Genomic DNA, 72,089 nt, shown 5'->3' on the forward strand with positions numbered 1-72,089 from the left:
CGGGGTCGCTAATTTAACGGTCAAAAGGCACTAGAGCTCGACTATTAATACCATGGGTAACTTCTCAATTTTCTCTGGTCAATTAAGTTGTTTAATCGCGAGAGCCAAGTATTTGATGTTCGAGGGCTGACTAGAGGCTATACCTAGAAGACCTTGTAGTTAAGCTACGATAAAAGGAATTTCTCATGAAATCATCGCCTGACTGATTACCTTTTCTTTGACCCCCCAAAGTCTTTTCACATTGATTCAATTTTGATGTGTGTGCTTATTTTGTATGCCTTGGGTTTTTTGCTTTTCAAGGAAAAGCGCCTACACTGGGAGCCTCTAGGGCTCTAGTACCATAGGCGATACATGTGAGTGAAGTACCAATTTTAAGCAGGGATTTCTCTTCCAGCTTAAAATTTTACATTGTGGCACTTTGATTTTTTGTTTGTTCATTTTCAGCATTTTAATTTTGTAACTTTGGGGGGTCATATAACACTGTTACCCTCCCCAGGCTCATCACATTAGTAAACTCACTTTATAATACTTAAGCTAAAGGTCAATAGGGTTAAGCCCACTAGAAAGCCCTAGTACATTTCACACAATGCTGCCTAAATCAGATTAAGAACCTAAGTAACCATTGCTTATTAGGAAGGCATTCCCCATGGTATTAAGAGAAGATTTCTAATACCTAGCTTGGTCAAACTAGCTTAGTCGGACTGCTTGATTTTTAAACCTAGACAAGTGATTATGACAAAACATTACATTGAATTAAATGTTTGCTACTAAGCAAATGCGCTGAATATTATGCTACCAATCACAATCAAAGCAGACAAACATGGATGCCAAAAGATAAGGGCAATGCTAATGGACATAAAACACCTGTTTGTGTTGATGGTCGCGCTTGATTTGAAGTGTGAACGAGAGAAAGGTTCCATGAAGGTTCAAATCCTATCAATAGCAACACGCTCCTGTACACACTAGGAAACAAAAGGAATACCTCCAGGAGGCACATTAGTGGGAAAAGGTACCAACACTTATTGAACACAACAAAAAACATAAGGAACCCTAACCTAATTATTTTCACTCCCCCTAAAGAGTCAAGGGAATAGGATATTGTAGAGGTTGGGGGGAAACCCTAAGGTTAAACCCCTATCCTCGTCGTCGAGATAAACAAAGTCATCATCCATGAGACCATATGTGCCATCCGTGTAGTCATGTAAATTTTCTCCTTCATCATAGGTGCCCATGTTTACTAAGAAGGTCACTAGACGCCTATAGTCATCTTGGTCAAAAGGGTAGGCTTGTGCAATGGGAGAAACGCTCTCGACTAAGTATGGATCAGACGTGGTCAAGAGACGTATCAGCCATTCTAACTCCTCAAAATTCCTCTCACATGCTAGCGTACCTATCAAATCCCATTCACATGCAAGCACTGGAAAGACCATGTGAAATATTTGTGAAAAGTAACGAGGGTACCTCTCACCCAAGGCAGGAGTGGATGACTCTAGCGTACTAGCCATATCTGTACACGCAAATAGATGATGGTTAGAGTGCAAATATTACAAGGGTCGTTTTCTTGTGCATAATTTGTTTTTATTATTTTGTGTTATGGCTCTTGCTCTTCTACTTTTTTATCTTGTTTTTGTGAGTATAAGGCTTTATATATACATTCCCTAAGATTGGAGATTGAGAGGTCAGGGAGGAAGGTTGAGAGGGAAGCAAGTGAATGACGGATGTCAGCAAACACTCCCCCCTTCCTTGGGTAGATCATAACTTTTGGAATGATGTCGTCACCTTTTGAAACCAATTGTTCCAAGTTGTTATGGGTAAAGGCTTTAACCAATAGTTTTCGATCACCCTATGTGTTTCATCTAGTTGCAAGGGTGGTAAGGTACTCTCCCATGATTTTATTTGCAACATTGTTGGAGGTGGTGAATCTACAACGGGAGGTGCAAACTCTTTCTTGCTTGTATGGATATGTACAATGGTAGGTGGAGGTTGTGTCGAAGCTTCTATTTCCGTATAGGAACTACATGAAGAGCAAGAAGCTTCATTTGCTTTTCCTGTTCCTGAGCTAGGTGGAACAAATCGTTCTTTCTTTGGTACCCAAACTAGCTATGGAGCAGGTGTGTCGCATTCCGTGATTTTTTCCTTTCCACGATTTTCAATTTGTTTTGGAGCCACAGGATTTGGTTTACATGGGTCAGGTGACACGTAAGAGTACAATTTACGTTTGGGCACCCAGATTTGATCATTCCCTTTATAGTATCCTTGGGCTTTTAATAGTCGTTTAGGAATCCAGCGCCACGTTTTCTTACATTTCTTGGAGCGAGTGGGACGTTTCTTATGAGGCTTCCATTTTTTAGCATCAGCCATGGTTACTAAAGAAGCTTTAGGGACCCACTTGTATGCTTCCTTTGTTATATTAGGATGGTTCTTGTGTCTCTCAAGCTTTCTTTCAACTACATCAGTTAAAGATCTAGAGAGTTGGGCTATGGGGATGTATGGTTCAACCTCCTGGACATGCAATGTCTTGGGTTTTATTTCCTTAGGCAATATCTCAGGGACTATGGCTTGAGTGGTAGGGATAAGAGTTGGTTTTTGCGTTGTGACACCCCCAGTCCCCCAATCAATAGTGCATTTGGTGGCTATCATCCACGTGCGTCCTAGGTTTATATTACCCTCCATAGTTCCAGTAGGCATGACCAAAAAGTCTTGAGCTACAATTCCATTGTCATAACTGACAGAATTGTGCCAGATTCCAAAAACCGTAGTTTTTTTCTTGTTGACACCCTTGACTTGGATAATACTCTCAGATAGAGGTGGCTTCCCTAACTGACACCACACCCCATAGGATAGCAGATTATATTTAGCACCCATGTCCAATAAGGCGTTATATAGCACTTTTCCATAGGCACTATTTAACTCAATAGGGTATCGTAGAGGTGTGTCAGAGTCCAACCAATCCTCTTCGATTTCCAAGTGGAATGCATTTGTGACTCCAAGGTTAGCCTCTCGTTTTTGTCTTATACGTTGGTGTTGCTCCTTAGCCTCAGCTTGAGCTTGTATCTTCTTTAACTCGGTTTGTGCTTTGGCGGCCTTCTTTTTATGAATGGCCCATAGTTCGGCCCGTAGTTCTTCTTGGATTAAAGGATCATAATATCTTTTATATTTACTCCCATTGAGGAATCCAATGGTTTCAACTCCATCAAGAGTTTCCACACGAAGGGTACCTTGTGGGGTAATTTCACATACTCTATATGGTCCTTTACCAGCATATTTCAACTTTTTCTTCTCTTTACGTACTCCATACATAAGGACTTTATCACCAACTTTGATGTCCTTGTCCTTCACATGGCGATCAAACCACTTCTTTCTCCTATCCTTTTCCACAAGAGCATTTTGCACAGCCAACTGTCTCTCTTAGTCTAGTTTTTCTAAGATATACAAACGCTCGGTTAAGGGGTTACCATTCCATCCTTCTTGCGAAGCTACACTAAGACTAGGAATGACAAACTCCCAAGGCATAACCACTTCTTGGCCGTATACCATTTTGAATGGCGTACAATTAATAGCCACTTTATAAGCAGTACGATAAGCCCATAGAGCAGATGTCAACTTCAAATCCCAATCAGTGCGATGAGCTTCTACCGTCTTGGTTAAAATAGAGATTAGAGTCTTGTTGGTGCTCTCGGCTTGTCCATTAGCTTGCGGGTAATAAGGTGTAGACTTATGGTGGGATATCATAAAGGTTGTGGTAAGCTCTCTTATTACCTCATTTATAAAATGGGTACCATTATCACTAACAATTTCAAAAGGGCAACCAAATCTTGTGATAATGTTCTAAAAAAGAAACTTAGCTGTTGTCCTCGCGTCAGCTTTTTGTGAAGCCTTAGCTTCAGCCCACTTTGTTACATAGTCCGTAGCAACTAGAATATATCGAGATTGAGTGTTGCGAGCTGCGGGACTAATTGGACCTACAAAGTCTAAGCCCCATTTTTCAAATGGTTGGGTTACTTTAATAGGATGTAAGGGCATTCTGTCTTTGCGTTGTGTGGTCTTGTAACGTTGGCACTCATCACACCCTTTTGTAAAAAGTGATGCATCCTTAAATAAAGTTGGCCACCAATAGCCTGATTGCAGCACCTTTTTAGCAGTCATGTCTCCTGAAAAATGTCCTCCTGCTATGCCCATATGTGCTTCTTGCAAGATATACAAATATTCATCCTCACGGGCACAACGCCTAAGAATATCGTCCTTGCCTAGTCTATACAGAGTTCCGGCAATCAAACAATAGGGTTCACATTCTTTTACTAGCCTTCGAGCGATATCCTTACGAAGTTCCTTGGGTGGAAAACCATTAACTAAAAAGTTAACAATGTTCTCACTCCATTCAGGCATAGTCTCAACTATGAATAGGGAAGTATCGGGTAATTCATCATCAACTCCTCTAGGGGCTTCACCATTGGGTATGCGAGACAAATGATCAGCCATGACGCGCCTTTTACCGGGTCTCACTACAATCGTGAAATCAAACTCCAGAAGAATTAACAACCATCGTGTGATTCTTCCTGTGGAGCATGGCTTGTTTACCAGATACAACAACGCTTGATGATCCACATAAAATACAAACTTGTTTGCCAAAAGGTAGTAGCGAAATTTCTTTACTACATAAACCATTGCTAAACCTTCTCGCTCTGTAGTGGTGTAGTTCCTTTCAGCATCGTTCAATTGACGGCTTGCAAAGCTAATGGGATAGTCCAATTTATGTTCTCCTGGTTGAGTGAGAACACACCCAATAGCAAAGTTTGATGCATCAATATGCACATGGAAAATGACATCCCAATTAGGTGTCCTTAAAATCGGAGCACTTGCTAGTGTTTTCTTCAATTGTTCATAGGCGTGGTCACACTCTTCAGTCCATTTAAATTCAATGAGAATCTTGTACAAAGGACGTGCTATCTCAGCGAAAAATAAAATAAACCGTCGATAATAACCCACATGTCCCATGAACCTTTGAACTCCCTTGTAATTGGTTGGTGGTGGTAACTCTAGAATCACTTTAATTTTTCTCTCATCGGTTGAGATACCATTCTTAGATACTATATGCCCTAAAATAACTCCATGCTTGACCCAAAATTGGCATTTGAACGGGTTCAATGAGATACGATATATCCTACACTTTTCAAACACCTTCCGCAAACATGATAGATGTTCTTTCCAAGAAGAGTAAACACAAAGGTCGTCTAAGAAAGCTTCACAAAACTCTCTCAAATATTCTTTAAAAGCAGTGTTTATTAATCGTTGGAATGTAGTAGGGGCATTTGTTAAGCCAAAAGCCATCACACGAAATGCAAACACTCCAAATTCTGTGATGAAGGCAGTTTTAGCTTGGTCCTCTAGCGCTATCGTGATTTAGTTGTAGCCTGAGTACCCATCTAGAAAGCTATAAGCTTCCTTGACTGCAACTCTTTTGAGTACATGTTCGGAATATGGTAGGGGGTAATGGTCTCTTCTAGTAGCTGCATTAACTTTTTTGAGGTCCACGCACACCCTGAGTTTCCCATTCTTTTTTGGCACGATAACTATTGGAGACACCCATTCAGAGTGTTCAATAGGATATATGAACCCACATTCGATAAGCTTTTCTAGTTCTTCTTGAATGATCTTTGCGTACTTAGGATTCATCGGGTAGGGTCTTTGTTGTACGGGCTTCGCAGTGCTAATCATAGGGATCGTATGTTGGACCACAGAAGGTGGAACACCTTTCATATCATGGTATGTCCAAGCGAATATGTCCTTGAATTCCTTGAGAAGCTCTTTGAGGACCGCCTCTTCCACTTCTGTGAGGTCTTGGGCAATAAAAATAGGTTTTGATTCTTCACCGGGGTCGGCTAATTCTATTTCTTTAACTATTTCTGGACCATCATAGATTCCATTATTCCCATCGATAGGTATTCTTTGGGCTTTTGTGTACACAACCTTTGCTTCCCTTGTGGTGTAAGATTTGAAATGTTCTGGTGCAGGATGCAAGTCTGTGGATTCTGGTTGTGCTTTGGTCTGTGCTTCTATTTCTACTTTCTTGTGTTGTCGAGCTAACTCTTGGTTTTGATGCCTCCTTGCAGTGCGGCTCAACTTTGGCTTGTCTATGATCTCTAATTGGGCTTGTCATGGGGTCATTGTCTACACCACATAACATTTTGGAGATATTCACCCCAATCGTCTACCAATTTTCGATGAGCATCACATGCTCCTATATAACTGAGCCATTTTGCTGAGGATCTCTTCTTTTTTATCCTAGCATGTACATTGGCTCGATATCGACGCCTCTTAAAGTTTTTCTTTTTCTTATCTGAGACCTGCTTTTGATTTGCATTTAGATCTGGCTCACTAAAGGAGTCCTCGTTGGTGTCCTCTTCACTCTCGGAGGAGCTATCATCGGTTGATGTGCTCGGTCCTTCCGAATGTTTTGACTCTGAACTTGCTCCACTCTCTAATTCATGAGATTCAGAATCCGTTTCACTCTGGGAGTCCATGTCTGAGTCGTGTTGGTCAAAGTCTTATATTGAGCTATCGGTGTCACTGTAAGATTGGTCTACAATTGCCTTGCCCTTAGAAGATGCATGTATGGCACTTATCATGTTCAGAGGTGCAATTTGTGGTACCTCTTCCCCCTCTGGTGTGACCCAAGTGGTTCCTCTATTTCCCCAGGTATCTATGGTTGCAGCTAGGTGTACCCAGTCTACATTGTCTGATTCCGTCATACCCGGTAACACATCCATGTAAGGAGAATCTTGGCCAATGTCTGTATCCTTCTTACAAGTGTAACAATATTGTAGTGGGGCCGAGTGAACTGTGGTGTCAGAGCGATGATCAATAATGGTTTTAATCCCTAAGGGGTGTACCTTACCAGTCACCAAATCCACTCTAAGGACAGAGTCTTGGAATTGCAAATAGACATGATTTTTAGACCAATCATGAACCATTTGTGCTTCCCTCATGAATGGTCGTCCTAAAATCATTTCATATGACATAAGGTGTTTAGAGAAATCCATTACAATGAACGTATGTCGTACCTTGTGTCCTAGAACTTTGATCTTAAGATCCTTGAGCATCCCCATAGGTTTGGCTATGGTACCATTTGCCATCTTTACCACAATGTTAGTAACATTGAGGCGGGGTTTTCCCATGGATTCCCAACAATCTTTTGTAACGATGCTAACTCCCGCACCACCATCAAGAATTCCCTTTATAGTTAATCCCTTGGTAGTGATGGGTAGGGTCGCATTAGACTCATCGCCTTCAAAATACTGCCCTAATTCGTTAATGGGTACCTCGATCACAGACTTGTGTCCATCTAAGTCAAATGATTGCACATGATTTTCCTCATCAATCATAATCGAGTCAGGCCTATTTGGTTGCGCAAACTGCGGTAATCCCGTTTGTAGCTCTCCATTAAGGAATGCTCGAAGTGCAAAGAATAACTCAGGATCTCCGTACAGCTTTGCTATGATCGTGGTTCGGACCTCAGAAGACATGAAGTCCACTAGTTTGGCAACATTCATTGGCATTTTGCAGGGTGTAGGTCCTTGACTAGGAACTGGTGAGGATGGAATCTCATATTCCTCAATGGGATCATGTATTCCTTTGTTAAACATCCTTTCCAACAAGAAACGTGTATGCTCACTTTCTGATGTCCCGTCCTCACTCCCTTCTTGGATGATACTAGATATGGCTAATGGTCTATGGTTCATGTGGGGTGGATGAACTTGCGTGGGAAACACTGTGTCATGAATTCTGACATGTATGGGTTCTGGTTCTAGTTTCCTTTGAGTCTCCTCCACTAAACCTCTTAGATGTTTCACCTGCTCAATCTCGTCTACTGGGTTTGGGTACGTCCCAATCTTCTTTTTACAATTCTTCCCTTTTTTCCCCTGCGGTTTATCTTGGGGGTCTTGGATTGGATTTGGAAACACTTGTGGTGTTTTCAAAGGCTCTTTATGGTTTTCTCTTATTCGGTTTTCATTTGGTTCCATGTTACGGTTTTCTTTGTCAGTCTTTCCCTTTGTGGTATTGGTTCTAGTCTCCATTGTCTCGATTGAATCTGAATCATCCTCGAGGTCATTCATATACACGGGGTCATCTCCTGTTCCTATGTTTGTTTTGGAACTTGGTTTTGAATTTCTCGTATTCTGCGACCTCTTCCTTCGTGTCTTCTTTTTCTTTGCTTGGATAACTGATGCGGTATCTCTCTCTTCGAGGATATGGCCCGGCCCTTGAAGCATGGACCGTGTAATCGCATAAGCGGGTGCGACGGGTGGTATTGGCAATGTCACACTAGCAATTTCGACCAAATTTAGGGGTGTGATTTTAGGCGCATTTGGGTTATAGGGGCATTGGGCAATCAAGTGATCTATGCCACAACGATTACATGTGAGTATTGGCATTGCAGACGTGCTCCCTTGATTCATTTGCATCTGTGCAGCATTCTTTTGCAGCCTAATAGGGCACTCCGCTGCCCGATGTGGTCCACCACACTCGTAGCATTGAAGAGGTGGCCTCCTAGCCTGGGTGTTGATATTTTGACCTCTGGATGCGAGAGCAGCAGCTTGATAAACCCGCTTGACTTGCCCCCAACAATCTTCCATGTAGTATATAGGACACTCTTCCAATATATCAAGTCCATAGGCAATACTAGTGTCTATTTCCTCCTCACAGCCATCTGCATAAGCATTAGATGGCTTGCAACCCACTTGGTTCATAGGGGCGACTCTTGGATGCGGGGGCTGTGGTCCTAGCATAGGAGGTGGTAGCGGTGTAGCTTGTACAACAATTGAGATCTAGGGACCATGTGTTGAGGTAGTTGCTCAACAGGTGGAGCAGGCATCAATACAGGAGCTCGAGGCGCATCCGTCCAGGCTACAGGTGGTCTATTTGCCATCATACGTTTGATCATTAAACAATCCTTAGCTTGGTGACCATACCTACCACATGCGTTGCAAGTTCCATTAAATTTTACTCTAAACGTAGGGCACTCACTACTGCTATGTGGACCTAAGCAAATGGAACACCATTGTTGCTCCCTTCTTGGATACATGTGACTATTTTGAGGGGGTCGATTATCCTTAAGAGACTCTTGGATTGCCTTGGTGAGGTCTGTCAAGAATGTCTCAAATACCTTTGGCTCATTGGCAATGGGCTTTGCAGTCATGGGTTCATACTCAATGGCTTGTGAGCTAGTGGATCTCGTGTCAGTAGACACCCTCATGCCTGCTATCATCAAGTTGTCCTCTAATTGGATTACATTGGTAGTGACATCTTCCCAGGTTGTGATACCTCTAATCACTAGTCCATTATAGATTCCTTCATTCCTCAACCCTCGAATGAATCGATCAAGCAGTTGGTTATTGTTGAAGCGCTCATTTACAGGGCAGCGAGAGTTTAAGTGCTTTAGATGACTAATGAAGTCCCTTACTGACTCTCCTTCCTTACGTTCGACCTTCTGTAGCTGAGATGCTACACCCCAAAGCACACCTTCTCGTATGTACTCCTTTAGAAACAACCTTCGAAGGGTAGGGTAGATTATTTTCTCGTCCACCCTTAGGGTTCTATACCAATCTCCAGCCTTCCCACTTAATGTCAAGCTTAAGGCATTGCACTTATGTAGTTCGTTGCGTTCCCCTAAGGAATCTCATACTTGTTCAAACACTTCAATGTTTTCTAGCATCTTCGTCCCCATTGAATTTTTGCGTGAGTTTGGCAATTTGTACTGCCTTACTTCTAGGCTCTCTATCAGATGCATGACGCATATTTTCCGTGATAGATCGACCTATGGTTTGAGCAAACGCTGCCAAGTCACCTATGTGAGGAGGCAGGGCCGGTGGAGGTACTCTTGGAATCATATGTGGGAGAGGGACGGGTACCGGTCTTGGCATATGTGTGGATGTTGCAGGATATGGAACATAACCGGGCATAGGTCGACTCGGATAAGGGCTAGGGAGCGGCACTCGAGGAGCATAAACAAGTGGTACAATTGGAGGTGTGGGGGCCATGTGTGCATAAGGGGCTAGAGGCACATACGGTCGAGGCCTCATATTAGGTACTACGACACTAGGTAGTGGCACTGCGCTAACCGTAGATGTCATCGATACATTCTCATTCAGGCCTATCCCTGGAGTGAGCACTGTGTTTTCCTTAATAGAGGATTGAGCCAAGTTAGGGAAGCTAAAGTTGTCGCTCGGAGGCTCAGATTGCATAGAGACCCCAGGTGAAATGACGTAAGATGGGTCCATGGGACTCATTAGAGGAGTCTCCATTTGTGATAGAGTAGGTTGTTGAGCCTTGCTCGTATCCAGAAATATCATGGGGCCAGTTGAGAGTATATTTACTCCTCGGTTTTGCCTTTCTGATTGAATAATGCCATGGATAACATTACAGATCATTTTCTGTTGATCTTCGATGCTCGTGGCACTAGAGGTGGATTGTACAATGTCTATCCATCCTACATGGTAGGCGTGGCGAGAGTGTAGATCCGTCAACACCTCAGTGTGGAGGTCGTATGTCCAATGATCATTAATGAAAAATCCTTCTAGAGTCGACGTGTTAACGGTTTCTTGTGAGGTAGAAGCAATGTTGCTCCCCGTGGTTTTACTTGTCACCAACGGTACTCTAGAGGGAACTTCTGAAGGAGGCAACTCAACAGGGCCTTCTTGGTAGGAAGTTGGCAAGATATCCACATGGACACTCTTTGGGGGTGTGGGTCCACGTGCGATGTGAAAGGAGAGTCCACTTCCCCACCCCCTTCGTGTGCTTCAGTTGCATCAGGTTCCGAGCGAGTAGCTCTACCTAATGTTTCCATGAAACGGCTAAACATACTAGTACTAGGCTGTGGAGCTTCGGGAGGTGCATGGCCTTCTCTCTCAGTGTTTTGGGTAGGGTATGCTTCCATGATTTCTGAGTCGGAGGAGGAATCACTAGCGGCTATTTTAGGGTCTTGGGTGGTGCTACCTTGTGTCCCCGCTGAGGGTCTAGAGCCTATCGTGGATGGGTAATGGGTGTCCGTATGAACAGAGGAACCCTCAATATGCTCGTGTTCTAGCACCCGCCCAGAGCGTAAGTGCATGTGCTTTTGATACCCTAAGGTGTCAAAAAGCTGCTCTAGGAGGCCTTGTGACTAGTTTTTTGCGTGTTTTTTGTTTGTTTTCTTGCTAGATTTTTTAGAGCGTGTCGTGGAATGGTCCGTGTGATAGCTCGAAACGAGCGTATCGCTAGGAGGGACGCGCTGTGCTTTACAGCCCACCGTTTGGTTCTATTTTGCTCCAGAAAAGCCCGAAACAGTCTTTTCCTAGCTGGGGAACTAGGCTCCAAATAGCAAGTCTAAGGGTGCAAGTGGGAAGAGAAGGGAGGAGAGTGGAGGACTTGCCCCACATGCTCTCATTCCCTCTTGAGGGGGTAGGGTATATATATAAGAGTGAGTCTAGTATATATCATAAGACTGAGGACTGTGGCCAAGGCCTGGGCCTGGGCTTGGGCAAATGATCCCAAACCCGATCAAAATTTTAGTGATCCCCCCAGTAACTCACGCTTAAATATTTTCGTTTTTTTTTAAATAAATTTATTATTATTATTATTATTATTATTTTGGATATTATTTGGTACGCGTTTTGGTGCGCGTTGACCTCACCTAACTATTTACTGTCTCACCTACCTACTGACCTGCTAATCATTGGTTCACCTAATTACTAACCTACTTAATTAACTAACTGTGCGCCTAACTGTGCACAAACCAGAAAACACAAAAAATGCAGAAAATTGAAACTTGACAGAACTGTGCAGTGCAAACCAGAAAATGCAGAAAACGCAGAAATGCAAGAACTGCTAACTGTGTAAGCTGAAATCTGAGCTTAATAGAACTAGCAAAACAGAGCTTAACAGAACACAGAAAACTTGAATGCAGTCAACAACATTGTGTCTTTCTCTATTGTTTTTGCATAACAACAATAATCAAACTTAAGCCGCGCCTTTTCTACATAAAAAATAGCTTCAATACAACTTACAGGTCGCCATTGGAGCTTCACGCGCAGCAGCTCCCCGGCAACGGCGCCAAAAAATGTCACGGCTAGGGACTTGCTACGCGCCGTGTGCGAGCCACAAAGGCTCCTAGCACACAGTCATACAACAGACAAGATCACAAGGAAGAATGGTGTGTCACTCACCTTCCTGCGTAGTTGCGAATGAAGGATTCCCGTGCCACGAAGAAGAGGGAGACGCCGCTACAACCGCCTCACCGCCGTCGTGCCGCCGCAACGCTCGATCACACACACACTCTCTCTCACACGTACACACACACACACACACAAGGAGATGGTGAAGGAGAAGGTGGAGATGGAGTAAGAGCGGCTTCTATTGCACAATGAGAGAATGAGTAAAAATTAGGTTTAGTGGCTTTTATATGAGCTCACCCCATTCACACTTGGGTGCCCATACTTAGCCAACTAACTCCTTGAATATTCCAGTTAGAGTGCGCATGTCATCGGCGATCACCCTTACCCTGTTCCTATTGGTCCGACAAGCCCGGTACCTGACTCTAAATAATACAACGTTTATAGATCATAGGGTGTCCGTGTGCTGTGAGGGTTAATAGTATGTATATGTAGTTATGCATACATGTGTATATGCATGTATATAGGCAGTAAGCAAGGAAGCATAGCACCCGATGGTTGAATGATTCTTCTTTGGGTATAGTCTCTTTTTTATCATGACATTGCGGTTTTTGGTCCAATTGTATATGGATTACTGCAATATACCTTTGGTTTTACCGCCATTGAGATTGTGATGATATCTAAAGTGGTTCCACTAGACTATTGGCACTACTAGCCCCTACTTAGGTCTAACAGTGTATGTGTATGCATGTAGATACATATCTATGTGAGTGAGTGTGTATGTATGTATGTGTATATATGATAGAACTTGTGTGTATACATCTAATATACCTCTCTTTATAGACTAGGTTTCCTTAAAGGTGGAAAAGTAGAGAGAGAGAGAGAGGGGTGCATGTATGTACTTATATCTATGCAAGTGTGTATGTGTGTATATACATATATGTAATCACTAATTATACTTGTATATACATATCTATGTGAGTGTGTGTATGTATGTACGTATATATATGTATGTGTATATATGATAGAGCTTGTGTGTATACATCTAATATACCTCTCTTTATAGACTACGTGTACGTTAAGGTGGAAAAGTAGAGAGAGAGAGAGAGAGAGAGAGAGAGAGAGAGAGAGAGAGAGAGAGAGAGAGAGAGAGAGAGAGAGGTGTAGAGAGACAGGATTGGGTGTAGGCATTTATAAGTAGATTAGGTATAGGGAGATTAAAAACTGGATAGGTACTAATAATTTCCAAAAAATCTCTTGTAGATGCCGGACAAGAGACCATATGGTGGGGAACAGCCATTGCATTCTTCCTTTTGGGTGGTTTATGTCCCATATGGGTGCCCATCAGGGTGTACAATGGACCCTAGTCTTGAGGTAGTATGCCCAATCATTAGAGAGAGAGAGGTGTAGAGAGAGAGGATTGGGTGTAGGCATTTATAAGTAGATTAGGTATAGGGAGATTGAAAACTGGATAGGTACTAATAATTTCCAAAAACTCTCTTGTAGATGTCCGACAAGAGACCATATGGTGGGGAACAGCCATTGCATTCTTCCTTTTGGTTGGTTTATGTCCCATATGGGTGCCCATCAGGGTGTACAATGGACCCCAGGCTTGAGGCAGTATGCCCAATCATTAGATTTAGGTTTATCTAAAGCTAGTTTTTTGCAAGCATGAGTATAGTTTTCTTTCCATTATTTGTAGGCATGTCTCTCTTATAGTTATCGTGTTGTGGTGCATCTACCTAGGTTCCTCCACCGATGGTAGATCCGGATTCACATGATCTTTATGTGAGGAGCACATGCGATCGATGTAGGAATTGTTTGGCCTCTACAGTCCACATAAGATACTAATGGCCTATGGTCTTTCATAGCAGACCACATCATGGGGAAGCCACAGAGGGATTCCATATGTCTAGAGCATCCCATTGATGGCACCTTTTTCTACCCTCCCTTCTTATTGATCCACTCCCTTCCATCGTAGGGACCCACACCATTCCATTTGACTCTTTCTTTGCTCAAGCCTCATCAACAGTCCACAGGTGGTCGTCGACGAGCGTCTTTTAGCAACACACAATGGCGTTCATCTCAGGGTAGGGAGTGCTGTGAGAGATGGAGCAGCGGGGCACTCCTATTGGGATGCTTTTTTTGGTGGTGGAGGGGGACAAACTCACTAATTTTGGAGGAGGACATTGAAGCACTCATCCCAAACACGCATGGATGCTACTACAAGGTCAAGTATGGTGGTGAGGTCAACTTTGGTACTCCACACATTAGAGCATTTTGGCACCATATGCAGATTCTTATACACTTGACATATGAGAATTGTTTCATAAAAATTCAAAGACCAAGTACCTGATCATGCACACTACATCAAGGAAGCATTGCATGCTCAATTTTAGAATGCCCCCAATGAGAATTTATTGACACATTGGTTGGAGGGGTATATCCAAAATACTTTTTAAAAAAAAGCAATCAAGTGTACATCGTGTAGTGGCCAGCCAAGTTGAAAATCAAGTGTACATTGTGTAGTGGCCAGTCAAGTTGCCAATCCAAATAGTAGCTATCATGGTGGCAATATGGAAGATGTAGAGTGGGAGTGGGCAATGCAAGAAAAGAGCGAGCAATCTGCAATAGGCTCATCCCATAGTCAACAACATGAAGCTCGTGCCAAGCAAACTCCCCAACACTATGGTTTGGGAGGCAAAGTGGCTTGGAAAGATAAATATGTAAATTATTTTTAATGTTTCAAGTTTGGATTAGAATGTATTTTAGCTTATGCAACTTTTATGGCTATTGTTAACTTAGGAGAATATCACTTTGAACGGTCCTACTAGAGAGATGATCAAGTAGCAAGAGAGACACAAAAAGTTCGATACTTGGTAATGGTTGCTAAAAAACGAGGGTTCTCCAAGAGGTCTTGCACTCATTTCTTGTTGGCAGATAGGTCCTCATAGGCCATTTTTTGTGCATCTTTGTGTCTAGCTCTATGATGTGTGCTCCTTGAGATCTTCATGGTCGTTATCTAAGATAGCTTCCTCCAATGAAAACATTTGTGTTTTTGCCAAGTCATTTCCTTCATGTCATCGGTTGAGGCTTTGGATTTCTTCAAGTGCTAATTGCAGTGCTACTACCTAGGCACCATCTTTTGCTTTTACCTCGACTAAGTCCCTCAAGGATTTCCTTGACCTCTCTATTATAGTCAAATTATAACACCAATAGTTCATTCACAACTCTTTCATCTTGTAACTGGTGCTTTACTTGCACAATCTGAAGGTGCCGCAGGAAGCGTGTGCTAGTGCAAGTGCGAGAGCAGAGAGAGAGAGAGAGACCTGCTTTGGGTGGAGCGCACAACAACGTTATACTGTTGCAGCTCCTTATTCTGTTGTATTAAAGAATAAGAGTATACATGGTTAAGTTAGTAGATGGGTTAGTAGTAAGTGGGATGTCTGGCCAGTTGGCTTGAATCCCAACAAACACCCACTTGAAGGCCAGCACAGTCCAAGTGACCTGGTATGTACAACCGTGAAGAAATCTAGTGGGTTCAACCTATACCCATCAACTCATTGCAATGTATAAACTGCTCCAAAGTTAAGCCTTTTGTCAAATCATCTGTTTCCTTGCCAATGCAAGAGAACTCTGACTATCACAATATATCACTGGAGTCTCATCAATGCCAAGATTTTTGACCGAGCGAGATAACCATACAGCCTCTTTACTTGCATCCCACAATGCAACGTACTCTGTGTCCGTAGTGGAAGATGACGTATTGTCGTCAACACAACCCGCATAGTCTGCATCCGCATAACCAACAATGGATGCATTGCTATTCCCGAAGCGTAAACACCTGCTTACCATACCTTTGAGGTACCTAAGAATGTACTTCACTACTTCCTAATGCTTGCTGCCAGGATTTGCCATATATCGGCTCACCACTCCCACTGCAAAAGCAATGTCTGGTCTTGTGGCCACCATAGCATACATGAGACTGCCCACTGCCGAAGAGTATGGTACCTTAGCCATTTTAGCTTGCTCAGCACCAAGAGTATCTTGCTTGTAGAATCTTCCTACTGGTGATATCTAGAGAAAAATGACCGCCACAGACGCCATCATGGCGACTTGAAATTACCTCTCTGATCTCACTGGAGGTTGGAACCGGCCTGAGAATCTGATCCTTGCCCTCACAATACAAGTGGTCGTTTACAAGGAGGTATCTGGTAGCCTTCCTTACCAACCACTATTTTTGGCCTTTGGTGTACCCTTCCAGACATTCTCCTGTATCTAGAAAGCTGACAATATCCGGCACAGCATCACTACCTTAAAAGAGGGGTAGCTTCAATTTGATTGCTCCTACGGGAACGTCTTGTATTCTTTCTTTGGTCGAGTATCTGCCTCCTGCTTTTTTGTTCTAGGGACATGAAATAGTTTCACTGCTTCAAATTTCCTTAGAAGATCCTTAACTTGGCGTAGTTGACCAAGTAAAACCTGATTCTTACAGACCCAAGTGCCATTTATGTACCTTATCAAAAGCAAAGCATCGCCAAACACATTTAGGCGTTGAATTCTTTGTGAAATACATTGTTCCAACCCAAGAATTAGGGCTGCATACTCTGCTTCATTGTTGGAGTGGGAGTGTAATAACTGCCCGATGGAGAATACTCTTTCTTGTTGCTCATTGAAAATGACTATGCCAGTTGCAGACTGATCCATTTTTCTCTTGTATGCTCCATCAAAGAAAAGAGAGTGAGCTCTTTCTAGCCTAGAACTCTCTACCATTGGTGTTTCTTCCTTTGCTTCCGTGTTGACCTTCAGCTTCTTCTCATAGTGGCGATGAGTGAGAATTCCTGCTAAACTAGCCCTGGTGGAGTTTTCTACTTGCATGGTGTAGTCAAACGCTTGTAATCTAATTAACCACTTAGAGATCCTATTAGATGAGACATCCATGTGTTGCATTACATATGGGAAAACCTCTTCCATTGTCAGGATTACAAAGGGTCTAGGAAGGAGATAGGAGCAGAACTTTGTGGTAGCAAACATTAGTGCAAGAACCATGTGTTCTACTTTGGTAAATCCCTTTTTTGACGAGGTCATGACACGACTAGAGAAGTAAATAGGACGCATAAAAGAAGTTTGGGGGTCCTTTTGCAGTAGCACGGCTCCGAGTGTATCACTTCCTACACTAGGGTTCAGATAAAATGGCTCGTCCCACTTAGGGGGTGAAATGGTGGGAAGCTTAGCTAGGATTTGCTTTACCTCGGTAAATTGCTGCTCATTTTCTTCACTCCATGAGAAGACATCCCTATGGGTGATTTGTTGTAGGGGAAGGACCACTTGAGATAGCAGGTGAATGAACCTGCATAAGTATCTTACCTTCTGAAGGAAAGAAACCAACTGCTTAGCGGTGGTGGGTGAAGACAAAGATACCTGGGCTTGAATCTTTCTAGGGTTAGCCTCAATCCCTTTTCCTGAAATTACATGGCCAAGGAGAGTGACTTTTCTTTCACCAATGTGACACTTATCCATGTTGATCTGGTCACCCAAGGTTTGCAGCCTGGTTAAGACATCATAGACTTTGCTTAAATGAAGGGCTCGTGAACTATAGATGCAAAAATCATCTATGAAAACCCGTATTGATGTTCCAAAGTAGGGTTGGAAAACAATTTCACCAATGTGACACTTATCCACATTGATCTGGTCACCCAAGGTTTGCAGCCTGATTAAGAAATCATAGACTTTGCTTAAATGAAGGGCTCATGAACTATAGATGCTAAAATCATCTATGAAAACCTGTATTGATGTTCCAAAGTAGGGTTGGAAAACAAAGGTCACATAGCGCTGAAATGTGGTCGGGGCATTAGTGAGTCCAAAAGGCATCACCCTGTAAGCAAAGCATCCCCAAGGTATGATGAAGGTTGTCTTCTTCTGATCTTCTTCCGCAATAATAATTTGGAAGTATCCTGAGTAGCCATCGCACACTGTGTATCGTTCGTGACCTACCACTTCATTGAGAATTTCATCTTGGAATGAGAGGGGAAAGTGATCCCTCTTTGTGGCTGCATTGAGAGGTTTATTGTCCACACAGACTCTCTACTTACCATTTTTTTTTGGTGTGACTACTACTAGGGAGACCCATTCTGAGTCTTCGACAGGGTAGATGAAACCTGCTTGTAGCAAACTTCTCACTTCCTTAAGTAGTGCCTCTTGCTAGATTACTCCAAGTCTTCTAAGCTTCTGCACTACGGGTTTACTACCTCCTTAAGTTTTATGTGGTGTTGCACTACTGTAATTCCTGTGATCTTATCATAGCCATCGATGAACAAAGTAGTGAAGTTACCTAGCATGGAGACGTATTCCTTCCTTTCTTCATCGATTAACTCATTTGAGAGCATTTTTAGTAACTTACCTGCATCCTCTAAGGACAACGTACCTAATGATTCCTCTTGGTTTGTCGGGGATGTTTCAAATTGTGTCAATCTTTCCGGGTCTTTAAGAATGACCCCCATCACTTCAATGCTACTGTCACTACCATCAGTGGTGATTGTCTCTTCTCCCGAGGTAGTCGAATAGTCACTTGTGGACTCATCTTCTGAAGCCTCCAAGATCATGTTGCGTTGTTTCCTAGTCCTCATGTCGTAGAATATGGACTTCCCTTTAGCGTCCTTCGTCTGAATCATTCCGGTGCTCCAGTCTTGTTTAGCTTCCATAGCCATAAGCCAAGGCCTCCCAAGAATGATGGGGTAGCCCTCCCCTTTGTGTGGTATGACAAAGATGTCTACCTCAACTTCTGTGTTGAATGCTTTTACTTTGACCGCATTTACAATGCCCACATATTTCACTCTTACATTATTTGCTATTTTGGCTCGGCAGGGTGCCGGCCTACTTACCTCTAGACCTAGAAGGTGCATCATCTTTTCACTCATGACGCATATTTGTGTGCCACCATCTATGTAGACGTTTGAGATTCATTGCTCCTTGATGTGAGCATCCATAGTTGGTAGGATGTCGTTGAGATCCCTTCCAGAGATAGCCCCAGCTATTATAGGTCTTGATTTCCTAGTACTCACCATTTTTGTCCATTGCCTCCTCATTCATGGTGCAAGGTGGAGTAATTGGGGCCAATTTATTTTCGGGCCCTGCATTAACACATCCTGAACTAATTCAAAGGGTTTTGCATACTCACCTAGTGAGAAGTCCATGATGTCTATCTTCCATCACGGTTTAGCTACTTGCTTCCTAGACTCGGGCTTCCCTTTCATTTTCTCTTCTCTTTGAGAGTCTTCCTTGTTCTTGGTGCGATTTACTACCATAGCGTCCACTTCTTCTACCTTCGCTTTCCCTTTGTGCTTCTCTCGAACTGATTCTTCTACCTTTGCCTTCCCTTTAGCCTCCAAGCTAATAACAGTCACCGCTTGGTACATAGCAGGTAGTGGGGGTAGTGGTGGAATGAGAGATTGTGGTGGTGGTTGCTGTTGTACAGGTGGTCGAAGGATCTGTACCAATGGGATCGGTCCTGGTTTCCTACGTGGTGGTGGTCTTGCTCTTGGCAGAGAGATTTGATTCTATCTCCCCCCTCTATTGAAATTCTGCCTCCTTGGATGTGAGCAGTAGTACATACCATGGTCATCTTCCCCGCAGTTGTAGGAGTGGTACTCTTGGTTCTGTCTTTGTTGTCCTCTCCCTTGTTTTGGATTCCTAACGGGTGCATGCTCTTACTGCACCGGATGCATGGATAAACTCTCTAGTTGGGTAGTGATGCAATTTAGTAGGTCTTGCTGCTCCTCTAATGCCTCTTGCGGTTGGGCTCTATGAATGGCTGTTGCAGTCACTGGGGTTGGTCGGGCCGAGCTTGTTTCCTCTGAATCCTTTACTCTTGCTTGCATGCACAGCTTCTTGTCTTTAAGGCGGGCTACTTCTACTACCAACTCATATGTTGCAGGAAACCTTCCCTTCACCTTCTCTCTAAGCGGCATCCACAGACGAGCAATGAAACGGTCCTTGTTTAGGAAACTAGGTGCTCCTTCGCCTTCCTCCAATGAGGAAACCTATCTCTCCCATAAGTCCACAAACTTGGACTCGTAGGTGGCATAATCTAGCAGATCTCCCTGCTTCAATTCCGTTAGTAGCTACCATAGCTTCTCCGAGGTTGTGCCTCCGCCAAACCTCTTTACAAAAGCAGCCTTTAACACATCCCATGCATTCTTGGTAGTCTCGGGCAATGAATTATACTAGGACTTGGCCTCTACTTTCATCAGTAGAGGAAAATTTGAAGCCATGAAGCGTCGTCATCTTTATTGGAGACGACACAAGCAATGTCTAAATCATCCAAAAAGTCGGTGGTGAGATCTTCTCCCTTCTTTCCACTAAACGTGGGGAAAGAAACACTTTCCATGGTAGTGACTTGGGAAATTACATTTTTATATATATATATATATATATTAATGACAGTAGCGGCTCATAGCGGCTTTTTACAAGGTTGGGTGGATAGATTAAAACAGGATAAAGATAGAAACATTAAAGGAATGATGGTAATCCAATATGGGGAGAATGATAGGGTTTGGGGAATTAAGGATTTCTTCTAGTACTGCCGCACCGATTATGTACACGATCTTCTGTTGGTAGAATATTTTCCTATCTACATAGATATTCACATACATATGCTGCACGAATCTGAACAAGAATGTTGTCGGTCTGTTTTCCATCATGCACAGAGGGTGGAGTACTTACTTATACAGGCTTACCGTTCTAGTGTTGATGAGTTTGCACATCCATAGGAGGTCATCGCCTTTCATGGGCTCTACCTTTCCTTCATCGCTCAGCATGTACGGGGTGATGGCGATGCGTCTAACCACTTCCAGCCTCTTGGCTAGTAGCAAATTGCAGATAATTTCCATAGTCGGCGTGCTGCATGAATTCCACTCCGTTCAGCTGCAACTCGTCTCCAGCCCACTGGGTTTCACCCGTGGTGGAGAGCTTCTTCAGGATAAGTTGTACAGGGAGAGGAGGAAGACCCTCTACCCGTTTTCCAAAACAACGAGAGTAGTAGCCGAACCACTCTTCCCTAGGAAATGGGAATCTTCTACCACTTCTCCTTAAGGATTGTCAAAGTGGATTGGTAGTACTTGCATGCATCGTGCGAATTAGTAGGCAACCTTCCGCCGCTTAGCTTCGGATGACCTCCTCTTTGGCAAGCTGGGTACAACCTAACTCTCTGAGCATGAAGCACTTGCTTGGCCAGATGCTTCTCCTTTTGGGGTCATGTGTTTTCGGACTGGCTTATCATTTCCATACCTTTTTCTCGAGCAACCCCTTTAGGCCATTTTGAAGTAAAGGTTATAACTTTGACTGCAGTTTCTTTAGGGAAGAGACGCCTCACCATTTTGTTTCCTCCTTTGAAGTGAATGACTTCTTCGCGATGAATGTCGATGTAGACGATTTCAGCCCCTTCGCTGCCTTCATTGTTGGCACTCATTGACAGTGTCTTTTGGTTGACAACAGTGATGGCACTTCATAAACCTCCCACTTGATGCTCTCAACTTGTGGTTAGAATGATCAACACGAGATGGAGGATTTACCTTTGAATACTGACGACATTGTAGCCTGGTAGTAATACTTCAATGAAGGCGGCTAGTGCTTCCTTAGTCTCCTCTTCTTCCATCCTCCAGTTAGAGAGTTCCTTCAGCCATTCGTCCATGATTGATGGCATGTGTCACTTTCAGCATTGTAAATTGAAGGTTTCTTAGAAGCCCTCCTCCGTGGGGGCACCAAATGACGCAAGCAAAGCGACGCCCAAATCCCGACTGCCTCTAAAACGCCGGGGGCCGATGGCACACCTCGAGGCTATTATGGTAAAGCGAACAGAGGGCACCACCTAGCTTTGAGCGGGTGGGACGCAGACCACGATGATATGAACACCGCGAAATTACACGGGGAGAGAGAGAGAGAGAGAGAGAGAGAGAGAGAGAGAGAGAGAGAGAGAGAGAGAGAGAGAGAGAGAGAGAGAGAGAGAGAGAGAGAGAGAGAGAGAGAGAGTGAAAAATGATGAAAACCCTAAAGTGTGTGAGGGAGAATTATTTCTACAGTATTTACAATGACCTTCCTTCCAGTGCGGTGGCACACCATGGCGATAGAGAGGTAGGGAGAAGAGATGGTGACACTACTTGGTGCATTCTCTAAAGCCAACTCGATGATGGTGAAACTTGCTACCAAGAACGTGTACGTATGTGTGCATCAACCATTGGAGGCGAGAGGTGGACGTGGCTCTCTTCACATAGTGCAATTCCCAAAGCAAACCATCACACGAGCCCCCTCCCCGTGATGCCCATAGTGTCAATTCTTCCCACTAAAACTCTACTAAGTGCTGACCTCTCATGAACTGCCTCCCCATGATAGTGACCTCTCAGTGCCCTTTTATAGGTGTTGGCTGCTTGGATTAGGGTAATGCAAGTTTGATTAGGGTAAGCTAATCGGAGAGACAAAGCATGGTGGTGGGCCAGATGTGGTTGACCCTTGCTTTGTCTTGGGATTTTTTTAAAATGAACACCTGTAGGTGGGCCTTTGTGACCATCACTAGAGAGAGGGAATTTACAAATTGGAAAATTTACAAGGCTTGGGTGAAAACTGAAGAAATGATGATGATAACCTACAAATTATTGAAAATGGTGTCGTGATTGCGTGATGCCGTTGAATGGTGTGTTGCCGGTGCGTCGGTGTAGCGTGTATGTCTCTTCGGGGTCGGTCGGGGCATGCCTTTGACGCATTTCTTCTTGTTGTTGTCGGCGGGGCATGATTCGGGCCGTCTTCTTTTTTGTCGATGTCGATGGCATAGAATTCACTCGATTTTTTTATATTTTATGTGTGTTGCATATATGCGTGTGTGCGTATGTATGAGTGAGTGCGTGAGTATGTATAAGTATGTGTGTGCGCAAGCGAGAGTGTGTGTGTGTGTGCCTACGTGGGAATGGGGGGTGTGTGTGTATTAATATATATATATATTTTATTTTTATTTTATTTTTTATTTTTTTCAGTGACGTTGTGGCGATGCAGAGGTGGGGGGGTGAAGATGGAGTGGGAGAGGGGGTGGGTGCGTTAGGGTGTGTGTGTGTTTGAGGACGGCACCGCACACGCCATGTATAGAGCGCGAGAGGGAGGGTGATGACGGGCTGCCTGCGGGCTGGTACAGAGCGCGAGCGGGAGGGAATGAGGGTGGGGAGAGAGAGGGGGGTCGAGAGGATAGGGGGTGGGTGGTGTGTGTATCCAAGGAGCCCGTGAGAGAGAGAATGAGGGGCTCGATAGCGGCCGGGAATTGGGGGGGAGGGGAAGATCGTAACAAAGAGAGAGATAGATTCCCCTAGCGGCGGTTTCCACCAAGGGAAGAAGAGGGAGAGAGAGGGGGTATGAGGTTGCGAGGGGGGGCGGAAAGGGAGGATAGAGAGAGAGAGGGAGAGAGAGAAGAGAGAGAGAGAGCTAGGTGAAGGGGGGGGGGGGGGGGGGGGGGTTGGTATAAGTCCGAAGGGAGTGTGGACAAGAGGGGGTGGGTGTCCGGCCCGCCGGGGCTGGAGTGTGGACAAGTAGAGAGAGAGAGAGGGAGAATATTCGGAAGAGACAGGGAGAGGATAATATTTGTGACGGCCTATTGGAGGTTGTGACAGAGGCACCAATGCACCTACCAGGCTGGGTGATGTAGCGGCAGAGTAGGAGAGAGAGAGAATATTGGCGGAGCCGGGTAGTAAGAGAGAGAGGGGTCGTCTTTTGGCGATAATGGAGGGGTGTGGCCAGACTGGTGGCACCCCACTAGTGGTTAACCTTGGGGGGGGGGGGGGGTATGGTGAATGGTAAGGGCTTCTTTTTTTTGTTTTTTTTTTCTTTTGGTAAAAAGCCTTCCCTTCCTTAGGGTGTGGTTCTCACTGTCACGGTTTCGAAAGCCGGCCATCAGTATCTCTAGCTCTGGGCATCTGGCAATGTATTGTTTCATTTGAGTTACACAATCCCTGATAGACTAACCTTGTTTTTGTTAAAAGTTGTAGATTTGAGCTACTGTATTGTGTTTGATCCCTGTTTTGGAACAAGCAGTTATAAATCCTTGAGCTAATTTGTTCAAGTCCATGATTGACCTTGGCGGAATGTTTTGGTAGCATGTCAATGCTTTTCCTTCTAATGTCATTCCAAACCCCTCGAATTGAGTATGGAGGTTGAATATACGTCACTTGCTCTTAGCATTTGCTTAAAGCTTTCTAAGTGCTGGTAGGGATCCCTTGATCCACTGTATTTTTTGACCCATTTTTGAAAATCAGCTGGTCTAACGCGTCTATTTGGTTCAACTCCCAGTCTCCTCATAGTTGGGGTCCTGTTTCGATTTCTTCAAACCAGTCTGTTGGAAACAGTGACTCATGTAGCCCTGGAGTGTCTTTAGTGTCACCCGGTTTTCTTTGTGATGATGTGGTTTCTGGTTTCTTAACATTACTCTCACAAGATCTCTCATGGTGTTCATCTCTTCGAATAGTTTCTGGTCCTTGGCCCAATATCCAATCCCTTATGGAATACCCTTGATATTTGGTTTGTTCCACCTCCTCAGGAGTCATCATAACAAAGTTTCTGTTATAACAATCCCTAAACATGTAGGTTGGTAGATCTGTTGATCCCTTATCCTTGATCTTGAAGATATAGATAATCTTCATGGGAGTTAGTTGTCCTGATGTGGCAGGCAAATTCCACAGAAGATCTTTTACATTTCTATGCTCCTAACAATAGACTCCGATCCTAGGATTATCCGTAGTAATCCATTTCAAAGGCTTCAAATCAACTTGATCGTATGCCTCAAATTCTAAAGTTGGTGATCCTTCTTCGGATGCGGTATCTGGAATTATGGTGTTTACTTCTAACCCCCATTTGTCTACCACGCCAGGGTTTTTGACTCGTAAATACTAAGTTCCGTTTCTATCCATGTACATTTTTCCTTTGTTTGTTTTCCCTAAACTCTTCTTCGAACTCAATACCATGGTCATCAATGCAAATAGCATACTCTTTGTCGTTAGGATCCAGGTAAACCTGAGATCCATGGCGATTAGTCTTATAAAATGAGAGTATATGCTTATAGCGCATTGTCGTTTCGATTTCTGAGTGAGTCAAATAGAAAGACATTAAGATGTTGAATCGAAAAAAGCGTCTGAGACTTCTTCAAGGATAGAGTGCAAGGAATTTCCTTGGTTCACACTTTCTTCGGTGGATACTCTATTGGAGGTTTCTCCAAATATGCCTTGATTTCCTAGTACACGACCAGATCTAAGGTTCATAAAGACTTGTGAATCCCTCGATAGAGTACTTACCGTCGGATTGACTTGTTGTCAATTTCTTACAAAACTTGACTTTATTGCAGCTTCTGTCAAGCTGCTGATTCCTTGGTTGCAACCTGATTCCTGTATCAAAATTGATCAAGTTAGCTATCCTTTCACAAGACTGTGTAATTTTTGCTAACTATTGTGATTGGTCTATGTGTATCACTTCAATTTGAGCTATGGAAGTCAGTAGTTGATATTTTCAGACTCGACCTTGGCAAAAGTCAAAGGATTAATCTGCAACCTGGAAACTGAGTGAACATGTAACAATTTGGTTCCGGTTGAACCAAAATTGCTCGGTGCCTTTGTATTATGCTCGTCTAACCCTGTACAAGTTCAAAAGTCAAAAATGATGGCTCGCTGTAGCAGTAGTAAATAATCACGATTATTTACTTTTGTCTCTTTTTTGCCCTTTTTGGCTTGGTTTACCAAGTATACAAGTTGCTAAGGTCCTTGGACAAGTTTCAACAAGTTTGGACAAAATCTGTTCATCAATTGTTTCGTGTCTGCAGACTTTGATTTCAAGAATCTGGCCTAATTCTCACTTTTATGATCCAAATTTCACCAAAATTGATTTGTGTGGTCTACTTGATATGCTTGACCTTGTGGTATGCTCAATTTGCAAGATTGTCAATTCTTAAAGCAGATGTAAATAATCGTGATTTATTTACTCTAGCTAATTTTTTACAAGTTTTTGTCCCAATCTTGACATAGATGTGTTAAGCACTTCAACTTAACTTCTCTAGTTAAGTTTCATCAAGTTTGGACAATTTTTGGTCAAATCATCATCAGTTTTGTGTCCGCAGACTGACTTTGCAAATTTGGTCACAATTTTCAATCCAATGATCCAAATCTAACTAAATTTGGTTGGTGGGCTTATCACAAAATGGTAAAACTAGTGGTATGCTAACTTGGTCAAAATATAAAAAATGGGGTAGATGTAAATAATCATGATTATTTACTTCTGGTAACTTTTTGCATCTTTATGGTCAAGTGAGCATATACACATTATCACATCAATATAAGCCTATGAATCAAGTTTCATTGAGTTTGAACAAAATTTTCCCCAATTTACACTCAAGTTCTTGAAAGTGAGTACAAACTTTAGTTTTTTGCCAGCTTGGTGATCCAAATCCAATGTGCCTTCACAAAAGTTGTTTGTACACATGCAATGAGTCACTGGTATTTACCTTGGTCAATTTTGAGATGAAAGTAAATAATTACGATTATTTACTTCGGGCTTAAAATGAATATCTTTTTGCACTGTTTTAATGGACAATATTTTCATGAGTTATTTTAAGCTTAGAAGTCAAGTCAAAGCTTAATTTGGCTTAAAATGTAAAGAAAACGTAAATAATCTGAGTTTTTGAAAACTCTTGAAATTTTGACCTCAACGTGTCCTTGAGCTTACCCACTGGTTCATACAACTTTTAAGCATTCTCTCCAGTCGGATTGAGTGATTTGGAGTCTTTTCGTGCTATTTTTAGCCGTAGACCTGAAATTCTGCAACTTCAAATAACAACTCACAATGATTCTTTCGGAGAGAGCAATGTTCTGAAATCCACCTTGGATCCTACTTGTTAAGTATGGAGCCTGATTTACCCTTCTAATTTTCTGTGGGAAAAGCGCACATTTGTAAGGCCCCCATTATGACGAGAAGCCATCGTGCGTAAAGAAAAATCACTCGCCGGAAACCAAAATCTTCACAGCGAAAAATTAGGGGCAACTTTAGGGGCCTCTTCCGCCCCCGAGACTTTTTTTTCCCTCGTTGGAATATTCCTTTTTGTCGGAATATTATGTCCGGACGACGGCCGGAAAGTGGTCGGAAAACAACCGGTCGGTTGGCCGGTGGCCAGTAGTCAATGGCGGACACACATGGGCGGATTGGAGGGTCCGATCTGGACTTATTCGCACAAGGGCGGCTACACATGGCTGCCTCTCATAAGAGAAGGCAACCCTTTTGGCCTATAAAAGGAGGCCATTTCTACACACATTTCAGAGTGTGAATTTGATGCAACAAGGTGAGTGTGAGGTGGTGAGAGTGAAGCAAGGCAGGAGCTCCATTAAGGGTATAATCCCTTTGTAAACTACTTCTTGTTTTGAAGTACTAAATCCATTGAGTGGCTGCTTTCCCGTGGACGTAGCCCACATTGGGTGAACCACGTATATCATGTGTACTCTCTCTCTCTCTCTACTCTATAATCTCTTGTGTGTGAAAACTATCTCTCTCCATTAAGTAATCTACTCAAATATCTAATTAGCTACGTCTTATTTCCTAACTCTACTTACCCTACTCCTAGGTTCTCATGCAATGGGGTTGTGGAAAGTGTCCACAAACACTTGTTTTCTTGTTTTTTTATGGTTTTCTGTGCATTGATCTTAAGACTTGTCTCGTCTATCAACTAGTCTCAAAATCCTAATCTAGTTCTACAATCCTACAATCCTAAAGGCACTTGGAAAGTACAACTTACCTGCAAGCTACCTCTACAGAGCAAAAGACGACAATCTTAGGCTATGTGGTTTCTAAAAGAAAGTTTTTACTCTAGGAGGTCCTAAAAAAAGTTAAAGGATAACTTCACAAGACGCTCGTTTTTTTCCCTAGTTTAGGTTTCTTCGTTCGTGGCAGCGGTGCCAAATGTGGGACAAGTTTCTAACCTCACTCCTATCTTATTGCACATTTGGTGAGAATCGCGATTAAATTGTCAATCCATGGGACGAGGCTGACTCAACTAGTGCATAGAGGCTACAAGAGGTTGTCAATCTCTCGGAAAACAACAAAACAACTCGCATCTAACTGAAGCTACACTCAAGTGGCTAAAATCACCAAAAGACAATCGCTCATCGACATACAAATCACATTCATTACAGCATCAAATGACATCCAAACGTAACGTAACTTCTAGGACATGTTTATAGGACCTAAGCACACATGCTTCTGGTTTCAAATCCCACTTTAGATAAAGTGAAAAAATCGTGATTATTAACAACAATGGATTTTTGACCCAATTGTTTTTGACCCAGAATGCATCTAACTGCTTAGCAATGATGCCCCAATACCCCACCTATGCTTAGTTTTTTATTTTAAAATGAAAATTCCTACTTATGCTGAAATTAGGCTGCGTGTCGGCGATGCCAGAAGCTACAAAATACCGTGAAGTGTTTATGTCAATGCGTAGAGCCCTTACCTGCGGTTGCAATGCAACAAATGCGACTACAATGTGAAAACCGGAGAGAAACTAAGAAGAATGAAAAGGAGAGAAGCAAGCATCGTTAGCTCACGCTGTGTATTTTATTATCCAAAACTTGAAATTAACTTACAAAAATTGGCTTTTATACTTTAACCAAGGTTTTTGGTGGTCAAAACTAATAACCTGGGAGCTCTAACTAAGGATGGGCAATGACAGGTTCTCACAATTTGAAAGCTGTAGCGCCGACTCATCTATTACAAAGTTTCTCCAAAAAATAAGAGTTACATTATTCTCGATTTATCAAAATAATAAGTGTTTTTACAATGAGAGCTCCAAAAGATGGTATGCGAGTTAGCTTGCTACTAACAGGCTCATAGATCTGCGTACTGACTCAACAAAATTAGGCTATTAGCTATGGGTAATAGCCATTGATGCAACAGTGGTAAGCTGAGATGATTGGGATAAAAAGGGGGGGCCGGGTGTGATGAGACCTTGTTGCATTTAATGCATGTTTTTTTGTGGGGATGCTAGCGTAATTGTGGTGTCACATTGATAATATAACACACACACACTATGGGACACCACTCGGCTTACAAAACCCACCTGGCCGAGATAGGGAACACACTGATGGAGTGAGAGGAGAGAGACTATCCATTTGCCCACTAAACACAGAGACACACACACACAAAAAAAAACTCATCTCAAAAGAGGAATATGTCTGATGTTTAGATACAATTGAGCTTGGGCCAACAACAATGGAGAAAATAGCTCACATAGTATGGACGAAATATGCCAAATGCAATCACACATTTAAAGAGAGGCTTCGCTATCACAGGAGAAACTTACACAACCAAAACAGAAAAAAAAAGTGAGGAATTTTGAAAAATGGACAATGTCATTGTGTCGAGAGAGGCCAAGAACCCCCATCTACAATATTAAAGCGTCCAAATTCGACGTTTTCATGATGACCTTTTTGCATAATTATCACAAGAAAACACCCACGTTGTGTCGGTACTTATCCGCGTGCAAGCATTGACCCCATTCGACCTCCTGACACCACTGGATGCCATCTGATGCACCTGCTTACCTCATGGCATCGATGGATAGCTTCCTCGAGAAGTTTTATGTGCTACCAACTACTCATTATTATAGAAAAAAGCACACTGGTACTGGTGATAATGAAAATCGATGTACTATATACACACTGTCCTACCTGTACACATGTGGGTCCCACGCAATCGCCTGGCTCTGGAAAATGGGCAATTTTTTATTCGATGCACCATGCATGTATATGTACATATGCGCAATCACTTCTTCCAAAAAACTCCTAATAGTGTATGTCTACAAGACCCTTTTAGGGACCAAAATTGAAATCTGAGCATACCAAGGTGTTAAGCACCACAAGACAAGCTCACATACCAAATTTTGTCAAAATCTGAGCACATAGACTTTATACGCGTATAATGTCTCATCCTTAGATCTGAAAGTCAAATTTCACTTTTGACCACATAGCAAGGTTGGAAATAATGTTTTAAGACTGTTTGCAGAATTTCATGTCATTCTAGGCCAAAAACCTTTATAAGTGTATGATGTCTCACATTCCAAATTTGGGTTGAATCATACATTTGAGTATACCCTAGTGTCCTAGAGCATAAAAGGAGTCCATAGCCTAAATTTCATTGCATTTGGACCAAGTTTTGAGGTTGAAAAGACCAAGAAAGAGTCTAGACAGATTGCACACAGAATTTGGCAATAACTTGCACAAAATTGGTTCAAATTAAGTTCAAAATGTAGTTGTGAGTTCCTTAAGTGGTGGACTACCTCTGGAGTAATATTCATCTCATTTGGAGCAAAAAGACATCATACCTGTATGATGTGTTTTTGATGATTTTGAACAAGTTTTTAAATTTTGACTATACATGGTGTATAGGCACACCATTCTAAGCATAATCTGAAAAAAAATCTTCAATCTGTGCAAAAAGACACCATACGTGTATCATGTGGTTTTGACCTTGCTGACTCCAAAATCTAAATTTGTGCAAACCTTAGTGCTCCCAGGGACCTTAGAAGCCAATAGCCAAAATTTCATGGAATTTGGAGCATATTTGGTCCAGTAAGTGCCAAAGGACATAAATTCTACCAGAGTGGCTTGAACTGATCATAACTTACACAAATTTGGTTCAAATTCGATTTTGAAAGTTGTTGAGAGTTGCCCAAGTGATAAAGATCTTGATCTGGACTAAAAGTCACTTGATTTGACCCTAGTAGACATCATACGCATATTATGTCTCTAGAACTAATTTGGAGGTTAAAACTCACACTAAGCTTCTAGAAGTGTTAAGCACTCTAAAGTAAGCCTTGTGACCAAGTTTCAGCTAATTTGCGTCACATTTGGTCAAGATACAAGCAAAAATCCTTGATCCGAAAACTATTTTCAATGTTGTTTCAAGTGGAGTTCACCAAAATTGCTCTAACTTTTGATAGATAACTCCAAACTAAGTCAAGTATAGACAAGAGAAAAGCTTGCGGGCAATAGGACACACCAAAATACAAACTAAATTTTAGAGATAAATTTTCCCAGGTTTTGGTTTTAGAGCTGAATTCTCCCAGGTTTCCTAAATCCAAGCTTTTAGGGTACCCAAAACTAGTTTCAAAGACCAGAAGAGTCACAAATTCTTGAATTCTGAGAGACCTGATCAAGGGAAAAAGTAAATAAGTTTCACTAAGCCAAGATGGGCTTGTTAAGGACTATCTTGAGAGTATTGAGTGAGGCTGACATTAAGAGAGCAAAGATCATCAGGATGGAAAGCCAATCTACCAATCCTTCTGTAGATATGACTAGAGGTATGACAAGCCAAGATAGAAGTACCAAAATTCCAATCTATCCACACTTTGACGCAAGCCTAGCTACATTGCCACTATGGTTGTACTGAGATGCAACCATAGAACATGACTTTTAGAGGTGGAATTACGGTCACAACTAGACCATATGTGCCACCATTACCCTCTATAACTTACTCCTATCCAAATCAGAGCAGAACCTTGCAAAGATAGGATACTGAGAGTGAGAGTGACACATCTTCTCAGAGGAGTGATTCACCAAGAACCCAACCCACAATAAAGCTAGAGGTATCTAGTGAGCAAATGAACCCTATAGAAGGATTAGCTCAAGGACTTGCTCATTTAGTCAAATCTAACCCCCAAGAACCTCTATGGTGTAGAATCAAATAGAAATGGACAAATCATATAATGGAAGGGTGTTACTATAACAAGAGATATGCACAACCCCAATAACACCCCGTTTACCAAGGTACACAATAGTCCAACCAGCAGAAAGGATATATAATATGGATGCAAGAACACTATCCGTTAGAGAAAATAGCATCTTGCTTACAATCATCCAAAAATACCAGAAGACCCGATATCAAAATACCCTTATAAGGAGATGATTCAAGTAAATGGCTATTGCACGGATTGTGCAAAAACACGTTTGATTCGTAATCGTTCACACCACCCATCCAGGAGAGGGATGGACACAAAGGAGGTCAAAGGGATTTCACAACTTCCAAGAAGCTCAAAAAATGATAACATTGTGCTTGTTCAGGCTATAACTAGAGCTTATACCCAAAAGATGTTGAAGAACCTGTAGTTGAAGAGAAAAAATCAGATGCACCTAGCAAAGAAACTCATAATAAAGGAAATTGCTGAAAAGCTAGGAAGGCTAAGATGAAAGCACGTAGGGAGCAAGAGAAGAATTCCCTAGTGGACAAGCTTACACAAGCAAAGGAGAAAATAACACCGCATGAAGAAAGGGTTGCACCTATGGTGGCACCAATAACTTCATCACCAGAAGAGCTGTCGAGTGAAAGTTAGCCTGAAAGTTATAGTTTTGGAGGATTGGTCTTGGTCAAAAAAGTCAATGAATTGTTAGATGCCATTGATATCAGGTTAGCCGCACTGCCCTCTAGCCCGACCTAAGAAACTAAAGTTGGCTCGACTTTCGGAGCCGAGGCCATGAGAATCAACCCCATTCAATGTGTTTTTTTATTATTTCTACCACCAACCTTCCCTCCCTTCCTTGTGTGCATGCAAGGCCGCCGCGCCTCCTTTTGTCACTACTCCCTCCCTCTCCTCCATTATCCCCTCTCTCCCCTCCATTATTGCCACCCCACTCCCACTCCCTCCCCCCTCAGCTACACTCTCTCTCTCTCTCTCTCTCTCTCTCATCTATTATTCACACACCCCTCACCACCCCTATATCTCTTGCCACTCTCTCTCCCCCTCTCTCGTCCTCTGTATAGGCAAACCTAAGAGGGTGCATGAAAAAAACAAAGAAAAATAAATAATATCTCTCTCTCTCTCCTCCTTGTTCATCACCTGACAGAAAAGGGGGCTTCCATGCATGGGAATGCCACCTTTCTCTCTCTCTCTCCCTCACGCATGCCCACACACTACCTCATGCTCTCTCTGGCCCGCTACAGCCCTTTCTCTCTCCTTCGCGTTGGCTCTCTCACTCTCACTCATTTCCTGTGTCGCTAACAGCCATGCGGGTGCAAGCAGTAGCTCTCTCTCTTAATGGCCACCACACACACTCACCCCTATACACACACACATCCACCCCCTTACCCTCTCTTACGTGCTCCATCACCCTCCCTTTCCCCATGCTATATCACTCGGACTTGCTCTCCCTCTCTCCTCTACTGTCACAACAGCCCGCAGGGCGCACTCTCTCTCTCTCTCTCTCTCTCTCTCTCTCTCTCTCTCTCTCTCTCTCTCTCTCTCTCTCTCTCTCTCTCTCTCTCTCTCTCTCTCTCTTTTACACACATACACCAACACACACACAAAACCATAGTCCCTCTCTCCCCATCACCTACACTCTTTCCATCTCTTAGACTCTCTCTCTTGTTCTCTGAGTGGTCGATCATGCCAGCTAAAAATAAATAGTATATAATTTAATACTACCGTCCCACACATGCACTTGCCGACACATACACATATACACACACACACAAACCCATATACATGCGCAAACACACTCACAAGAACCTACACTCTCACACAATTTCATACACCCACACATGCACATACGCAATTACGATCACATGCACATACATACACGAGCACTACACCCATGAGCGCACACACCCATTTACACATGTGTATGCACCTTATACACACAAAAAAAAATTAAAAAGAAAATGAAACGAGCACCACACCATCAACAGAACAAGAAGACAACCAAAAGCATGCGGAAGTGATGCCAAAGGCATTCCCCGGCCGACCCCGAAAGGTCGAACGCGTAGCATCTTGGCATCACGCAACAAAACACAAATTCTGGCAGCATTAACCTCACGCATCCACCCGAACCATCAACAAAACCCATTGTAAATGGCCTGATCACCACTCTTTTGTAATAACCTAGTCAATGGCTAGTGGATTGTAGAAAACTCCCCACCCCAATCTTACCTCCCTTCTCTCTATCTCTCCCTCTCTATCTCTCTCACTAGAGAGGCATCTAGACTCTCTACAATGACTAGTGGATATTTGCAAGGACCATTAGGTAAGGACCACCTCTTAGACCTATATAAAGAGGCCTCCAGTAAGCACAAAAGGATCAGAACGCACTAGAGGCACCACCTAGGCTCCACGCACTCTACATTCCATGCACCACTAAGCACATAATGCACCTCCCAAGCTAGGGAGCTCATGGTGCTATGCTTGTTGCAATCATGGGTGTTTTAGCATTGGCAACATCACCACCACCAATCTCCATGCACACCATGGTTGATTGACTAGTCATAACCACCCCGTGCACATAAGGCACTCACCACCACCCCGCAAGGCAACACGAGCACGCTAAGATTGAATGCACCAATACCATACTACCCCGGGCCACTCTCAATGCTAGTGATTGAAGTCACTGGCGGCTGCATCGTCTTGATGTTTCCATCAACTAACCTCCCACTAATGTGATAAACCTGACTAACTCCAAAGTGCACCATGCACCATATGGCGCTCACATTCCATCATGCATCACCAATGCCAAGAGCAAGGTTGGTAATAGACAAGACCACCATTTGTAAGTATCATCATCAGCAATAAAAGTGTGCAATGTTGTCATGATCTTTGAGTCCATTCTCTCTTCTCCTTATTTTTGTTTTTTTTTCCTCATATCCATGGGATTATTCTTCCCTTGTATATCGCACTGCTTGTGCTTCATCACATGCGCCATCACCAATCAGTCATGGTTCACTCTGACCTTGTCACATACTTCTCTCGTACACACACTTCTGACTCTTGACTAGGAGGTTTCTATATCCGGATGTTTGCTACATCATCATTTCTATGTTGATTACCTCATTCCTGCCACTTTAGGTCACCTATGTCTGCGTCCTAGCCGCACTTATGCTAGGTGGTGTCCCTTATAGTTACAGGATAATGCCTACCTTGAGATGATGTGTGGGGATGTTCAAGATATGTGTGGTGTAGAGGACTCCCCATCCGGCATGTCATTTCCGACTATCATTTTCTTGGTGCCCCCATAGAGGATCGTTTCATGAAACCCTTTAGTTTACAAGACTGAAAACCCTTGTCATAAAATCTAATATCTAACCAACCCAAATGATTTTCTCATATTAAATTGATCACTTAATGTGGGAGAATAAACGGGAACAAGTGTTAAGATATAGATATGTGCTTATAGATCTATCTCAACACGGGGACAATAATAAAGGGGCCCAAATGGGAGATGGTCTATCAAGAGCAAGGATAACCAATGGAGCATAAGACCTTAGGGTTAGCTTCATGGAAGACCTCCAATAATGTGTGTAAATGTCCTTTGACCTTAGGTAAGCTAGGACTGACCTTGAAGTGGGAACCCAGCCCAAGCTCGAGGTGCTTAACCTGCTTGAGGTGGTTGTCGTGCTTGAGGTGTTTGTCCTGCTTGAGGTTCTTGATTGAGGTGCTTGAGGTTCTTGACTTACTCCATGCTTGAGGTGCTTGACTTGCCGCTTGATTAAGGTGCTTGAGGTGATTTGACATGCTTGCCTGAGATGCTTGTGGGAATACCCCCTAGTCCAAGTGCTTTGTCATGCTTGATGACTAAGGTGCTTGAGCTCCTAAAGTCAAAAGAATCCCTACAAGAGGGGGGGCGAGCCCTTTTCCTAGGGATTAGAGAGAGAACACACACTCACACTCACAAGGGAAGCCCCAACTTGAAGAGGCAGCAAGGACACATGCCAGGTCCCTACCCATGTTACCTTCATGTGTTACTTGAAGCCTATTATCTAGGCTTCAAAGGGGTCCAATGATAAATTACTTGAATTATCTAATTGTTTTTGCATTTATCAAGTCTTCTCTCTCAAAGGGGAAAGGGGGACAGTTGTCCCAAGGCTATCCCTGTTGCTTGTAATGGCTCCTGCTTGTGATTGGCTAGGCCTAGAGGGGTCCAATGAGCTTCAAGCATGAGCTACAAGGGGGGGTCCTCGACCCAAGCAAGCTAGGAGGGTGCTTAGGGGGTATACTCACCCACACACACTCACAAGCACTCTCATTGTGTACTATGCAAAGTGCAAGAGCTCCCTCTCCTTCTCCAAGAAAGTAGAGGTTGAGAGCCTACACCAACACTCTTGGCTATGGAGTGCAAATCCATCCAAGAGCCATGCTTCAATGCTTGAGCTTGCCATCTATTTCTTCTTCATTACTATGCTATTACGTATGCTAGCACAAGAGTTATGATAAGTGAGGAACTAGCTCTTTCTCGTATGAAATGTTTCTTCTTCCTCTTCCCTACCCTCATTCCCTGCTAGCTCTCTCCACCTTTGAAGGTGTTTGAGGTCTTGGGACTGAGGCTTGGTATAGTTAAGGCGTTCTTCAAGTTTAGGTTATGCTATGATGGTGATGCATGAAGCTTTCCATCTTCATTGCTTCACCTAGGTCACAAGGAACACAGACAATGTATTGTAACAAGTCTCTCTTTATGGGAGAAATCATAATACAAATGCCTATTTGAGGGGGGACCGGCTCCACATAAATCCGGTCCTCAACTGTTGTCATGTTCTCTAAATTCTCTCTCTTGCAAAATTATTGTCTATGCCAAGTTAACTAATTGCTATGATTATGTTGATATCTTCAATTATGTCTACCCGCTATTCTCACAAAATCATTTCTTGAAAGTACTCTCACTAAATTCCGCTACTCTCAAATTGAATAGGCAAATTCCATTACATTGGTATCAGAGCATTTGGTTTCTCTTTTCTTTCTTAAGAAGAGAGGTCCTTAAGTAGCCTATAAATGGTTTATGTTGTTAATTATAATAGAGTAAGTGGAACTGGGATCTAATATCAGTTATGTTAAGCCCACTATGTGGGGGATGGTGCACACCTCGGGAGCTTTGGACTTAATAATGGAGTCTATTTAGACTTGCCTACGGCTTTACCATTATTGAGCCATAAGAAGTCCGAAAGGAGCTAGCCCTTGGCAACTCTGCTATGTTAGACCTACTCCTCTACTCTCTATAATTAACTACTTTGAGCCGTGGGTGTAGATACTTAAGAGCCGATTTTCAAAGGCTAAGAGGAGTGGCAACTAAGGTTTTGAATTGCCAAAGCATACACTAAGTATAAACATAAATTTTGTTAACATGGCTGACAATAATCAAGAGAGTAGAATGAACATTGATAGCTTGATTTTGCACATGAGGTGCTAATGATGATGCTCCCATGTTTGTGAATTATCTCGTCACTAGGTTGCAGCAAGCTATGGGAAACCCTGCTTTGCAAGTCGAAGTTACGCAGCAACTTCGTGCTTATGGAATTTCCCTTCCTCTCAAAGAGGAGAGAGAGCTTAGGAGGCCTCTTGAAGAGACCCCCAAAAGGAGACTCTCTCCCATTCAAGAGGAGGAATCCAAAGAGAAAGAAAGCAATAAAAGTCTAAGTTCCTCTGAAGATGTGGCTCCACGAAGACGGCGGTCTAGACGATCGCCTACTCCTCCCAAGAGGAAAAGAGCAAGCTATATTCCTTCTCCTCATCACTCTGAAAGGCAAGAGAGGAAACAAAGGAAGAAAAGGGCTAGGAAGAGGTCACCCTCTTCTCCTTCTTCTTCACCATCCTCCTCTTCCGATGAAAGTTATGGCTATTCTCCTAGAGAATACAAGAGGGGAGGACATCGCAAATCGTTTCCTGCATGGCGAAGGTCACAAAAGCTAAAGAAGTTCAAGGAGGGAGGAAAGAGTATCTCTTTTCTCACCTACGATGGCACCTTTGGTGCTACCGACAAAGTGTTGGCCTCCATCCAGCAATTTGATGCGGCCTTTGGGGACGAGAGCTTTGCAGAGTCCTCCAAGCTACACCATGTAGCTATGCACTTCCAAAAATCAGCTCGTCAATGGTGGGATAGCCTTTGTGGCAATGGAGAAGCCCCAAAGACATGGAAAACTCTACGAGTTTCCATCATGAAGCAATTTCTTCCAAGTGATACTAAAGATAAAGTTCTTACCGAATGGCGCGGCTTGAAGCTTCTCTCTCATGAGTCTATCAACAAGTATGTAGACAAGTTTTGGGATTTACATCTCAAAGCTACTGTCTTTCAAAAGATAGACTTTGCCGAACAAAGACAGCAATTTTGTGCGGGATTACCTGAAGAGATGGCCGAATACATCAACTCTCAACGGCCCGGTACTATTACCGAAGTAATCCACCACACCATGTTTGCTTCACGCATCAATTTCCATCAAGGGGCTAGACGTAATGTCAAGCCCATGGAAAACAAAGATAAAAATGATGCAAAGGGGAAATCCAATGCTCAAAATAATTCCCAAGGCACTTCCAAAAACAACAACAACAACAACAACAATCGGTCCAAGGAACAAACTCTCTCCTGAAGAGCTTGAAGCTTTTTGCAAGGACCATAAATGTTTCAAGTGTGGGGAGCAAGGACATGGCTATCGTTCTTGCCCCAAGAAGAATACTCGCAATGAGACTCCTAGGGCTTCCACCATCGAAGCTCCAAAAGAGGATGCTCATTGCAAAGGATCATCACTCTCCTATGCTTGGGGAAAGGTAAGAGAGCATGATGCCTTCATCTTGTTTGACCCTGGCTCTACTCTCAACTTCATATCAATAGAGTTGGTCACCAAGTTGGGCATTCAAGCTTTTGAGATGGGAGATATAGTAACAGCTAATGCCGCTTTCAAGGGACAACAAGCCTCCGTTACTCCCTTGATTGGGAAGTTGAGGCTTCATGTCCAAAGCTATGTCGACAAAGAAGACTTCTTCATCTCTCCTGTCCAACATCAGGATGTTATCCTAGGGGCACCATGGTTTGATCGCATGGCTGCCAACATGAAGTTCTCTGAAAGGATAATTTACTTCACCTACAGGGGAAAGAACATGTATATAGATGCTAGTGAGCGTGGTCGCACTATTCCACTTGTAAATCCTCTTTCTTTTGATAAATCAATGAAGAGATCAGTTTCTACGTACATGATTTATGTCAAAGAGTCTCTAAAAGCTAATAATGTTTCATCAAATGAAAATGATAGGAATCAAGAAGAGCTAGACTTGTCTACTTTTCTAAAAGGATTCCAAGATGTGCTCATCGATGATATCCCTATGGACCTACCTCCAAAATGAGGGGATGATGACCATCGTATTGAGCTCCTTCCAGGAATCTCACCGCCTAACAAACCTCCTTATCGAGTCTCACAAGCTCAACAAGAGGAGATTATGAGGCAAGTACAGGAATTGGTAGACAAAGGGATGGTGAGGCCTAGTTCCTCTCCCTTTTGTTCTCCAGTCCTTTTAGTGCAAAAGAAAGATGGTACATACCGTATGTGTGTGGACTATCGAGCACTAAACCATATCACTATCAAAAATAGATTTCCCGTGCCTCGGGTAGAAGATCTGTTTGATAAGCTACAAGGCTCTACCTACTTCAATAGGATTGACCTTAAGAGTGGCTATCATCAAATAAGGATAGTGGATGAAGATATCCTAAAGACCGCGTTTTGCACAACATTTGGTCTTTATGAATATCTAGTCATGCCTTTTGGCTTGACTAATGCACCAGCTACTTTCAATCGTCTCATGGAGAAAATTTTTAGACCATATCGTAAATTCACTGGAGTGTTCTTTGATGATATCATCATCTACTCCAAGTCTTTGGAGGAACATAAGCAACATATCCAAGTGATTTTTCAACCCTTGAGGGAGAACAAACTTTTTCTCAACCAAAAGAAAAGTGAATTCTTCCTTCAAGATATTCAATATCTAGGTCATATTATCTCCCGCGATGGTATTCGTATGGATCCATCAAAGTTAGAGGTAATAAAATCATGGCCTAACCCAAGGAATCTACATGAGCTAAGAAGCTTTATTGGTATGTGTGCATACTATAGACGCTTCATAGCAAAATTCTCTCAAGTAGCAGGACCACTACACGACTTAACAAAGAAGAAAGTTAAGTTTGTATGGACTGCTAAGGAGCAAAATGCTTTTGAAAAAATCAAAGAGAAACTTACTTCCCAACCAGTCCTCGTGCTTCCGGATCTCTCAAAACCATTTGAGGTCCAATGTGATGCTTGTGGTGATTGCCTTGGAGCGGTTTTGCTTCAAGAAAGGCATGCCATAGCATATGAGAGTTGAAGGCTCAATAGTGATGAACGAGTCTTGGGCATTTATGAGAAAGAGCTTTTAGCTGTTCTACATGCCCTAGATACATGGAAGCACTACCTATTGGGGACTCCATTTATCCTACGAACCGACCACCAAAGTCTCAAGTATTTCATGACGCAAACCAAACTTTCCGACAAACAAATGAGGTGGGCAAATTTTCTTTCGCAATTTAATTTCCATATTGCTCACATATCTGGTAAGCACAATCAAGTTGCCGATGCACTTTCACGACGACCAAAAGTTAATGTGGTGTCTATAGCTACTCACAATGATCTATCCTCTGTGATGGATGAGTATGCTACTGACCCTGACTTTAGAGACATAATGTCAGCCCTTGCTTTGGGGAAGAAAGAGGAACCATTCACCTTGTAGGATGGTTATCTTCTCCACGGCAATAGGCTATGTGTTACCCATTCCCTTCCTGAGAAGGTTATGCATGAATCCCATGCTCCTCCATATGCAGAGCATAGAGGTATTCAAGCTACTCTCCGAGGAGTAGAGATGTATTTCTATTGGCCTACCCTGAAAGTGGACATACAAGAATATGTTTCAAAATGTGTAGTATGCCAAAAGACCAAATATGATAGAGGGAAGCAACCTGGATTACTCCAGCCATTGCCTATTCCAAATTCACCATGGGAGAGTATATCCATGGATTTCATCTTTGGATTACCCAAGTCTATCCATGGGAATACAGGAATTTGGACAATAGTCGACAGGTTTAGTAAGCAAGCACATTTTATTCCTGTCAAAAAGACTATTAAGGTACATCAAATGGCAACTCTCTTCATATCTCAGATTTTCAAGCACCATGGATTACCCACATCCATCGTGTCAGATAGAGATCCTAGAATGACCAGTAATTTTTGGAAAGGTCTCTTTGAAAATCTAGGAACAAGATTGAATTTCTCTTCGGTCTATCACCCACAAACGGATGGCCAAAGTGAGATAGCCAATCTTACGATACTCAATCTACTCAAGACTTATGTTATCGAAGTAGATCAACGCTCACAATGGGAAAAGTATTTACCTCTAGTAGAGTATGCCTACAATAATACTGTCCATACTTCTACCGGGAAAGCACCTTTCGAGATCATAGAGGGAAGACCTAAAAGTCCCTTGCTACTCAAAGTACATGGGAAGATCTTTGTCGCCTATGAATATAGCCGTGACCTACAAGCTTCTTTTCAAAAGATTAGGGAGGCTATAGCCATCTCTCAACAAAGGCAAAAAGCTGTTGTTGATAAGCACAAAAGAGCCTTAATGTTCAACGAAAATGATTGGGTCTTACTCAAGTTTCCTAAGGCTCGATTAAGGAAAACGATGGGCAAAAATCCTACGGGCCATCAAAAGTATTATGCTAAACTAGAAAAAAGATACTATGGTCCTTTCCAAATCTTGAAGCCTATCAATGAGACGGCTTATCAACTCAAGTCTCCCAACCATTGGCTTATACACAATGCCTTTCATGTAAGCCTACTTAAGCCCTACAAAGGAGAGCCACCAATTGAACCAATTATTGAAGACCCTCCCGAAATTGAAGACCAAGAAGAGGTGCTACAACCCGAAGCTGTCCTTCGGCATGAAGACAAGGTACTACGACATGGTAAGATAATCCAACGGTATCTTATTAAGTTCAAAAATTATTCTTTTGAAGATGCTAAATGGATGCAAGGAGTACAACTTAAGGATAGTATGAACCTTGTCAATGCTTACAATGCTACATTAGAGTAAGCAAATGTACAACTCTCTTTTAAATGACTCATGTTTTTGTCTTATAAGACTAATTCTCTTTTTAATTGTGCACAAATTTAACTAGTATGCATGCTTAGAATCATGTTTGTGATAACGACGTCTCTCAACCACCAAGTAGAATTTGTCACTCTACTTTGGGAGAATGAAATGGACTAAAGAGAAGACATGCTTGCATCAGCTATGTCTCCCAAGCACCAAATGGATTAGTCATCCATCTTGAAAAGATGTCGTAGGGTAAAAAAGGGATCCTCTACCCGCTACGTACGATTGACTAATGACTAAGCCTTTATCTATTCTACCTCATAGTGGAGGACGACTATGATTTCAAGAGAGAGGTAATGTCATAAAATCTAATATCTAACCAACCCAAATTATTTTCTCATATTAAATTGATCACTTAATGTGGGAGAATAAACGGGAACAAGTGTTAAGATATAGATATGTGCTTATAGATCTATCTCAACACGGAGCCAATAGTAAAGGGGCCCAAATGGGAGATGGTCTATCGAGAGCAAGGCTAACCAATGGAGCATAAGACCTTAGGGTTACATTCATTGAAGACCTCCAATAATGTGTGTAAAAGTCCTTTGACCTTAGGTAAGCTAGGGCTGAGCTTGAAGTGGGAACCCGGCCCAAGCTCGAGATGCTTGACCTGCTTGAGGTGCTTGTCGTGCTTGAGGTGTTTGTCGTGCTTGAGGTGCTTGAGGTGCTTGACTTACTCCATGCTTGAGGTGCTTGACTTGCCGCTTGAGGTGCCTTGACATGCTTGCGTGAGATGCTTGTGGGAATACCCCCCAGTCCAAGTGCTTTGTCATGCTTGATGACTAAGGTGCTTGATCTCCTAAAGTCAAAAGCATCCCTACAAGAGGGGGGGCAAGCCCTTTTCCTAGGGATTAGAGAGAGAACACACACTCACACTCACAAGGGAAGCCCCAACTTGAAGAGGCAGCAAGGACACATGTCAGGTCCCTACCCATGTTACCTTCATGTGTTTCTTGAAGCCTATTGGCTAGGCTTCAAAGGGGTCCAATGATAAATTACTTGAATTATCTAATTGTTTTTGCATTTATCAAGTCCTCTCTCTCAAAGGGGAAAGGGGGACACTTGTCCCAAGGCTATCCCTCTTGCTTGTAATGGCTCCTGCTTGTGATTGGCTAGGCCTGGAGGGGTCCAATGAGCTTCAAGCATGATCTACAAGGGGGGGTCGACCCAAGAAATCTAGGGGGGTGCTTAGGGGGTATACTCACCCACACACACTCACAAGCACTCTCATTGTGTACTATGCAAAGTGCAAGAGCTCCCTCTCCTTCTCCAAGCAAGTAGAGGTTGAGAGCCTACACCAACACTCTTGGCTATGGATTGCAAATCCATCCAAGAGAAATGCTTCAATGCTTGAGCTTGCCATCTATTTCTTCTTCATTACTATGATATTATGTATGCTAGCACAAGAGTTATGATAAGTGAGGAACTAGCTCTTTCTCGTTTGAAATGTTTCTTCTTCCTCTTCCCTACCCTCATTCCCTGCTAGCTCTCTCCACCTTCGAAGGTGTTTGAGGTCTTGGGACTGAGGCTTGGTATAGTAAAAGCTTTCTTCAAGTTTAGGTTATGCTATGATGGTGATGCATGAAGATTTCCATCTTCATTGCTTCACCTAGGTCACAAGGAACACAAAGAATGTATTGTAACAAGTCTCTCTTCATGGGAGAAATCATAATACGAATGCCTATTGGAGGGGGGACCGGCTCCACATAAATCCGGTCCTCAACTGTTGTCATGTTCTCTAAATTCTCTCTCTTGCAAAAGTATTGTCTATGCCAAGTTAACTAATTGCTATGATTATGTTGATATCTTCAATTATGTCTACCCACTATGCTCACAAAATCATTTCTTGAAAGTACTCTCACTAAATTCCGCTACTCTCAAATTGAATAGGCAAATTCCATTGCAACCCTAAACTTTTGTGGATGGATGAATGGATAGAAGGGTTTGCTAACTGGACAATAGAAGAAGAAGAGCTCCAAACACAACTAGACAAACTCCACATCTCCATCGAGGCTCGTGTGCTAGGCGTAACGGTGATAGATTTGCAGTGGGAAAGACAAAGAGCACGTCAGACTTAGTGTATATACATAGGCCATGTGCCAAGGAGAAGGAGGAAGTCGAGACCATGTCCGCAACCTATGACCAACCTGCAACAACAATATGGAGGGAGATCTACACAATAGAGAGTCAACATTATTCTACTTTGAGAATTGAGTAACTCAAGTCACCAAGGTAACTATCACAATCAATTTCCAAGTTGCACCTAATGTTGCAGCACAAATAATAGAAGCACATGCTCACACTTTCGCTAGAGAGACTAGGGATCTACTAAGCCTCTTTCAGGAAAGGACACCACCCTCTCCCACAAGTTTGGACAGTGACTAAGCCCCTCTAAGCTTCACATGAATCAATACAACCTACCTCAAGGTAGAACAAAAATTCCGATACGAGTACGTTCAATCAAGGTAATACTGGACTAGAAGGCTCACTATCGGCATGTCATCGACACCATGCTGGGTGGGGAGCGCTTCTTTGAGGATCTGGCATCAGATTAGACATTTGTCCCACCTTTGGTACAAGGAAATGTACCGTTTGAGATTTTAATCTATGTTCTAGTATAAAAAGGGTATACATGCCTCCTTGTAAAGAAATAAAAAATAAGTAAAATCTTTTGATTGAAAGCTAAGTAGTGTGTCTTTCTAGCTCTCTCTCTTTCAGCAATCATGGCAAGTGTAGCATTTCCAACATTTAAAGGAAATAAGGGGAGGATTTGGTAACAAATTTCTTAGATGACTTTGAAGTAGCATGTGTAGTAAGAAACGTCAATGATACAGATGAATCCCGGGTTAGAATCTTTAAGCATCTCATGAAGCTAGAAGCTAGGTTCTGGTACAATGCACTTCCACAAGCAAGTAAGGATGATTGGGAGCCCTTAAAAGCTGCTTTTAAGAGGCACTTTGAGGGAGGTACCACTTAAAAAAAGTTGCGGTACAAGTTGAGAGACTTGAAGGAGGAGTGTCTTTTAGAGTATGCCACCTACGAGTCCAAGTTTGTGGATTTATGGGAACGGTGGGTTGAGTCACTTGCAAGAGGGGAAGATCCACCCAATTTCCTCAAAAAGGATCGGTTCACACATGGCTTGTGGCCACTGCTCAAAGAGAAGGTGAAGGGTAGATTTTCGGCTACGTACGAGCTAGCCGTGGAGATTGTGCACCTTAAAGACAAGAAGCTATGGATGAAAGCCAAATAAATCAATAGAGGCAGGAACATCACATCGAACAACAACCATGACAACCACCATTCCTCCACCACCACCAGCTCCTGGGGTAAGAAATGACCAAGAAGATATGTTGGCCCACATTACTGATCAACCTTTATGTCTGCTTGATACAATAAGGAATTAATCAGGAGAGAGATCAATACTCGAGGAGAACACGATGAAAAAACAGGGAGTATCACTACTACAACTACAGATAAGACGATCACGGTATGTACTATTGCCCCAAACCGCAACAAAACTATAATAGATGAGGTAGGAGGAACCAATTGTCACCCCCTAGAGAAAGAACACCTCCACCCCGAGCACCAGCCCCACCAACACAAATTCTGCGTCCACCCCATGCACCAGCACAAGCACCCATTCCACCTCTTCCACCACCACCAGCACCACCTGATCTCATTGTAAGCATAATAAGGTTAGAGGAGAAAGAAAAGGTTGTAGTAGTGGATCCACGTAGAGTGAAGGAGAAAGATAAGGGTAAGGAGAAGATAACCTTTGTAGAACCATTTGAATCCATGGTTGTAAAGAGAGCTACGAGGGAAATTGAACAAATTGATGATGAGAGAATCATGAAAGGAGAGACTAGCAAGAGGCCGTCAAGGCCACGACGCAAAATAGGCATTACTGACTTTCAAATAGGGGAGATTTTTAGGCCCTATGATCTAACATTGGACATGGCAAAGCAAGGACCAAATATTACATGGCCACAACTGCTACATCTCGCACCAAAGGTAAGGTGACAATGGTCCAAAATGGTAAGTACAAGGCGCTCCAAAGCAAAGGTAGCCAGAGCAATTTTGGGTTGCAACATGGATGACATCCTTTAAACGTCAACATAAAGGGTAAGACGGTTCGAAACACCTACATTGATGGTGGTGCACAAATTTGTGTGATGAGTGAAGCTATGATGCTTCAGCTAGGGCTTGAGATTGACAGGTCTTCTCCATACAAGGCGAAGATGGAAAAAACAACGCAAAAATAAAATGTGCGGGTGTGGTAAGTACTGTGAAGGTAAAAGCCTTCAACACTAAGGTATAAATAGATGTTTTTGTAATGCCAACTCAGGGGGAGGTCTATCCATTAATCTTGGGAAGTCCATGGTTGATGGCCATGAAGGCAAAGAAAGATTGAGGCACTCGGATTCTATGCATGATTGGTAAGAAGGGGAAACAATCTATTATGACATGAGGACCGGCAAGCAGAAATAAATGGACCTAGAGACATCATCAGTTTAGACCACTAGTGAGTCTTCCACTTTTGAGGAGAAGACCACTTCCATCAATGGAAGTGATAGTTCCATTGATGTGATGGGTGTCATCATGAAGGATCTACAAAGGGTAAGCACAATTGGCAACCCGTCACCACAAGGGAAAAGCAAGGAAGAGGGAAGTAAATCACCTGGCCTAGGAGAAAGTAGGTTGAAGAGTATGTTGTCTATGGAGTTAACAATTGAAGATAAGGATAAAATTTTGAGAATGTCGATGGGATTTCCTAACCTTTTCATTGACAACTATTAAAGAATCACATGTATTACAGTAGTGGAACATCATATTAAGCTGAAGGAAGGGATAAAATCAGTTGTGCAAAAGCCAGGATGGCTGGGAGGTCATACAAGAAAAGGCACTCCTTGCCGAGGTAAGGAAGCTACTGGAAGCAAGGTTCATTTATCCTATGTAAAACTCAGAGTGGGTGTCACCTGTAGTGGTGATGCTTAAGAAGAATGGCAAGTGGAGGGTCTATGTTGACTACAAACCACTAAATGAAGCCACAAAGAGAGACCACTTCCCTCTCCCTTTCTCTTGGATGAAATTTTGAATGAAGTAGCTGGTTTTGAATGCTACACAATATGTGATGGGTATTCTGGGTAGTTTCAAATATGTATAGCCTTGGAAGGTCAGCTAAAAACCACTTTCATTATGCCATGGGGTTGTTTTGCATATAGAGTTATGCCATTTGGTCTCACAAATGCACTTGTCACATTCCAAATATATGTCACATATGTCTTTCAACCGCTATTTGAAACATACATAAGAGTGTTCATTGATGATTTTTGTATATATATCTCTCGCATCTCACACTTAGAAAAGGTGACTAAAGGTTTGGCAAGGCTGCAAAGCCTAGGTGTGCAATTAAATGTAGACAAGTGCCACATTGGGGAAAGTAGAGTGATTCTTTTAGGCCATGAAATTTCAGCTAAAGCTATCAATGCCGATTGAAGTAAGGTGTCAGCACTCATTGCACTACCTTCCCCAACAACTTCACATCAACTAGTCTCTTTTCTACAAAAGGTGAGGTACTTGAGTAGATTTATACATCTACTATCACAAATTGTTCTACCACTGCAACAGCTCACACAATGATTGACTTTCACATGGGACAAAGAAAGTGAACATTACTACAACAAGTTAATGGAGGTCTTAGCCACCCTACCAACTATCTCACTGCCTAAGTGGGATGAAAAGTTCTATGTCACCTCAAGCGTGGTTGATGACTCCTTGGGAGCTCTAGTACTCTAGAAGGATGCAGCGACATCTTTCATGAGGCCAATCTACTTCTCCAATCAAATGATGACAGCAACAGAGAAAGGTTTCACCCATGTGGAACACCTAGTTCTATCTCTTAGATTTGCAACTACAAAGTTTCGATCATATATGTTGCCTAGGTAGTTTGTAATCTTAACCATCGATGAAATGTTTCCTTATGTGGTACACCACTTGGATGTTTCTGCTACGATTACTAAGTGGCTAGTTCGTCTGCAAGAGTTTGACTACAAGGTATAAGTGGAAAGCATGCCAAGGGCAAGCTTGGGGGCACTCATGACCTAGCAGAACTTTGAGAAGAAGGTAAAGAAATATTAAGGGGAGGAAATTCCACCACTTTCAGAGTCACCGGTGGTAGAAAGAGAACACTCTCTCTACTTTCATGGAGCCTACATGCTAGAATCGAACAAAGCAGCTGTAGGCATAGTAGTCTTTGATGACAAAGCTATCAAGGTATTTTTTCTTGGCTATTTTTTGGAATCACATTCTAACAATGAAGCTAAGTATGCAGCATTGACCAAGGGGTTAGAATGGTGCATCTCACAAGGGGTAAAGTGCCTTAATGTATTTGGGGATGCTCTACTTTTGGTAAGGCAAGTAAATGCAGTATGGACATGTTAGAATCCAAGCTTGAGGACTCACATGAGCTGTGTAATAACCTTGTTGGGTAAGTTTGAAGCAGTTCAACTACACCACATCCCAAGGGCTCAAAACCATGAAGCTGATTCCTTAGCAAGCGGAAGACTTCAGGAAGTGGTGGTTGGGGCTATGAAGCTAAAGTTCCCTCTATTTCAAGGTAGTGACACCTTACCCGACAACATGCATTTCTTGGAAATAGGGAAATTTCCACCAAATCTAATGAAAGGGCAAAAGCAATGGCTTACTAGGAAGGACACAAGGTATTTGCTTATGAATGAAGGTTGGTATTGTAAGGGTAAAGACCAAGTACTCAAAAAGGTCCCTCTCTGTAATGAAATTACAGAGGTAATTGCTTGTTTTCATGATGGTGTTTGTGGTGGTCACTTTGCCCTAGATATAGCAAGTAGGAAAATATTGAAGGATGGTTTTGTATGGCCTAGCCTCAATCATGATGTACAACACAGGTATAAGAAATGTAAGTTGTGTCAAAAGGCCGGCACCATGTCACTCATGCCTGAACCACAGACACCTATCCTTTCATATGGGACATTTGAAAAATGGGGTATAGATGCCATAGGACCATTGCCTAGGGCCAGCTCAGGGAAGTTCTACATCATCATGGGAGTAGATTATATGACAAGGTGGGCGGAAGCTACAGCACAACTAGGATCACAACTGTGGAGGTAGCTAAGTTTTTCTATGAGCACATATGTTGCAGGTTTGACACAACATTCATAATTATCTCTGATAGGGGGCCAGGTTTCAGAGCAGACTTGGTAGGAGAGTTAATGCAGAGACTAGGCATTACAAGAAGGCACTCCTCACCATATTACCCTCAGTGTAATGGACTATTCAAAAAAGTGAATGGAATTGTTTGTAAAATTATCACCAAGCAGGTTAAAAATCATCCTAGGGATTGTGATAAGTATCTAATCCAAGCTTTGTGGGTCTACTGAACCTCATTTCACACATCTTTGGGGTTCACCCCATATCATTTGGTTTTTGGTAAGGAGGAAATATTACCTATTGAGGTGCAACTAGCAATTCTCAGAGTGATGGCAAGCCAGTTTCAACAACCAAACATGCATTTGAGAGATCACATCCTTGACTTGAAATGACTACACCTGGACAAACAAGAATCAATCAACCATTATGAGGCACAGACAGAACATAGAGGACTTAGTTTCAATCAACATCTTTGGTGCAAAGATTTAAAGAAGGGCATATTGGTGCTCCCTATGACAATTTCTTTGACACATGCAAAGATAAGAAGATCCTACTCCAATGAGAAGGCCCTTTCATCATCGGGAAGAAATATGCCAATGAGAGTTACCAGCTCATGGAAGTTGATGGTAAGCTTCGTAAGACCAGAGTCAATGGCTGGCGGCTTAAACCTTATTTTCTACGATTTGATCAAACTCCACCTATCAAAATTCCTGATGAGGATACATCATAAATTTTCACCTCAAATGACAATGATCAAACAAATAAGTTAGAGGCATAAATGCTCCTAACCTTAGGGGAAGGGCTAATGATACCGGGTTAGCCGCACCGCCCTCTATCCCAGTCGGAGAAACTAAATTTGGATAGGCTTTCGGAGCCGAGGCCATGAGAATCAACCCCATTCATGGAGCATAAGGTAAAAACAACAAAAGAAAACTTGTTTTTATTATTATTGACACCACCAACCTTCCCTCCCTTGCTCGCGCGCGTGCAATAGACTGTCATGCCTCCTTTTGGCACCACTCACTCCCTCTCCTCCATTATCCCCTCTCTCCCCTCCATTACTGCCACCCCACTCCCACTCTCTCTCTTCCTCTCTCATTATCTGTATAGGCAAACCCAAGAGGGTGCATGAAAAAAAAACCATAATATACTTCTCTATCTTCCTCATTCGTCAGCCCGAGGAGGTCACCTAATAAAAATGTAACTAACCACGTGAGTTCAACAGAAGGGTGTTTAAAGTTCTTAAAACTTACAAAAATATATATATAGAATGGCATTATGTTTTCAAATTTGAAAAAACTTACAGATTTTTAAAGAAAAGGGTACATTATATTCTTAACAAAATTCACAGATAAGGGGTTTTACAAACATGTCTTGAACGCATGTGATATGGTAGTTTTACACATAGTGAACCCCCCGAGTTCGTCACCTGGCAGAAAAAGGGTCATGCATGGGAATATCACCTCTCTCTCTCCCTTCACTCATGCCCACACACTACCGCACTCCCTCACCCTCTCCGTGGCCCGGTACAGTCCTCTCTCTCTCCCTCATGTTGATTCTCTCACCCTCTCTCATTTCCTGTGTCGGCAATATCCATGCAGATGCAAGTAGTAGCTCTCGCTCTCTCTCTTAATGGCCACCACACACACTCACCCCTATACACACACACACATCCACCCCCTCGCCCTCCATCACCCTCTATCTCCCCATTCTATCTCACTCGGACTGGGTCTCCCTCTCTCTTGTACTATCACAACAGTCCGAAGGGAGCACAATCAACCTCTCTCTCTCTCTCTCTCTCTCTCTCTCTCTCTCTCTCTCTTACACCCACACACACGTACACACACACAAAACCATAGTCCCTCTCTCCCCATCACCCGCACTCTAGCCATCTCTCAGACTCTCTCTCTCATTCTTTGAGTGGTCGATCGTGCCAAAAAAAATATGTAATATATAATTTATAACTCCCGTTCCCACACATGCACTTGCCGACACACACACACTTACACACAGACACACAACCCCATATACATGCACACACACACTCACAGGAACCTACACCCTCGCAAAATTATGTACACCCACACATGCACATACGCAATTAGGAGCACATAAGATCTATTGAGGAATTTTGGGAATTATTCAAGTCCCATTTCTTATAACTCTATTTAAAAACTTAGTATTTTTCTGTAGTTTGAGCTATCATCTATTCATGGTTACACTCTATGTTTCATATACCCCTTAACACATATCTATAGGGATATGTGTATTTATATACATACTTATATGCATCAACTACAATGACATCAAAAGAATGAGGGAAGCATGGCACTAACTCAATTTGCATTATACTACATTATTCATGTAGAAAAAGTTCTTTGAATCAGTAGCTCAGATTTGAGACATTAACGTTAAAGAATTGGCTATATCAACACTCATAAAAAGAATCTACAATAATAATAATAAAAAAAAGAATTGAAGAGACCTCAAAATAGTGTGGTGTTTAGAAACACCAAGATAAAAAATAAAATCCAATTCACATATTTACATGGATCCAAGTATTGTACAACTCATCTGAGGAAATGATACTATGTCAAGAGGCTCAATGACTATAAATACATCATTAAACTTTGCGCTTTCTCATGTATTGCTCCAATACGTACAAGGTTTCTCTATCACAAGCTGCTTCATTTACCAACATATTGCAAGTATACTCTCGTTTGTCCCTTGCATAGATCCAACCAAGTAACCATGTAGTGATTGTTCTCTCCAAAAAACTTTCAAGCTCTTCATTTGATTGATTCCACATTTTTGGAAAAATCAAGTAGGTTCCCGGCATATTCCACATTACACTGTAAAGGGCCTCGTCAAAAATTAAGGTATTATTTCCATCCAGATCATGAAAATTTCTCCATGCTACATCCAAGTTCTTGTGGTATACAAATCGATATCCAATTAGCAGATCTATCGTTTGGCATGCTGCCTATCCTGCTATGACATTAAATTTTTTATGGTGTTGTGGAAAGCATAACTCAAGAATACGACGAGTCCTTTGCAATCTATTAGTGCTCCAAATCCACACCTCAAACCATTGCATGCAAAAATCAAGGAAAGTGAATGCATCTTTGTGAATAAAATGCCACATATTTGTACTCTCTTCAACGAGATGCATATGTTTTCCCCAATCTGGGCATACATCACCATGTTGCATTTCAATGGTCTTAAGTAAAACACCATTGAGTTCAAGGATCAATACTCTTCTTTGTTTCCGTATAGTATTTGAGGGTGGTGGAATCAATTTCCTTCTAGGCCTATGAGTCCTCAATGACATGTCCCACCTCAATAGTAAATGCTTTGTACATTTGAAATCAAATTTATATGCTTCAGAATCTCCTGTTCCAAAAAAAAGGCATGATGGTCAATGGAAGAGATATTATTTTCAATTAACACACTGTGCATCAACATTATTTATTTTATCCATGATATATATAGACTTTAACCTTGAGAAGACAACAAAAGAAAATATTTTTCTTCAATACACAGAAGAAATCTTGTACAAAAAGCTCAAACCACAAAGACAAAAGAGAGACTTCTTTTCCAAGGCTGAATAGCATCTAGTTGATGAAATATAAAAGTGTACATATTTGGTTCATGTTCAAATAATTGGACCCAGCACATTTTTTTGGCTGGAATACTAGAGCTCAACACATTGTTTTGGTCAAAATCTTCTTAACACATTTCCACCACTCTAGATGTATGTGAACATTCCAGGTAATTGAGTCAACGCACACGCCAAGCCCTTACTGGTTGTTTTCTTCCACCTGCAATAAAAAATATGCTAGATTAGATAAAAATTTGATTTTATTTTTTATATTTTTTTATAAATCTAAAGTGAGTCCTACCCATAAGCTTAAGTAGGCCTTTTGTAGCTTTGATATGTATGCTTTTGCTGCAATTCTGCTAATGAAATGACCACGACCATACCCCAAGCTAGTAGCATAAGTAATAGCATGTTGATCACTCAATTTTTTTGTTTTGTGAGACAATTTTAACAAATTCAACTGGTTTGAAGATAAGTGTAGCACACCAAACTTGGATGCCAACATAGTTGGATCCTTGCTTAAGGAGTTTACTATTTCTTGAACATAACTTAACTTGTTATTGCACAATGGTAGCTGTGAAGATGCACAAGATGAGCTTTCCACTTCGACTGAATTGTTGTCAAGTTCTTCCCTTATAACTTGGACATTGAACATGCCCCATTCTTCCATAATGTCTTGAAACTTTGTAAATAGGTCATGAACCTCTGTGATTGGAGATTTTCCCAGACGATTGAGTGAAATAACAGATCGAATGTCATCTGTATTATTTAGATTTAAAAGGTATGGTAGAAGCTCATTGCAAAGAAGATAGTCAGGCGTCCCTTGAAAAATTTCAGGATATAAGCAGTTATCATTTGGGTTAATATATCCCTTGAAAGGGCTATCATCAATGAGCAATGTATTCTTTGTACTGCATAAATTCCTGCACTGATACCAAACCCTGAACAAAGGCTTAAACATAGCCTCAACATTAGGCTTATCCGGTCTATACACTTTTCAAATATTATGGATGTAGCAATCTTCTTGTCCCCATACCATAAAGAAATGATATTTTTTATGTGCATGCTTTTCAAGAGTGTTCACATAAGTGCAAACATTCGCATGGTTGACCAAATACCAACATGAAAGTACTGACATATCTCATCCAAAAATTCAAAACAACCCGGGCGAACAACAATTGTGGTGTGACCAAGGTCAATTTTGACACAATCTGTACATGGATGCCTCTTGTCTTCTTTGCTGAGTAGAACTCCATTAAGATCAAGAATGAGTGCATGTTTCTTCATGCTGATTGCATGAGCAATATTTTCTGCACACGATACAAAATAATGATAACAATTTAAGTTTTTGCACTTATAAATCTCAAAACAAGGGACCATATATTTGCAGTACACAATTGTAAATTGCACACGTTTATTTACGTCTCATACTCCCATACTCATATATAATGATGTCTCCTAAAAGTGATTGCATTTCTCTATTGATGTGGGAAGATTGAAAGACTAGTTTATCTCCATCTCTCTCAAAAGAATATAAGATTCCAAGTGGCCTACATTTTCGTGCATCAGGACGTAGCTCCTCAATGTTGATGTCTACTTGTGGCACACTGGATCCTTGATTTTGAATGTCAATTTCACTTGCAAAGACAACATAATAGAATTTTGTATTATCTTCCAAAAAGGGCCATATATATACTAATCACATTGGACAAATAAGTACGTTTGTTTTTCTCACCAACTTCAATCCCTTGCTCCCTTTCTTGAATGCTTTGGACTTTGTTTGTATTTGGTGTCGCTTTTCCTGTCCCTTTGTTAGTTTTTTCTTGTATGTCCTTGGTTGCAAGAGTCGCCTGGAGCTCTTCATTGGCTTCACCCTTCTTCTCACTACCCTCTGCATCCTCATCTCTTTGAGGCATGTTGTTAGTGAAGGTTTTGGAGAATTTTGCACAACAAAATCACTTTGATGCTCTACCACCACCATCTCCTCTTCACTATTCCTAATGTGACTTTTATGAATTTGGGTCTCTCCAAGTGTAGGTAGCATGTTCTCTCTCTCTCTAGTAATGTCATTTGAATTTTTTTGAGAGGTTTGTTCTACAAGATCACTTTTGTGCTCTACAAGATCACCTTTATGAAACTCGATCTCTCCAACAATGGTGGGCAGCACTTGTGCTGCTTGAGATATGTTATCTCCGTCTTCTATTTTGTTGTCTTCATCTGAAAGACGAAAAAAGCCAAATTTTTACCTATTTAGAAAATAGTCTAGTGGATTTTCAATAACCATAGAATCCATTTCATTTCCATCATATAACCTAGACGTTTTATGCTATAAAGGCTCCATTTAGCACATTAACACAAAAATGCTAACCTAGAATGATACCTAAAGCACATTTGAAAGTGAGGCTTAATCTTAAGCTCAGTCTAAGGCTTAAGTCTCAAAGTTTAGGCTTTTGTTTCAAGCCTAAAACTTAAGTCTCAAAATTTATGCTTATGTTTGAAGTTTAAAATGTAAGTCCTAAGCCCTTTTTAGTCTTCATCATTCACTATGTGAAAACCTTTTATACTATGTGCAATGAAGACCTATTTATAAAACCCCTTATCTATGAATTTTTCAAGGTATCATCCAATTTTCTTCATAATCTATAAGTATGTTGTTATTTGTAACATTTTTTTGCTACAATGCTCATGAGACTCGACTCATATGGTAGTGCTACACTAACATACAAAGGAAAGGCTCGAACTTAAGTTCGATCCTACAAAATAAATTTCAGTTTCTTGTTATAGATTATGACTCTTTCTCTTTCTTAACATATGTAATCGCTACAATAGGATATGAAATTGTGAGCTTCACTTGGAAGTACTGAGGTAGGATTCTATGACAAGGACTTTTGTGGCTCAAACTTAAGTTCATGCCTAAGGCTTAAGTATTAATCTTAAGCTTATGTTTCAAGTGTAAGGCTTAAATCTCAATCCATGTCTAGTCGCAACGCATTCACTATGTATAAAATTATTATATTGTGCACATCTAGGGCCTATTCAAAAAACCTCTTAACTATGAATTTTTCAAGGTATGATCCTTTTTACTTCATGATCCATAAGTATTGCTATTTGGAAGATTATATTACTACAATGCTCTTGAGATTGGCATAACATGGTAGTGCTCATGAGCTCGGCCTCACATGTTGTTAGGCACAAAGACGTTATGAGTTTCACGTAACATATGCAAGTGCTACACTAGGATAAGGAAGTTCAAGTCTCACTTAGAACAACTTAGCCATGACTTTTTTGATTGAAGTTCATACACAAGTGCTTCACTATCTCTCCTTGTTAGGCTTGAACTTAAGTTTGAGCCTCATTAGTGTTTGGTAATGCTTCATTATTGTCTCACCAAAACCAAAAAATTTTACTCTTAAAACACATCTGTATGTTAGCTATGCTTTGTGAATTGACATTTTAAATAAAGACATGTGCTTTGTGATGGCTCAAACTCAAGTTTGATCCCCCCCATCATTTTTTAAAACAACAAAAATTAAATCTAATTAAAATGACATACTTTTAGATAAAGACACAAGATAGTATTAAGAAAATAGTGTTTGAAGGACCTAAAGTATCACAATTGATCAATTCAATACACTATCCTACCTTTTTATACTTTAGGAGTCTATTGGTACATGATAATGGCATGCATCATTAAACCGAGTATCAAAAATACTCTAAGAAGCATTCACACCTTTTTCATCAGCTACTACAATGTCTTGAGGGGCTCTATCATCCTCTTGTGCATCCTCATTGCTTGCATCATCATCCTCATTATCTTCATGATTTTCTTTTGCACACTCAACATCCACAACTGGACTCATTTCTCCAACATTGTCTGCCTCCCCTTGATGATCAAATTTCATAGCTTCTTGAACTTCACTATCATCCGTGTTTTCTACGTTATCGTTGTCTTCATTTCCATCAACATCCTCTCCACTACTTTGTTGCTCATCGATGTCAAGATTGTTAAGGTCTTCTTTTTCTTTATCATACAGCTCCACTGTTTGTCTCGCAAGTGATGCTTGACTTGCACCACAATTTAGCTATCATTATCCCTCCCCCAGATGATGATATATTCATGTACCATCATAAAGCATCCTTTCCAAACAGAGTGCTTTTGAGTCCTTGACAAGATTTTCATTGTTTGGCCCCTTGGCATTGTGGATTGAGTTACACTCATGCTTCATGCAACAAAACTTAAATGGGATAGTTGCCCTTTGGCATATCTTTGGTAGATCCTTTGGTAGAAGGTGACTCAAATAGGGCTTCAGGTGATACCTGTTTGCCTTTCTAGAGTTCTCTTTACCATTCAAATCCATAAGGTGATAGTAACTTGAATTGAAAGCCTTCTTGACTATGTATGGCCACTTCCATCTAGTTTCAAACTTGGTATCAAAACAATTATCAAGTAGATTATCAAACCTTAGCACAAGATCTCCTTCATTGATGCCTTTGTCTTTCTTGTCAAGCTTCTCCTTCGCTTGTGTAGCTTTCCTCTTGGAGCACTCATAGGCTGCTTCTATTTTCCACTCAAGCTCCACTCATGTAAGAAGTTGATCCATCCATACCTCTTGATCATCTTGTGCACCTCTACTATGAAGTCACATTGTTGGAATGTTGAGCTTGATAGGCTGCAAAGCCTCTTGACCATAGACCTAGTGAAATGGTGTGAACTCTGTGGCCTCCCTATACGTGGTTTGATATGCCCACAATGATCCATCCAAGAATTCATCCCACAACTTTGTCTTGTTTTTCACCATCTTTCTGATGATGCATGCAATGACACCATTACCTTTTTCTACCAAACCATTTGACTAGGGATAGTAGGGTGTATTGTGAGGATGTAGAATATGAATTTCTTCACAGACTTCTATGAGCAAGCCCTTTCTAAGCCCTTGACCATTATCGGAAACAATCTCCAAAGGTGTGCGAAATCTACAACAAATATGCGTGTAGATAAATTTTCTTGTTGTCCTCTCATTTACCTTTTCCACATTTTGTGCTTCCACCCACCTAGTCAAATAGTCTACAACCACTAGAATGTAGTTTACCAATTTTTGTCCTAGGCAGAGCACCCATAGCATCCATGCCCCACTTTTCAAAGGGTCTATCTACAAGCACAATTTGCCTTGGACCATAAACCAATCTTCTATATCCATTTACCTAACAAATGTGACAACCTTTACACCAATGTTGGATGTACACATGCAGACTTGTCCAAACCTACCTTGTAAGGAAAATCTTCTTCACAATTAACTCTTGGGAAAAATGACCACCACATGCCTCTTCATGAAAATCTTTTAAAATGGGTGGAATTTCTTCAATAGTTTGTACTCTTCTGCCACTTGATCCTTCCCTCTTTGAAAGAGGGAGCCTTCTAGGAAGATATAGGAACTTGCCTTCTTAATGAGTCTCCTTTTCTGAGCTTTTGTGAAGTCTTTTGGAAATTCGCCTTCTAGAATGTAGCCAATAATGGGAGTCAATGACTCGAATCCCTGGTATCTCGATTGCTTGACAATTGCTACCACCATGATGACCTGAAATTCCTTCTCTGCACACATAATCTCTTGTTGTGCAAGTAAATCTGCATCTTAATTTTTTTTCCTAGGAATATGATATAGTTGCACTTCTTCAAACTGATTAAACAACCTACGAATGATATGTGGCTTTCATTCTTACCTAAAATCTTCTTCACAATGAGACGTACATCCCCCTTTACCATGAGACGTTAAATACCTTGGCCAATGCACATCTTTAAACCATGAAGTAGTGTGCCATATTCTGCTTCATTATTGCTAGCTGAACCAGGTAGATTGACCTTATATTTCATGACCACCTCTCCTCTTGGGTTAAGCAGCACTAGCCCTTCCCCTGCTTTTCGTGCGGCTTGTTGAAAAGATTCATCAAAGAACAAGGTAAATGCATAAGGATACTTCTAGGTGGTGGCAATGGTAGGGTTTTTATTTCAAGCACCTTAATCTCCTTCTCATGTACCCTATAAGTGAGAATCCCTGCCAATTGTGCACGCACACTATCTTCTACATTGAAAGAGTACTAAGATGCACTTTGAGATCCTAGTACTAAGATTCGTTTGAGATGACACCCAAGGGAACAAATTTTTTGCAGTGAGAATTACAAAAGGTTTTGGTAGCAAGTAGGATCTAAACTTTCTCACCGCAAATATGAGAGAAAACACCATGAGTTCTACCTCTGTGTAGACTCTCTCCAAGGCATTCATGACCCTACTAGAAAAGTAGATGGGTCGCATCCTGGTACTGTTGGGATCTTGTTGTAATAAAACTTCATCGATTGTTTCCTTCCCAACACTAGAGCTAACAAAGAATGTGTACTCTCAACAAGGAGGCATGAGTGTTCGTAGTTATGATAGAATGACTTTAATATTACAAAAATATTCTTCAAGCTCATCAAACCAAACAAACTCAACTTGTTGTGTTAACTTTTGTAAAGGGTGAAGTAACTGCTTAAGTGAATGAAATGTGACAATATACTTCACCTTTTGAAAGAATGAGATGCCTCCTTAAGACTCTTGGGTGACGGTAACTCAATAAGAGCCTTTGCCTTTGAATGATCCACCTCAATACCTTTATAGGCAACCTTGTGATCAAGCAAGATCACTTCAACCTCACCTATGTGGAATTTGTCGGGGTTGATTAGACCTCCCATGTCATGGAGTTTCTTCAAACCTTCTTCTACCATTTGTAGATGTAATGATTTTGAGCTATAAAATGCAAAAATCATCAATAAAAACCCTTATGGACTTTCCAAATAATGCTTGAAACACCATGTTCATGAATCATTGAAAAGTTGCAGGACCATTTGTCAGGCCAAATGGTATGAATCTAAAAGCATAACAACCCCACGGAGTGATGAAGGTTGTTTTTAGTTGATCCTCCAATGTGATACCTATTTGAAAAAGTAACCTGAGAATCCATCACACACAATGTACTTCTCATGACCAGCTACCTCATTTAGGATCTCATCCTAAAAAGGGACGGTAAAGTGATCTCTTTTTGTTCCCTCATTTAGTGGACGGTAATCCACACACATCCTCCACTTGCCGTTCTTCTTGGAAGTGACACCAACGGGAGAGACCCACTCCGAATTCTCCACTAAATAAATGAAACCTGTTTCTAGAATCTTTCTTACCTCCTTGAGTAGAGACTGCTCTTGATAACTCCTAGACTTTGCAGCTTCTAAGCTTTAGGTTTGGCCTCAAGCTTTAACTCAATCTTGTGTTGAACAGATCTACTCCACGCACATCGGTGTAATCTTTAGCAAAAAGCCGAGGAAACTTCCTTAGCACCCATATTTGAACTCCTCTCTTTCTTCCTTTGTAAGTGTTGCTGATAGCATACCTTCTATCATCCCTTCATCTTGCACATTTTGATTCTCTTGGAAACCTCCTCCTCCAAAACTTGACAAGAGGTCTCTTTTTTGTTTGGCTTAAACCTTACCCCCATGACTTCAATGGAAGACTCCTCTTCAGTAATGCTGCCGCTATTTTCTTCTTCTCAAGTGCTATCGGTCCAACCTTCCTCTATCTCAGTTTGTGATGATTCTTCTTGGAGCACCTCTTGGCGTTACTCCTTCATGTTAAAGACAACCTTATTATGATTTCATTCTTGTAAATTAGCTTTCCACTCTCCTAATCTTGCAAGGCTCGCATTTTCATTAGCCATGGCCTTCTAAGGATAAATGGGTAATCACTTCCATTGGTTGACATAACATAAAAATCCATTGCCTTCTTAATGCCAAATGCCTCCACAAAAACATTTTACAAATGCCTACGCACCGCTATTGTTTGCCATTTTCACTTTGGTTTCAGGTGTGTGATGGATGTGCATGCCTAGTCTTTGCATGAGTCCCTCTGTCATGATACAAATTTGTGGACCCCCATCCACTATGCCTTTTCTAACCAACCTCCCTTTGATGTAACAATCTAGCATATGTGTAATATCCTCATTCATTTCAGCATGTGCAATTTTTACAATAGGCACACTCTCTTCTACCTTTCTCCTAGTGCTAACTGCCTTTGTTAAATATCTCCTAACTTGTGGACATAATGCAAGAAATTGAAGCCATGAGATATCAGGACCCTTACCTCTCAAGTATTCCAACAGGTTGTATGGCACCATATCATGTCCAAGAGGGAAGTCTTGGAGGTTGATACGATGTCGAGTCCTCTTGGTTCCCTTGGTCTCCTTTTCCTTCTTGCCTCCCCCATGGTCACTCTGTGATGCGACTCCTTCTTTCTCTTTACCTTTTCCTCCTCCACGCTTAATACCATTTGATTCCATGTCAACCTCATTTGAATTTGTTACCTCTACCACATGCACATTTGGATCTGGCAAAGGTGGAATTCCTTCTACCGTTTGTGGAGATGGTCTTGCTGCATTTTTCCTTTATAGAAGCTTTGGTTGTTTGACCAAGTCCTTCACTTGCATTCATCACTCGGTAATTCAAGTTAGGTCTCCCTGGCTCCCCACGGGGCCAAGGACAAGTATACATCCCATTTCCAGACTCTCCGCAATTCCAACATTGCAAGACTCTCCTAGGTCGTGGCTCTCTCTCTCTCTTGACTTCTTTGCTTGTCCCTTTGGACCTACAACTTGTGCAAGGTGAATTGACAAGCTGCTTAAAGATACATTTAACTTCTCAATCACTTTGGTCGTTACCTCAAGAATCTCACTAGATGTCGATGCTTGTGACTTACCTTTGGGTCTAAGACCTTCTATTAGAACCTCTCCCCTTAGGCACTTGAGTTTCCTATTCTTCTTGGAAGCTCGACCTTTGGTTGCACCGTAGGTGGCAAGTGCATCCGCCTCAACCTTTACTTTTAGATCACGAAAGAGTCTAGCTATGAACCTCTCCTTCTTTAGAAATTCTACACCACCACTAGGGTTAGCAACATTCCGTATCCATAGAGCCCAAAGACTTAGAAACTCTTGCTTGTACAACAAGTAGTCATCTAAGTCTTTTTCCTTAGAGAAACAATGTCTTGCCATAGTTTTTGAATGTTTTGGGGATCAAAGAAGTATCTCTTGAAACCATTCATAGCTTCGGTGTAATTCCCCTTAGCTTCCTCAGGCAAAGAGTCAAACCAAGTGCCAACATCTTTCCTAAGGACCACCTCAAACATTTCTACACGTTCTTGATCATCTACTATCCTCTTGATACGGCAAGACATCTTGAAACTTGCTAAAAATAATTATGTATCCTCTCCAGAATCTCTAAAGCAAAGAGGATATCTGGACACTTGACGTTGGCTTTCAATTATTATGAAAGATTAAAACACAAGTTACAACAAGGGATATAATAGAGATTTAGAACCACTCGCCTGCGAATGAAGAAGTAAGAAAGTACCACTCTAGGTTTTTTTCTTCAACTATCCAAGCTTCAATGACGTCTCAATTTGTTTGATCAAAACAAAAAGCTAGACTATTGATGAGCTCTAAGAAGGATTGAAATTTATCAAAGCTAATGCGATAAATGGAAATCTCTAGAACTTCATTTTCTGGATCCAAAAGAGCAACCGCGTCCAAGTGATGAACTGCACTTGCTCTACAATTCCTAACACACAAGCGGTTTGTATAAAAACTAGACCTTCATGCTTGTTGAAGGCTGTGGGGAAATAGCAATTGACTAGGAGCTCCTTTCCTTCAAGTTCCACACAGTCAGAGTGAGGAAACCTTCTCACAATTTCATAAAGAACATCCTCATCAAGTCCAATCAAGTTTGCAAGATTTAAAGACTCCACTTGTGCTACAAGATTCTTGGACAAAAAACTCCTTAGGATTATGTTTAAATCATTCCTAGGTATAAAGAGATTTACAATGTCTCTATGAACAGAGTGTCTTAGAAAGCAGAGAAGGATGAGAATCTATACAAGTTTGCAATCTTCTCTACGCTCTCTTTATTAAGACAAGATCTACATAGCTCCCTATCCCTTTTGTTGAAAGTGAAAGGAAGACTATTAATAAGACGTAGATGAGAAAAAAATTCATCAAATGTGAGTCTATGAAGTATGAGCAAGTTTCCTGAACAGTCTTCCTCAATGGTGACATGCACTTGCCAAACACCGAATTTCACTCTATTTACCAATCTTAGGGCAGACACTATTTGGATGGAAGTGCGGTCTTCCTTAGTGCCCAGCAGTAAGAGGAAAATAGAATTCACACATAGGACTTTTCGTCTTAACTTCACCACCCTCTTGTTATGAGGGAGACGCTTTACTACCTGCTCCTGCAAATCAATCGGTAATAAAGCTAGATCTCTAAGGATTGAACTTTCACTACACACATTCCCTATTGGAACAAATGATCGTTTTTTGTTTTTTGTAACAAACTTAAACAACGAAAAAATAAACACACACACTATTTTGATGGGCTTCACTTCATTTGAAAATAAAATGAACATATGCACATCAAAATAAATATGGTAGTTGATGAAAGGTAGAATGACATGTTGTGGAGATGCAAGAATTTCTCTTGTTCTTTCAGCCCCAAACATAAACATCATATGTTGCTAAAAATGTATCTTTCTACTAAGTGCAATATTTATCCTGTTATGTGGTGTGTAGTGAAAAGAAAAAAAAATTGGGCCATTATCCATTCTCTATACATAACCTAATGCTTAAAATAGAACGAAGATATATACATCAAAACTAGGATCCTACCTAATGAGAGGCAAAATAAAAGGATGTATCGAAGCGTTTATTTTGGCTAACTTAGAGAACCTATAATTCTACGAATTACACATTGAAATTGCAGCTTAGTACTAACAATTATGTGTACCTTTTGCCTTGCAATGAGAATGAAAGGATCATACAAGTTCTTATCATTCATGCAAACTACTTGGCTATTCTAAAGGTTGATCCTACATAACACATACATAAGTTGTTCTTCTATGGGGGCACAAATTTGAGGCAGTCTGGGGCGGGCAAGAAGAAGAGTGGCCTCTAAGCACCCTTTTAGGCTCCTGTGCTGCTCAATTGGCTTAGGGTTGGAAAAAAAACAACAAACACACACACAAACCTGCAACCTAACCCTACACAAACTTAAGGCACCACCTAGTTTTGGATGCGAACTAGGACGTAGAGAGAGAGAGAGAGAGAGAGAGAGAGAGAGAGAGAGAGAGAGAGAGAGAGAGAGAGAGAAATGCTTTGAAACGTATCAATAGTGATCAAAAAACACGAATATATACGTAAGAGAGAGAGAGAGAGAGAGAGAGAGAGAGAGAGAGAGAGAGAGAGAGAGAGAGAGAGAGAGAGAGAGAGAGAGAGAGAATGGGGGAGGGGGTGCTTATTGCACTAATACCTTCTTACAAATCTATCATGAACATTTAAAGTGACATTAGCATTTGTTCAATATAGCTTGAGTGAATTACACCACAACAGATCACAAAACAAGCCACCCCAATCATTGTCTTAAGGCCAGGGGAGTCCTCTCCACCCTGTTGCCCTCTTACAACATGTGGGATTTATGGATAAATTTATAAAAACACCCGGAGACAAGCTATCAAGAACTTAAATAAAACACCAAGACACTTACACATCATTGTTGTCCCTAACTTTGCATTGGAAGAGAGACAAAGTAGCCATGCTTAGTCCAAATCCACCCTCCTTGATTCAAAAAATGTTAGGCTTACACTTATAGGAGGAATATAGGCTTCCTACTCTCAATTAAATGATCACTCTCTCTTACAATGGCATAGAGCTCCCTTGCTAATCACCCCTAATAAAACACATGCATGTGCATGAGCCAATGAGATTCCACTCAAGAGCTCCTTCTCAAGAGATTGAGCTTGGTTTCTAAAGCTATATCATAGTGCTCCTCCTTATGACTTCTTCTTCTTTTGTGCTGGCTATACCCTGCTTTCATAGAAATTTTGAGGGCTAGGGTAACTTCTCTAACAATGGCCGGGTTAGATTTGCAGCACTTTATCTATTTATTTATTTTGCACTTTATCTATTTATTTATTTTGCTTGGAAATATCAAGAAGCTGGTGGGGATAGATGAATAAAAGAGAGAGGATAAAAATGGAGGTGATAGGACTTTTCATAGTGGGTTAGTGTTAGTAGATTAGTAGAGCTAGAATTTTTTTAATTTACAAATGGAATTGGATATTTACAATGGGAGTATCCATGTAGGATACAAATAAGGAAGAAGAAACCTTAAGAGGTAAGAAAAGATGGATTTCTTACAATGTTGATGCTCCAAGTGTCATGAGTAGGGCCAATTTTAACACTTGTTGATGGTCCACTAGCTTTGACGATACATTTTTTTCTCCCATCTTGAACATCCTTGGGAACGAAGGTAATTGAAGATGAGTAATCAATCACCATGATGCTGTTTTTCAAGAGAAGAGGCTAAATTTTGTGGCTTTTTTAATATATATGGATAATTTGGAGGAGGAAGAATGAAACTAGGTGGTCAATTTTGGAATGGAAGGGTGTGTAGAAGGCATGAGTTCACCATGGTTTTTCTTATTCTTCAAGGTTGAGGAGAAGGAAGGTAGGGTGCAGAGAGGACAGATGAGAGAAATGGAGATGATGAATGGAGAAGTGTGTGTGAAAGAGGAAAATGATAAAGTGGAAGAGGGAGTGTGGTTGGATAGCATGGGCAACTGGGGGCCACCAATAAAATCCTATCTCACGAGCTACAATTCTTGTTTTTATCATTTTTTCAAATTTGGAGAGTAAGTGGCCTTTAAAAATTATGCAAAACTGGCTATCTTTTTCCACTGCACAAAGTCCTTGTGGGGTCCCTTTTTGGATGATTCTTTTGAATGCCTCGAAGAGTGAGCCCTCCATAATGCATGCATGCATGCCACATATCCTTGACCTTTTTTTGTGAGTCTATAATTGAAGATATTGTTGAGATCATGATATAAGTGAATAATACAACTAAGTAAATCAAATATTGAGGGGTCTAAAAAATATGTACAAGTCAAAATATGAATAATATAGGTGGAAAAAATATAAAGGGTTCAGCTTAAAAATAAATCTCTCTCCTTATGAGGCTACCATAAAAAGATGAATATTTTTGGTGTTCTAATTTTTTAGAATAAAGGAGAATAATTATAGGAAGAGAAAAATCACAATAGTTAAAATATATATACACAAATGAACTTGTTTTTCTCGATTTGTGTTGGGGTGAAGCTACACCAAAAATAAGAGAAGTTTGCATGAAAATATTTTTATATAGAATAAAGAGTATGAAAGATGGTAAGAATTATGGTAATGGTGAGTCCATGTACATAGCATAGATAGGCAAATAAGACACACCTAAGTATAAATATTTAAATAAATACCGAAATAATTATGAAAAATTCTTATGTTTAGACTCTATATAAAATGAAATATTTACACACAAATGGGCCATATACATATATGTATGTATATATATATATATTTCGCTCAACTAGCCTAGTGACTAGCTAATTGAGGATTTTTAAGGAGATATGGGAAAATCCCCCTAAGTCACACACACCTAAGTACAGTGAAAGGGTGAGGATAACCACAATGTTTGAGTGCTTTGATAGGATGAGGTAGCTCACGATGGCAATTTTGAATGCTGAAAAGCGCCTATCACTATCATGAGTAAAATGCAAGAGGGGTCAACCAAGAGAGAGAGGGGGCTGATTTTGGCAAGGCATTATCACACACACACTCACACAATCTCATGTGTGAAGCAAAGAATTCTTTCTCTCCTTCTCAAGATTTAATTGAAAGCTCATCATCTACTCCAAGCTTGCGAGAAGGAAGGCCTACATCAACAACTCTTGGCTTTTTGATGGAAATCCAACCAAGAGCCAAGCTCTCATGCATGCTCATCTCCTCTACCATGCTAATTACTAAGCTTTTCTAAGATTTTATAAGTGATTATGTGAGGAGGTATACTTATTTCTCATAAGAATACTCCTTCTTCCTCTCAATCTACTCTCATATCCCGCTAGCTCTCACCATCCTCAAAGGTGTGAGGTCTTGGGTCTGAGACCATGATGGAATTCATGATATTGTGTTTTATAAGTGTGATCTTGGTGCTTAAAGCTTCCATCTTCATTGCACCATCAAGATATGGAAGGAACACAAAGTATTGTATTGTGAAATGTCTCTCTTGATGGGAGAAACCTATAATACAAAGCCTTTTGGAAGGGGACCGGCTCCATGAAAATCCAGTCCTCAATTGTTGTCAATAGCTTAATTTCTCTCTTTTTCTAAAGTATTGTTCATGCCTATCTAGCTAGGAGTTATGATTTTTGTTTCTCTCTCCATCCAATCACTCTTGCTATGCTCATTAGGAATCTATTCTAATGAAATGCTCACTATGTCTATGCTATTTTCCGCTATACACAAGTTACCATACCATCAAATATTACATTGGTATCAGAGCACAAAGTTTCTCTTTTCTTGCTCAAGAAGAGAGGTCCTCAAGCTAACTATAAATGGTTGATATTATTAATTTCAATGGAGTAAGTAGAATAGGGATTTTTCAGCCTTGCAGTGTGCTTGCTTAGTGCAGATAAGGGGGCATCACCGTCGAGAGCTATGGTCTTAATAGTGGAGTCCTACGGGGCTTGCCTATGGCTTAACCACTATTGAGCTAGTAGAATCTTCACAAGAGCCGGTATTGTTTTGGTGTTGAAAGACCCTCTCTTCTATTCCTTGCAATTAATGATATTCAAGCCACGTGTACAGGAGCTTGAATGATTTTCTACAGGGGTAAATAGGAGTAGCAACTAGGGCTTGAAGTGCCAAAGTACACCTAAAAGTTGTTAGAATGGCTAACAATAGTAAAGAGAGTGAAATTAATTTTGATAACTTTGATTTTTCTAATGAGCAGGCTACTAATGATGCCCATATGCTTGTTAACAACCTTGTTTCTAGGCTTCAACAAGCCATGGGCACTCCATCCCTCCATAGTGAAGTGCAACGGCAGCTACGTGCTCATGGGATTCTCCAAAATCCCCATTAAGAAGAGAGAGTACCTAGGAAGCCTCCTTTTGAGACATCCAAAAGAGGCCTCTCTCCAATAAGGGAAGAAGAAGAGGATCCATACGAAGGGCGGAAAAATCTACTACTTGACGATGCATCTCCTTTCCAAAGGAGAACTCAAGTTTCAATGGTAAAGCCCCCACTAAAGGAACTAGAAATAAGTGAGTCTCTTACCACCTTAGCAGAAATGGCTCCACGAAGACGGCGGGAAAAACGCTCTCCATCACCTGCTAAAAAGATAAGACCATCGCACACTTATACACACCATAATTCAAAGAGGGATGATAGAAAACAAGAGAAGAAAGAGGTCACCCTCTTCTCCATCTTCTTCGTCCTCTTCCTCTTATGAAGAAAGTGATGGTGCAAATAAGGAGGACCAAGTGAAGAAAAAGGCAAGAAAGAGGTCACCCTCTTCTCCATCCTCCTCAAATTATTCCTCTTCTAAAGAAAGTGATGGTGCAGCTTTCGAACCACCAAAATGAAGATGCCATAGGAAATCCTATGCCGCATGGAAGAGGTCGTCCAAGCTCAAAAATTTCAAAGAGGAAGGAAAGAACATCTCTTTCCTTACCTACAATGGCACCTTTGGTGCTACAGACAAAGTCTTGGCCTTCATTCAAAAATTCGATGCGACATTTGGAGATGAGGGCTTCACGGAGTGCTCTAAGATACACCATGTAGCTATGCATTTTCAAAAGTCCACCTGGAAATGGCGGTCTAGCCTACGGGAAAACGGTGAAGCTCCACGAACATGGAAAGCTTTAAGAGCTTTTATCATGAAGTAGTTTATGGCTACCAATGCCAAAGAAAAAGTACTCACCGAATGGCGAAGCTTGAAGCTCTCTCCCTACGATTCTATCCACAAATATGTAGACAAGTTTTAAGACTTATATCTCAAAGCCAGCGTCTTTCAAAAGATGGATTTTGGAGAGCAAAAACAACAATTTTGTGCGGGTCTAATGTGGAGTATGTTAACTTCCAAAGGCCATGCACCATATCTACAGTCATACACCATACCATGGTGGCTTCTTGAATCAATTTCCAACAAGGGGCTAAAATCTTAAGCCCACGGAGAACAAGGACCGTAGCAATGAGCCTAATGGGAAGGAAAATGTCAAAAAGTCTCCTAAAGGCAAGGCCAACAACAACAAAGCTAAGGAGAAGGGAGTTTTGGAGAGAAAGGGCATGCCTATCGTGCTTGTCCCCACAAGAATACAAGGAGTTCTACCAAACTTTGAGTGAAATTATCCGAGCTAGCTCAAGACCGAGCAAAGTTATTAAGTGATCTAAGAGAGAGAGAGAGAGAGAGAGAGAGAGAGAGAGAGAGAGAGAGAGAGAGAGAGAGAGAGATTTCTCTAAAACCAAACAGTAGATGTCAACACCATTGCTAGCAAAAACATAGTTTTTGGAAACTTAGAAATACTTCATGTGGAAAGTTCTAGAATTACATGGACCATGTTTTGAAGTTAGGTCACCATCATACATATCTAGTGCTCGACTGTACTACTAGTATGAGTACCAGCAAGTGCGAGGCATCTTCACAAGTGTCCTATGTGTGAAAGAAGACACAAACTTACTATTGCATATATCTTGTGATTGTGCATTAACCTCTCTCGGAGTTCTTTCTCATAATACACGTCCCTCTCAGGTCTTCCCTTCCTTACCTTCCCTTTAGAAAATCACTTCAAGACTTGTCGATAGAGATATGAAGTATTGAGGCGGTCCGGGGCGGGCAACAAGAAGAGCGGCCTCTAAACACCCTTCGAGGCTCCCATGCTGCTCAATTGGGGCTGGGGCAAGCACAATCAGAGACAACAACAACCCACAGCTAGAAACCAAACAAGAAAAGGGGCACCACCTAGTTGTAGATGCAAACTAGGACGCACGTGATATCTCCTTGTACTCAAACGCACAAAGAAAGGGGAATGCAAGATAGCCACACACACCAAACACAAACATTCACCACGCCAGAGAGAGGTAAAGAGCACAAATCAACTTGAGCAACTCAGTCTTAGCCTTAAAGACTAGATACACACAAAGCTTGATGAGAAATAGAGAGACAACACAAAACTTTACCTTGTTGCCAATACACAAATTGTCTTAGGGTCACGGGATCCCTCTCACCGAGCACCCTCTTACAATTCACCTTTTAGGCAAACAATTTGACAAGCCCTCAAACCACCAAGCATGAAATGGCACAACAAACTTCAAGGACAATATACCTTCAACCACCTCATGAGCCAACTTATCAAGTCAATTTGGAGAGAAGAGTCGTAGTTGCAGCATACAACTGCACCCAAAACTATGAATCTTATTTATGGACAAGAGTAGGCTACAAGTGTGATGCAGAGTATAATATCACTCCACTCCTCTAGATGGCATAACTAACTTCAAGCTTCTCCATGCACCTATGTGTAGTGATGGAATAGAGCACTCACAATGCACACACTCTACACAACTAGGCTTGACGAGTGGTGTGTTATGTGTTGAGAATGGTGTGGTGTAGTGTGATCATGTGATCATTTACAAGGGAGAGAAGGGCTCTATTTATAGGTTTTAGAAGCTCCGATTAGGATTAGTCCTAATCAAGTTTATTTGAAGGAATAAAAGATTATGCATATATATATATATATATATATATATATATATTTTATGAGGGTGGGTCTCTCTTGTCCTTTGAGTCACATGGATGTGGGCTCAAGGGAAGAGAATTATTGAGTATGAAAGGAGAGAGGATTGAGTGAATAATTTGGAAGTGCCTACTCTAGTAGAGGGTGCATTTTACAATAAGGTTAGTGGTTAGTAGTTAGTAATTATCACTATAAAATATTTACAAAATCATTCACCAAATGGTGAGATATATGATGAGAAAAGTTAGAGAAGGGATAAGCTTGTAAAGCAAGGTTGAAGCTTGGAGTAGTTGACATTAAACTCTTTACAACACCGATAGAAGAAGCAGTTAGCATGGCAAAGTAGCGCGTGTCGATGAAGCTATGTTATCTTCAAACCTTGGAAAATTCATGATAAAAGCCTTCATTTGGAGAGGTTATCGTTGGATTTTTGATGATTTTTTGAAGTTCTTTACAAAGCTGAAGAGAGTATGGTAATATGGACATATATGTAGAGAAAGGGGGACACATAGGGTGTAGAAATGGAGGATGAAGACTATGGAGGTGTGAGAGATGTGGCAATGGTGAAGAGGGTGAATTAGGACATGGGAGTTGCAGGTTTGGGAGTGGGAAGGAGAGGGAGGAGTGTGTGTGAAAGAGGAAAATGATAAAGTGGAAGAGGGAGTGTGGCTGCATAGCATGGGCAAACTGGGGTCCACCAATAAAATCATAGCTCAAAAAAATATGAAAAAATTTGAGGTGAAAGTTCAACTCACGAGCTACAACTTTTGTTTGTATCACCTTTTCAAATTCGGGAAGCATGTGATCTTTAAAAATTAAGCAAAACCGACTGTTTTTTCCACTGCACAAAGTCCTTGTGAGGTCCTTCTTAGGATGATTCTTTTGAATACCTCCAAGAGTGAGCTTCCCATGGTGCATGCATGCATGCCACATACCCTTGACCTTATTTGGTAGGTCTATAATTGAAGATATTATTGAGATCATGATGTAAGTGAATAGTACAACTAAGAAAATCAAATATTGAGGGGTCTAAAAAAATATGTACATGTCAAATATAAATAATATAGGTGGAAAAAATATAAAGGGGTCAAAATAAATCTCTCTCATTATAAGTCTACCATAAAAAAATGAATATTTTTGGTGGTCTAATTTATGAGAGTAAAAGAGAATAGATGTAGGAAGGAAAAATCACAATAGTGAAAAAAATATACACATAAATAAAAGTAGTTTTTTGGGATTTTTGTTGGGATGGAGTTACACCAAAAATAAGAGAAGCTTGCATGAAATTTTTTTTATATGGAATAAAGAGTATGCAAAATGGTAAGAAAAAATATGGTAATGGTGAGTCAATGTACATAACATAAATAACACACCATAGGTAGAAATATTTAAATAAATACCAAAATAATTATGAAAAATCCTTTTATTTAGGCCCTATATACAATGAAATATTTATACACAAATGGGCCATAATATATATATATAT

This window comes from Adiantum capillus-veneris, chromosome 5 (assembly GCF_014529385.1).
Source record: "Adiantum capillus-veneris isolate H3 chromosome 5, ASM1452938v2, whole genome shotgun sequence".
Classification (NCBI taxonomy): domain Eukaryota; kingdom Viridiplantae; phylum Streptophyta; class Polypodiopsida; order Polypodiales; family Pteridaceae; genus Adiantum; species Adiantum capillus-veneris.